The sequence below is a fragment of the Cynocephalus volans genome, chromosome 12 (genome assembly GCF_027409185.1).
Source record: "Cynocephalus volans isolate mCynVol1 chromosome 12, mCynVol1.pri, whole genome shotgun sequence".
Lineage (NCBI taxonomy): Eukaryota > Metazoa > Chordata > Mammalia > Dermoptera > Cynocephalidae > Cynocephalus > Cynocephalus volans.
In genome coordinates this window covers 65,656,905-65,728,993 of record NC_084471.1, presented here as the reverse complement: position 1 = coordinate 65,728,993, position 72,089 = coordinate 65,656,905, and positions in this window count along the sequence as shown.

Below are 72,089 nucleotides of genomic sequence, written 5' to 3'. Positions count from 1 at the left end.
GGGTCATCTGGCTACACTTCCTTATAGTTTCATCTCCTGGGCTCCCTGTCACTCCCCTGCCTTCAAGAAAGACTGACTCCTGGATGATGGTCTTCCTGTTTATTGTAAGATTGTGGACAACTTCAAGGATCATGACCATGAGTCACCCAGCAGTCTGAGTTCCCAGTTCCTTGACCTCATCATGATTTTCACCCCCGCTTCCATAGCCAATCTATGTACCCGGTCATTACTCAGAGCTACTTCACTTCTGAAACTACTTGTTCTCTCACCACAATCTCCTATCCTTCCAACTCTTTCATTTTGATACTTCCTTTGCATCTATTTTTCAAACTTCAGTTTATTATTTCTATTTTTAATAATAAAAATTATTTTTCAAACTTCAGTTCCTACTCCAGTCTTCACTTGCTTTCTTTCCAGGTTAAATTACATGGTCCACCACTTAGACAAGTCTTTTATCAATATATGCCACTCCCTGGCCTCATGTTTACAAACTCTGGTAAATTCCGACCCTTGATGAATCCAGTTATCTATCTTTCCTGGTCCTATTCCAGGGTTGGGTACTTTTAGAAAGAAAAAAAAAAAGATACAAAACAATAAAGATTATACATTCTAAGCTTCTGGCCTGTAACCTCAACCAGGCCTTCAACTCTATCCTAGCAAGTCTACAATGCTTTTCTAGTCAGTGTTGTTTCCCATTCTCCACAGAAGCTATTTCAGACCTTCTAGCTCCTTAAGCCACCCAGCCCACCACATCCTGCCTCACCCACAGCAGGTGACCTTATCAGCTTCACACAGAAAACAGAAGCTGTTATTTTTTTTGGTATAAATTCCCTTTATTTCCTGCCAAGAAATCTATAATCTTACATGTACTTTAGTCCACCTTCTCCTCCTTTTTTACATTCACTATGTGAGAATTTTTCCTTCTCTTGTCCTAGACTTCACCCTAACTTCATCCAAACTCTGAATCCCATCTCCTTCTGGCTTCTCAGAAATCTTGCTCTGTTGGTCATCTCTACTCTCTCCAGCACTTTAATTTATCCTGGAACTTTTAACAACCTCAATTAAACATAGCTTGCAAGGTCCTTCACGATCTGGCCTCTTATTGCGACCTCTTCTATGTCGCACCTTTCAGCCTACGTTCTAGCCATGTGTTTTTTTCTTTTGGTTCCTTGAGCATGCCTTGTTTACACTTACCTCTGGGATGTTGCTCATGCTGGTCCTTATTCTGGAATATTTCCCCTTCTCCAGTCCCTATATTTGAGTAATGCTTTTACATCTTTCATCTTATATCACTTTCTCTGGGGAATCTAACCTGAAAGCTTCGGTTAGGCATAGTTTTAGTGGACTCTACCTGCACCCTGTAATGGACTGTCAGAATTTATCAACCTGAAATATACTAAGAGATTTATTTTTCCAACCTTCCCCAACATTGTTTCCTCCAACAATACTAAGACTGTCTTGTTCAATGTTGAATTCCTGTCATCTAGCACACCTGGCATATAAAAAGCATTACATGTGTTTTTTTTTTGTTGGATTGGTTCACTTCTTTGACTGAATCTTTGGTCCCAAAACATAACACAGAACTTTAGGAAGCTTAACCGGACCATATGGGAAGTATACTTTGTGTGATATAGAGGCCTTAATGGTGCCATTTGTTAAGCTCAAATTTAAATCTTGGAACTTGCTGCTCAGGAGAGAGAAAATCCACAACCTCCACAGCCATCAGTGTTAAAGAAAAATGAGCTACAGAGTACCTGCGCTTATTTATCCTGCCCTGGTCCCCAACCCCCAACCTGAAAACATGGCCTAAATGAGGGTCTTGAATCTGACCAAACAACCAGGCATTTCTTCTCCTTGAAAAAGAGGGAAGTGGGAGCTTTTTCCCCTACAGACCAATATAATGATATACTTCATTGGAGAAGTTTAACTAATAAAACTGAGAGAATATTTGAGCTCTAGTAGTGCAATCTATTTAGGCATCTTACTTTGTGTATATTCTTAACAAAAACCCCTCGTTTTTATTTTAATTAAATTAATTTTTTTAATTGAAACAAAATTGATTGTACATATCCATGGGGTACAGTGTTGAATATCAATACCTGCGTGCAATATGTGATTCTTAAATCAGAGTAATTACTATATTTATCATTACACAATTTAATCATTTTTTTGGCCCTTTACTAATTTCTCAGTAACCCCTCCCCTCCCCCTTTCCCTCCTCTGGTGGCCTCAGTTCCATTCTCTCCTTTTGAAAGCTTAACAAATTGTTGGTTGTTGTTTCTTCGTTTGTTTCTCTCTCTCTCTCTCTCTTTTTCTTTCAATTTATTTGTTTATTTTTTAGCTCCCACTTATGAGTGAGGACATTCTCTTTCTGTGCCTGGCTTATTTCACTTAACATAATTTTCTCTATATTCATCATTTTGCTGTGAATGGCAGAATTTCATTCATGTTTACGGCAGAGTATTACTCAATTGTGTGTATATACCATGTTTTCCTTATCCAGTTGTCTGATGATGGCATTTATGTTGGTACCAACTCTTCACTATTGTAAATAGAGCTGTGATAAACATGGGAGTGCAGGTATTCCTTTGACGTGATAATTTCCATTCCTTAGACTATACACCCAGCAGTGGGATTGCTGTATTGTGTGGCAGTTTTATCTGTAGTTGTTTGAGGACCCTCCATACTGTTTTCCATAATGGCTGTACTAATCTACAGTTCCACCAATAGCATAGGAGGGTTCCAGCATTTGTGATTCTCTGTCTTTTTGATAATGGCCAGTCTAACTGGTGTGAGATGATATCGCGATGTGATTTTGATTTGCATTTCCCTGATGCTTAGTGATGTTGAGCATTTTTCCATGTGTCTGTTGGCCATTTGTTGATATTCCTTTGAGAAATGCCTATTTAGCTTCTTTGCCCATTTTTTCATCGGGTTCCTTTTTTCTTACTGTTAAGTTCTGTTTGAGTTCCTTGCAACAAGGATATTAACCCCTTGTTGGATGCATAGTTTGCAAATATTTTCTCCCATTCTATAGGTTATTCTGGAAATTAACGCCTTGTCAGATGCATAGTTTGCAAATATTTTCTCCCATTCTGTAGGTTGTCTTTTTGCTCTCCTGTTTCTTTTCCTGTGCAGAAGCTTTTCAGTTTGATATAATCCCATTTGTCTATATTTTCTTTTGTTGCCTATGCTTTTGGGGTCTTACTCATAAAGTCTTTGCCCAGTCCTATTTCCTGAAGTGTTTCCCCTATGTTTTCTTTTTGTAGTTTTACAGTTTCAGGTCTTGTATTTAAGTCTTTAATCCATTTCGAGTTGATTTTGGTATATGGCAAGAGGTACAGGCCCAGTTTCATTCTTCTACATATGAATGTCCAGTTTTCCCAGCACCATTTATTGAAGAAGCAGTCTTTCCCCCAGTGTATGTTGTTTTTGTTTGTTTGTTTGCATATTGTCTATTGCTATTTTAAAAGTTATTTTTATTTATACATATTTATGGGGTATAGAATTGGCTATCAGTATTTGTGTACACTATGTGATGATCAAATCAATATTGTTGTAGCATGTTCAACATTACAAATTGTAATCACTTTTTGTATCCCTTATCCAATTATTCCCTGTCTCCCCTCCCTCTCTTCTTTTCCCACCTCTAGTGACTATATGGCTGTTCTCTCCTTCTGAAAGTTCAACATTTTATTATGGTCTTTCTTTCTTTGTTTCTTAGCTCCCACTTAGTGTTTTCCCCAATGTATGTCCCTGGTGACTTTGTCAAAGTTCAGTTTGCTATAAATATGTGGATTGATTTCTCGGTTCTCTACTCTGTTCCATTGGTCTGAGTGTCTGTTTGTATGCCAGTACCATGCTGCTTTGATTACTACTGCTTTGTAGTATAATTTGAAGGCAGGTATAATTTATGCCTCCAGCTTTATTTTTTTGGTCAGGATTTCTTTGGCTATTCAGTGTCTTTAGTTGTTCTATATAAATGTTAGGATTGTTTTTTCCATTTCTGTGAGGAATGGCATTGGTAACAAATACCCCTTATTTGAATAGTTTTTTTAAATTTGGAGAATTTAATGATTACTGTGGGATTTTATACTTTCTGTGATGGAAGAACACAATATAAAACATGTAAAGTGGATATTGAGTGGGGTGACCAGATGTTCTGCTTTGCCCAGGCTGGTCTCAATTTAGGCCTGTTTTTTTTCCAGTGTCTGGTCTTGGTTAGCATGTAAGCTGCATTTTTCATATTTTAACATTTATTATTATTATTATTATTATTAATGGCTACATAAAAATAAACAGATCATTTGGTAGACCTTCACTTTGCATTTCTGCCATAGGCTTGTCTAGTAGAGATAACCACTTTAACATGTGGTTAAATCTGGAAGACAACTAGTGATCACCTTTCTTTCTACTTCTTGTCTTTTATAGGTGCAACTTCACTAACATCCCCTTTTTGAGCACAGCATGCAGGGCCCTCTGATAAAAAGTGTACATATTGGAACAGCTAGGGACAGTTATCACCTTCAGGTCTTGGATCATGATAGGAGAAAAGTATGTGACAATCTTCCCCCTGCCAGCCACTTGGTGTGCCATCCAGTTGTCCAATGGCCTGTGAACTGGCCTGTGAAATGCACTACAGATCAGAGCATAGGTTGATAAAGGCAGTGGGAAACTTGGGAAATTATGTGAAATATGTGTGGGAAACAGAGGCAAATCAATTCCACAATAGACATAGAGAAAATAGCCTGATGGCCTGTACTACAGTGGTTTTGTCATTTATTACACAGTACAAATCTCAATTATTTATATGTTTGATATTGCTTTTTAAATTGTGAACATTTTTGGCAGCAATGAGCTAAAACAGAAAACAAAAATTAAGTATTCAATATTCGTTTTTTTAGAGAAAGTTGTTGATGAATATGAAACTTGTACAAAAATGTTTGTTGATGTTTGCCATCCATGACGGGGAGCCTAGTGCTATCACTGAGCACATGAAACCAGAAAGCACAAGTTTGCTGAAGCACCATTAGCATCTACTTCAAGTTAGTAGTTATTTCAGAAGACTGTACTCAAGGACAATGGTTTAACACCTGAGTTGCACAAGGCACATTTGTATATTTCTCTGTGGAAGCATGACTTTTCATTTAGATCTGTTGGCTGTACTAATCTGTACAATTTTGAATTTCAAGTTTTCTTGAGCTTGTGTGAAAAGTGAACTTACAGCTGTTAGTTTATTGGCTCCATTAACAAAAGAATTTTGCAAACAAAAGTTGCTGATTTTATATCAGTGTCATCAGGTGTTCCAAGTAGAAAATCAGTTAATTCTAGTAATAGTTTCTTTTTTCCCCAGCCAATTCCTGTAATCAAAGCAAAGCTTTCGGAAGCTCATTTGATATTATTGTTAATGCTATTGTAAATTTAGTTAAAAGGTTTACTTGGAAGATAAGATTATTTGTTTTTCTGGTGATAATATCAATAAGATTTTTGGTGGTCCATAATGTTGTGGCAAACACTTTTTAAAATAAACGAAACCTATGGAGTAGAAAGTACCAGTGGTGTGTATATCTGTGGTGCAAAAATAATTTATAATTGGGGCCAAATAACTGACAATATTCTACCAATGCAGGTGGAGGTATAGTTATCAAAATTTACAAATATATAACATTTGTGCATATATTGTATAATATATTCATATATGTAATATGTATATATTATATATGTTTTGTATATGTGTGTATACACATTCAAATTGCATATATGTAATTTGTGTACATACAGGTAATTTGTGAGAAAGCTAATATCATTCAACCCAAGTGTTCTACAATGGTATTAAGTTTTAAAAACATAAGTAGAATAACTATTACTGGAATGTATTTATAAACATTAATATGTGAACTGTGAGTGCATTTTGTTTAAAATTCATTGGAAATCATTAACCAAAATATTCAAAAAACAAAGTGCTGAAAACCTCAGCACAGAAGCTTTTAGTAAATTGCAATGATTGAAAACAAAGCTTGCAAACAGGACATTGAAATTTATTTGCACAAAACAAGTAAAAAATTGAACAAATAAATTGATGAGATTTAAGACTGTCTCAACCTTGTGGGAAGAATCTTTTGATAGAGCTTCTATATTTAAATATATTAATTAATATTCTACTTTGGAATTGGATAAAATTGAAAAGGACTATCATTTTCCAGAACCTAAATCTGGTGAAACATTCAGAGAACAATACAAAAAGATATCAAATCATCTTGCCTTCTAAAAGTATTTGTTTAGTAATGCTACTTCAAACAGGATAGGAAGACAGTACCTGTGAAAATATCTGGGCTGAAATATTCACACATTTCTTTTCTTATTTTTATTTTTTTAAAATTTATTTTTTAATTAATATTATTTTTTTACACTCTAAGATGTGGAGCCATTGGCGGTGGGGGGAAAGGTGAAACGGAGGGAAATAAGTGGGTGGAGGAGGGAAAAGGGAGACGTGGTCAAGGCCTGTGGCACCCCTTCATTCCCCTGGGCGAGACCAGGGGGCTTCCAGTGGTGGCTCAGTCACTGCTGGGCTGGATGCAGATGTCAGGGGAGTGTTGCTGAAGACCTTGGCCCACCTCTCGGGATTGGGAGCCCAGGGTGTTTCTGGCCATCGCTCGGTGGTTATCACGGCTTGGTGTGGATGTTGGGGGGCGTGGCTGAGGCCCTCAGTTCCCTACCTCCCTGACCCAGGAGCCAGGGGCACTTCCTGTGGTGGTATGTACACATTTCAGTGAGAAAAATTACAATAGAATATTCTTTTTGGTAGATTTTCCTGAGTTTACCAGGTACTTCGGCAACTGTGTACAGTGTATTCTCTCACCTAAAATACTATGGTCTGCAAAAAATTAAAGCCATCAACAATTTAAAATGTATTAATCATAAAACACAGCTTTGGCAAAGGTTACTGGCAAGTTCAATACAAAAAATAATAAGATTATATTGAAAAAAATAGTCTTCGGAATAAAACCAGTGACATGGCATTAGAGAGAGATGTAGCTGAGAAATGGATTAAAGTCTGTGAGTATATTCCCAGAATAATTATTCTGCTGATGTAATTTTCTAGTGTATAGTTGCTCTAATGTAGAGTTCTAATGATATGTGCTCTGGTTTGAATGTCTCCCCAAGGTCATGGTGGAACTTAATTCCCAATATGGTATTTGAAAGGTGGGGCCTTTAAGAGGTGATAGGACCATGATTGCTATGCTGTCATGTATGGATTACTCCATTCATGGGTTAATGGGTTAATGTATTAATGGGTTACCATGGGAGTGGCACCAGGGGCTTATAAGGAGAGGAAGACGAACTTTAGGGCGCTCTTGTTCAGCCCTCGCCGTGTGATACCCTCCTGCGTTGCCACGGGACTCTGTAGAGAGTCCCACTAAGAAGAGGGCCCTCGCCAGATGTGCCCCCTTGACCTTATGTTTCTCAGTCTCCAGAACCATAAGAAATAAACCTCTTTTCTTTATACATTACCCAATTTCAGCAACTCTATTATAAACAACAGAAAACTGACTAATACAATGTGTCTATTACATTCTAGAAATTTCAACACTTGTACTTGAATTATAATTTACTAAAAATTATCAAGTGATTGCCATTCTTTAATCTTCTGTGTTATTTTCTCCAGAACTGTTGGGAATTAAGGTCTTCCAGAGATTGTACACTTTGAACTCTCTGGGTGAGAGATGTTTAATCACATTGCCTGTTAATTTCTGGGGGCTTTGAGGAAATTATAAAGTCATCAGAGTCAATACATCAGAATGTTTAATATCTTGAAATGATTTTTTTGTCAGAGACAGACCACCTAGGTCTCTAAAAATACAGCACTTGGAGTTGGCCCTCTTGACCCAGGCCTTCACTGACTGAATCTTACCATTTAGAAAAAGAGGAAAACATCAGTGAAATTTCCAGAGACAAAGGTGGCCCTTGGCTGTCAGATCTGACCCCTGTGGAGAGGGAAAAGTCAAGGCAGGATTTTGGGAACTTTCATTGGCAGAATCCATGCTTTTACTGAAGCTAAAAAAGGTGGAGAATTCAGGAACATTGCTCCATGGTTATACTTCATAAAATATCAAGCAATAATCTCAACCTTTCCTGAACTTCTGGATTTTGGATTATGACTTGTGTCACCTGTACAAGTGATTCTCTCCTACTATTCTCTGAGGGAATTCAAATGTTTAAAACATTTGACTTATTTTTTAAGAGTGATATGACTTTCATACAAACTGTTTAAGTGTCATGTGAAGACCCCCAGCCATGCAGAACCCCCCTAGATAATGGGTCAGCAATAATCTGGGAAGGATTCAGAAGGTTGTTTATGGACTCTCAGATTATGGGAGACTATCCAGTGCTGTTTATCCTGGACATTAAAAAATAATGCAGTTCGTGTAAAATTGGTCATATATTAGTTTAGATGAAAAGAAATCTGGCATAGAGTCCTTTAGTACCTATATAACAACTGTCTAAAAATCCCAACCTTGCCTAATTGGTCTCTGTACTTCTTCAACTGACCATTATTGGAGAAAATTATATGTTGGCTGGTCTTAGCTTAAATTGATTACTACAAAGCTATACTGGGCACTTATCATGACCTGTTGGTCCTATAACACTTCTCCAGTAAATGTGCTTCCCCACTCAGGGGAAGGAGAAACCTTAAAGACCCGATCACAAAACTGTTAGAACTGATAAATTCAGTAAAGTTGCAAGATACAAAATTAACATACAAAAATCCATTGCCTTTCTATATGCCAACAACGAACTATCCCAAAAGAAAATTAAGAAAACAATCACATTTATAATATTGTCTAGAGGAATAAAATACTATAAAGGATAGTGTCTTCAACAAATCATATTGGAAAAACTGGATAACCATATGCCAAAGAATAAAACTGGACCCTTATCTTACACCAGATAGAATCAACTAAAATGGATTAAAGATTTAAATATATGACCTGAAACTGTACAACTCCTAGAAGAAAACATAGAGAAAAAGCTTCTTGACATTGGTCTTGGCAATGATTTCTTGGATATGACACCAGAACCACAAGCAACCAAAGTGAAAAATAGAACAGTGGGACTATCTTAAACTAAATAGCTCTGCACAGCAAAGGAAACAATCAACAGAGTGAAAAAGCAACCTACAGTATGGAAGACAATATTTGCAAACCATGTATAAGGTTACTTCAAAAAGTTCATGGAAAGATTTATATGATCTTTTAATTTTATTTTTCCATGAACTTTTTGAGGTACCCTTGTATCTGATAAAAGGTTAATATCCAAAATATATAAGAAACTGTAGAACTCAATAGCAAAACAAAAACAAAACAAAACAAAAAACAACAAAAAACCAAATAACCCAATTAAAAAATGGGCAAAGGACTTGAATAGACATATCTCCAAGGAAGACATACAAATGGCCAAAGGTATAGGAAAAGGTGCTCACTTTCACTAATCATGAGGGAAATGCAAACCAACTGCACATTTGTTAGGATGTCTGCCAGAATGGTTTTTAAAATGCAAATATGATTCTGTCACTCCCTGCTTAAAATCTTCCAAAGCCTCCCAACTGCCCTTAGGGATAGAACTCTGATATTTAGCAGAGCAAACATGACCTTTCATTATCTGGCCCTGTCTACATTTTTAGTTTTTTCTCTCCCCAATCCCTCATTTGGACTTTATGCTTTTGATACAAGATTTTTTGAAAGTTTCTCAGCAGATCAAGTTTTTCATTAACTTATGGTTTTTCCCATGTTTTTTCCACAGCCTTTAGAGCCCTTGTCTTATTTTAATAGCTTGTCTAAATCTACTCATCTTTTAATGCTCAGATGAGCCTTCTACCTACAGCTTTTCCTGGAATTCTCTGAATCTTCCCCTGTTCTTTCAAGTCTGGGTCAGGGATTTTAGCTGTGGGCTTCCATGGCCCCATGGACTGTGGCCTGTGTGAGGTTTTCTAGGACAGGCCCTATGGGAAGTGTCAGGAGGGGGGTTAAGACACCTTGCCTGGCTTGGTGGAGAGCAGCCCTGCTCTGTCTGAAGGGATTCTCAGAATGGTGTGCAATATGAAACTTATAAATAGTTCTAGAATTTTCCATGTAATATTTTTGGACCATGATTCATCATGGGTAACTGAAACTGCAGAAGGTGAAATTGTGAATAGCAGGGTGTGTGTATGTCTGTGGGCAGGGGGAGCTAATGTATTTGTAAAATTGTGTATTCTCCATCCACCAGGCTTTCTGAACATCTTTTCCCATCTTCTGCTCACCCTGTGCAGACCTTGCCTAGGAGTGGGAGGGGTAATAAAGACTTCAAAGAGAGAAAATGATTCTGACTTGTTGGGGTCCAGATGTACGTGTAGGCTGTGTCTATGAGGTCCATCTTACCTTGACTGCTGTGATTGACGTGACTGGTCTCTGCCAAGTACCTGTGACGCTGTTTCACTCCTCTGATGCTCTTGACCCTTTGCCTTGGCCTTGTGGGGAATGTGACTGGAAAGCAGTAGAGCTGAATTTTTTGTTAGATGCCTCAGAAGACCACTGGTTCAGTCCTTGAGAATCAATATGGTCAAATCTTGGGCGTTTGCAGCTTGTTTTAATTTTTGAAAACAGTTGTAACCAGTTTATGGAGCAGTTTGAATCTAGTGGGGTAAAAGCATCAGTTCTATTTTCTTGCAGTTATTGCTTCCAGGAATGCTTTATTGAATCTTCCTTTCCTATTATTTAATGACACACTGGGCAGATTCCATGCCTTTCTGGTCATTTGGTTATTAAGGGTCCATCCCTGAAACCTTACTATCGCACTTATGATAAACCTCATCTTCTATATACAAATGGCCAACAGGCATATGTAAAAATGTTCCACATAACTAATCATCAGGGAAATGCAAAGTAAAACCACAATGAGATATCTCACTCCAGTTAGAATGGTTATTATAAAAAAGTCAGAAAATAACAAATGCTGGTGAGAATGTGGAGAAAACAGAATTCTCACATGCCACTGGTGGAACTGTAAATTAATAAAGCCATTATGAAAAACTGTATGGAAGTTCCTCAAAAAACTAAAAATGGAACTACCATATGATCCAGCAATCCCACTGCAGGGTATATATCCAAAGGAAATGAAAAGAATATATTGAACAGACACATGCATTCCCACGTTCATTACAGCACTATTCAATAATTATATAATTAACCTAAATGTCCATCAGTGGATGAATGGATAAAAAAAGTGGTAAATATACACAATGAAATACTACTCAGCAATAAAAAAGAATGAAATCCTGTTATTTGCAGCAACATGGATGGAGCCGGAGACCGTCATGGTAAGTGAAGTAAGCACAAAGAAATAAATACTGCATGATCTCACTCATATGTGGAATCTAAAAGAAAAAAGAAAAACGTGGTTCTCATAGAAGTAGGGAGTATTGATGTTGGTGGTGGGATCTGGGGTGGGGGTAGGGGTCCCAATAGTCGGCCTCAACCCACCCTGTCCTCTTACCAGGTTCTTGACTCCACCATAGGAAATAATTCGAGGGCCAAGTCACAGTAGAAAGTGAAGACAAGTTTAATTTAACAGATAAGAAATACACGTTCCACAGAGAGAGTGCGGCATAGCTCCAGACCCTGAGCAGGGCCCACACCAAGTTTAACACAAAAGCAAGAAATACGTACTTAAAGTTCAGTACAGAGTGCAGGCTGGCTCACGAGAGCGAGCAGCCACTTGCTGAAAGTAAGTTTGATAAAGGTAAAGTATATACAGCTCAGCCAATGAAGATTGGGTTGCCTCCGGGAAAGTGAGCAACAGCCCTGCCTTCTGCTTTTATAATTTCTCTGTCTAATGAATATTCAATTAAGGGGTTGGTTTTCAGTTATGTAACATTAGTCTTGCACATGCTCGGTTGGTCTCTTCCTAGAGGATGTTCATTGGTCAGACCCTATCACATGCACCAGGCATATTCAAGAATATTCTGTGCTCTCTACCATCTCTAGTGGAAGGTCATTCAACCACCAGGATTATATAACCCTTCTCTATTGAGCAGGTCCAGCCACTGTATTTGCATAAACCAGCCCCTTGTGGTCTCAGTATCCAGGTGTTGGTGCTGAAAATAGGTCTAACTGGCAACAGCAGCTTTCCTCTAGGGGAAGGCCAAAAGGATGGGCGGGAAACCTTGGGGAATGGCTTGTAACTCAGAGATGTGTCCTGTAACCTGAGCCCAGGGAAAGTGAACACCTCCACATCAGTAGGTAGTGGTTACCATGGTCTGGGAAGAGAAGTGGGGGAAGGGGAAGAGGTTGGTCAGCGAGTACAAAGTTACAGGTAGAAAGAATAAGCTCTGGTGTTCTAGGGTGACTATAGCTAATGATATTGTATTGTAAACTTCCAAATAGCTAGAAAACAGGATCTTGAATGTAATAATCACAAATAAATGATAAATGTTTAAGTGATATATATCCTATCTATTCTGAGTGGGTCATTGTACATGTATGCACGTTTTGAAACAACACACTATACGCTGTAAATATGTACAATTAAAAACAAACAAAAAACCCCTCAATGACCTCATCTTCTCTCCTCCCAACCAGGCTAGGCATGTGGCTTGAGGGAGCTATGAGGGGCAGCTGTGTGGTCTGGTTCTGGGATCCCTAGCATTTGCTAGACAAATGGGGTCCCAACCTACATTTTCTGTTCAACCTTACCTTACACTGTTTCCCCTGGGGTTAGCTGTTGGGCATTGGGGTCAGATAAATTAGTTTGACAAGATTCTTCCCTTCAAGAAGTTTATAGTCTAGGACTGGTATTGAACTTAATGTAAAAGGTTTTGAGATCATTCTAACCTGTAATAAGAAGCCGCTAGAAGAGAGTGACAGTAGTTCAGGGACAGTGGGGGTGGAGAAAAGGGGATGTGCTGGATAAACACAGCAGTGTCTCTAAGAACAGAACTTGGCAGCTGGCCAGGTATGGGGAGTGAGGGGGAGTGATTTGTCGCATGTCCAAGGTAGTCAGTGTGGCGCGGTCCACGCCATGGCAGGATCCTAAAGGAGTCAGCTTGGGCTGCCCTCTCCGAGTTGGCAAGGCCGCTGGAGGGAGAGCTGCTGGCAAGGCCGCAGCTACGAGCACTTGCTACAACCGTAAGGGTTCCTGCCTCGGCTTCGTGGCTTTTGCCTTTTTCGATATTTTGGTTAGCGTGGCAGTTCTCTGAATTCCCAAAAGATTATAAAAATAACACGAATAATTATGCGGTCATTGAACTAAACATTCCCACAGAGGATCCGAGTAAATTGGACAATTTAAAATTATCCCCTTATGATAAATTGACCACACCAACATATGTTCCAAAAGCACCGCTCATGACTAAATATGAGCTGCAGCCTAATGTAAGCTGGCAAACATCATTTACTGGAGGTTATATTAATGGCAAGAGAATGGTTGGTATTAATGAGAAATTATATAATTGGGATAAATTGAGTATATGGGAATGAAACTGTAGAATTCCCTTTTACTTGGTGGTGTCCAGTTTTAATAAATCATTAAAAATCAGGTATTGGGATAAAAATATATGCTGTAAAATTATTAAACCTGCAAAATTAGACCTAAGAGGTAAATGTAACTGGTTTTGTGAGGGATGGTGCTGTGCACAAGGACACTTTAACATTTAGATCAAGATCACAGGGCCACAGCAAATGCATAACTTCAAAATGTGCATGATAATGCTGCTCAAATATCCACTGTTCTTTTTCCATATAAACAGTAGGTTCATTCCATTAGAACATAAGATCATTATACCCCCATTAGAATTTAAATGTTAGCATTTTTCCTTTTAACAAATTTGTACTTACATTTAGCAATAGACATAGGTCATATGATAGCATGTACGTCTATCACTTTGCAACTGCAATAGTCCCACCCTGTTAATAGGGTAGATATTAACCACAGCTTGCCAACCGGAAAAGGTCACAGGTTAACTTCAAGACAATGAGAAGATGGTCCCAATCTGATAACCTGAAACCGAAAGGAAGAAGCACAAGCTAACCACCTGAGACGTGCTAACAAAGGAAAAAAAACTGGCTTCCCCTGTCCTTTCTAAATTATTAATTCAAGCTTAGTGATGTAATAAAAATAGTACCCAAAAACCCCCTACAGAGAAAAAACTAAATAAAAGGCATTGTCTCATGCTCTACTGTGCTCCAGCTGCAACACGCTGACAGCCCGCAGAGAGAGAACGTGCATACTGATGCACTGAGGTCTCTGTGTTTTTTATTTTTGCCGACCCTCCCTCTCCTTTTTTGGGTACCCACAACTCGACTGGAGCTGGTCTCTGGCATCAGTGTAAATCAGCAAGAGGGTAGCATGGCCTTGACAAGAATGGGGAAACCTGAGGTGGAGAGTAAGTCCAGGGGGTGTGTGCGCATGCACGTGTAAGCGTGCATGTGTATGTTGTGGGGGATGTGTAGGCAGAGGTGGGTCCTCCATTCTCAGTCTCCAAAGTCAGCCTTGATAGATCACTGAAAACACAAGGGGGCAGGTCCTGCTATTTGTACCAGTCTTTTCTCAGATGGAAAGTAGCCCTTGGTGAGGGTGGAGGTGGTTGTGTTCCTGACTCACAACTTGCAGCAAGAAATACCTCTCTAGCATCAGCCCTCCTTGCCTTTCCCCTGCCAAGGCCCAGGAATTAAAGAGGAATGCACTCACAGGAAGGGGAAGGGCAGGGATCTGTGTGGTAAAGACTTTTTCATTAATTGAAAAAAAATAACCCAAGTTTGATTGCTTTGACTTCACTGGTCTTTCTGTCAAGCATCTGTTAGCACTGCAGTGGTGGGTTGTTTCCTTGAGTGAATGCTAGCTGACCAGTCACCTTGGTCAAGTGCACCAGGAATGACCCGAAGGCAAAGAGGCTGAACTTTGTATGCACTTACCAGAAAAGCACCTTAGAATAAATGTCCCAGACTTTCTTTTATGGGAGGTTGTTATGAGGTGGAGTCCTAAACAGGAAAGAAGGGGCTACTTGCTTTGCTCCCTGCTTTATATATTCTTGGCAATTGGAGACAATTCCAAAGTGATGAAGGGGACCGAATTAAGTCTGGGTCCTCGCTAACATACCTCTAGTCCTGCTGACCCATACCTTTAATTCCTGGAGGCACCAGGGAGTCAAGCCCACTTGCATGAATTGCCAATTCCATCATGGAAGTGACTTGGACAAACAGAACTTTTATGTTCCTGTTAGTTTGTGTGTGAGCAGCAGTTAGGGAAAAGGATCTGCTCAGTGGGGTATGAAGGATACAAGGGTTCCTGTTCACTGCTGAGATTCCAGGAACCTCAGGAGGTCATTGTGTCCTGAAATGCTCCAAATGGCCACAGACCATGGAGACTGTCCTGCAGGGCAACAGCAATACCAAAGTAAATATGCTGTCACTAAACCCTGGGAAAACACTTGCCAAAAGTAAATACCCTCAGGCAGCAAATGGTAGATTGGCATATTTGGGGGCAGGTAAATGACAGAGGAAGAAGAAAGGAAACTGACGGAGATTTTTTTGACAAGGTGGTCTGAGCCCTGTGTGTGTTACTGAGGGTGGTCCCCCTGGCATTTAAGGACGAGGCCTAGGGGTAGAGCTGTCAGATTTCCAGCTGAAGATTTTGCAACTGACAGTATATGCTTATATTGAGGAATGTTTGAATGAGTCAGGAGAGAGGGATGAGCAGGGTTTTTCATGGGGGTGATGCATAGAAAGTGCAGATGGGCAGAGACACACAAAGAGACAGAGATACATGCAAAGAAAGATAGGAAGAAAGAGACCAATAGGAAGAGGGAAAGATTTGGGGGGAGACAGAAAGGTAAGAGGGATCTAGAGTGAGAGACTCAAAAAGGGAAACAAAGAGACATTAAAAAGAAGATTCTGAGAAACTCCCTCCTCTTCAAGTTTGGGATCATGGGGGGAACATTGTTTTTTACGCTGGTAGCTGCAGCTTGGAAAGGATTCTCAAGATCTCTGGGAATTAGGATAGAATTGGATATCTGCAGATGATCTATCAAAGGCAAGGGCATTACCTGGCTGGAGGAGAGAAGTTGGAGGAGAGAACTTCCCTGCTTAGATGACAGAGGAGCATGGAACCCATGAGCGAGAGAGGCCATCGAGTCATTCTCTCTGGCTGGGGTGGGGGTGGGGGGTTTGAAATGGAGTCCCAGGTGGTTTCCTCTTCTCTTAGGGTTCATAAGGAACAGCAAGCAGTGAACAATGAACACCTGTACAATGAGCAATGAACAACATGTCTCTGGGTCTGTGCCCACCTGCGCCTGTCTGTGTGACCTGGAACTGTAACTTTGAGTGTGGCGCATTCAGCAGGCCTCTTCCAGATTTGGGAGAGACAGATACTGTGGAAGACCCTGACAACCCTACTGACATTCCACTTGGAAACTGGAGGTGGTTAGCTCCTCCAGGGGCTTCTGTCTAGTTCTCCACTCCTTCCTCTCTCCCTGTGAGCCACAGTCATAGCCCAAGGCAAAGCTTGCTGGCACTCACCTGTCCTCTCTTTTATTCTCACCTTCTCCTTTCCCTTTTATTGTTCTGTGGGTGGTTTCTCAGTCTTGTTCTCACTTGTCTCAATAGTGTAACTATTGCCTGCTTCAAATTTCCTCTGTTTAAAATAATCAGATTTATTTCTGTTTTCCAGGTTGGGTCTTGCCTAGGATAGAGTAGTGATCAGAACAGACAAGTTCCCTATAATCATGGAGATGATAGCTGTATTAGTCCATTTCTTTTGCTTATAAGAGAATACCTGTATCTGGGTAATGTATAAAGAAATAAACTTTATTCTTACAGTTCTGGAGGCTGGGAAGTCCAAGATCCAGGAGGTGCATCTGGTGAGGGCCTTGTTCTGGGTGGGAACTCTCTACAGAGTCCCGTGGCAATGCAGGGCATCACGTGGTGAGAATGGCATGAACAAGAGAGCTAACTTTCTCATTTGCCCTCCTTATAAAGCAATCAGAACCATGACAATGACAAGCCATTAAACCATTGACCAATTACTCCACAAATGAATTAATCCATTCATGAGTGTGCAGTCCTCACAATTCAATTGCCTCTCAAAGGCCCCATCTTTCGAATACCAGAATTGGATTTCCCACCCTCTTAACACTGTTACAGTGGGCATCAAATTTCCAATACATGAACCTTTGGGGGACACATTTGACCCATAGCAATATCCTTGTTGAAGGGGACACAGAAAATAAAGTAAATATAATATGCCAGAAGGTGACAATTACTGTGATGGAAATAGGTAGTAGCGGACTCCATGCTGGGGGTGAGGGGGTAAGCGAAGACCTCTTTGATAAAGAGACTTTTGAGCTGCAGAGAGGGAGGGTGTGTGTGAGGCAGACATCTGAGAGAAGAGCATGCCAGGCAGAACATTGAGGCTGAGCATCCTGGCATATTGGGGAATAGGAAGAAAACCATGTGGCAGCAGTGGAATGTGCAAGAGGGGCAGTAGTGGGAAATGTGTTCAGAGAAGTAGTGGGGGCAGCCCATTAAGTGTCTGGTATACCATTGTGGGGACTTCAGCTTTTGCTCTGAGTGAGACAGAAAGCCACAGGAAGACTGTGAGTAGAGAGTGATATGGTCTGTCTTACATTTAAAAGGATCATTTTGGCTGCTGTGTGGAAAACAGATTGTAGAAGCAGACAGACCAGTTTATCAACTAAGTTTGCTACATGTAACAGAAAATCTAAGATCTGCTTTTTTTCCATATTAAAAACATTCAGAGGTACACAGCTTAAAGCTGGTAAGGTGGCTCCATGAAGTCCTCAACGACGCAGGCTTATCCTGTGTTTTTGTTTTACCATCCTGAGTTTCTGGCTTCCATCCTCATAGATACTCTATGTTCTATGATGAATGCTGAAGCTGCAGGCATTGGGCCCATTCTGAAGGCAGCAGGAGGAGCAAGGAAAAAGGGCTAGGCTGCTTCCTTTTAATAGTCTTCTACGTGGTCTCAGGCAGCATTTCTGATTCCGTCTCATCGACCACACCTGAGCCACATGGCCACACTAGCTGAAAGGGAGGCCAGGAAGTATAGCTTATCTGTTGCACATCTCATCCAGGTTTTATCACTGAGGAAAAAGGGGAGGATGGATATTGGGTAGCAGTTTGTATCCTCTACCACACAGTTGGGAGACTGCTGTAGTAATCCAGGGGAGAGATAACATTGGCTTGCAGCAGGCGGCAATTGAAGAAATGGTTGTAGGTGGTCAGATTCTATAATATCATGAAAATAAATCTGACAGGATTTGCTGTAAAATTGTGTGTGTGTGTGTGTGTGTGTGTGTGTGTGTGTGTGTGTATGAGAGAGAGAGACAGAGAGAGAGAGAGAGAGAGAGAGAGAGAGAGAGAGGAGTTGCTATGGACTGAATGTTTTTGTCTCCCCAAAATTCACATGTTGAGGTCCTAACCCTCAATGTGATAGTGTTTGGAGGTGAAGTCTTTGGGAGGTAATTAGGTCATGAGAGTGGAGCCCTCATGAATGGGATTAGTGTCCATTACAAGAAGAGGCCCCAAGAGATCACTCTTTCTCTGACATGTGAGAATACAGTAAGAAAGCAGCCGTCTTCAAACCAGGAAGCCAGTGCTCACCAGACATCGAATCTGCTGGCACTTTGACCTTGGACTTCCCAGGCTCCAGAACTGTGAGAAATAAACATTCGCTGTTTAAGCTGTCTATGGTAATTTATTATATCAGCTCCAGCTGATTAAGACAGGAGTCAAGGATGATGCCAGGTTTTTTGCCTGAGCAGCTGCAAGCATGGGGTTGCTAAGGAATGAATTGGGAAAGGCTTGTGAAGGAGCCCAGTTGGTCCCAGTTGGTGAGGGAGTGCTGCTGTGGCCATGTTAAATTTAGACTATTAAAACATCCTGGTGGAGCTTTCCAGCAAGCAGTTTGATATATACGGCTGGAGTTCATGGGATATTTCTGGGCTGGATGATATGTAAAGCCAATAGATTAGATGATTAGAGATTACACTGGGTGTAAGTGCAGATAGAGAAGAGGATGAGGTCAGGAAGGTGGGAGGAATCATCAAAGGAGACTGGGCTAAAATGTCCAATGAGAGAGCAAGAGGGTGGGTGTCCTGTAAACATCCAGGATACAGTGTTCCAACGACGCTGTGATTAACCATGTCACATGCTACTAATGGGTCAAGTAAGACACAGTGAGGATTAATCAGTCAAAAGGTGATTGATAATCTCAATGAGAGCTTTTTCAGGGTACTTGTGGGGGACTAAAATCTGACTGGAGTGAGTTCAAGAAAAAATGGGGGTGATGTAATGTGATGGACTAGATATTCTGAAATTTCCTTCACTACAAAATGAGTAGAACCTGCATAAATGACATTGTTATTGCATTATTGGGCTTGCAAGAAGTCAAGGAATTCTCCAGGGGGCAAAAATCGTCAAACAAACCATGAGCTAAGTCCGGAGTGATGAGCAAGCAGTAAGCTGCTCCTGCTGCAAGGAGATTCAGGGGCATCTGAAGGTTCAAGGTTCTCAGCCTCAGCCGTGCCTGCTCAAACATCCACCTTCTAAGGTTCCTCTCCTTCCACACCAGTGCCCTAACTTTAGCATAAGAGAACTGGAGGGGTTCAATCCTTTGATTGTGTGGCACCTCTGAAACCCTTCCCATCAGACCCTCACCATGGTCCTCAGCCGTATCTTCCCTGTGACTACAGAAAATGGGAGAATCCTTCAAAGCTGCCATGAAGGCCTTCAGTTCTCCACGTGTTCCTGATTGTATATTCATAGTTCCCCCCGCCTCCCTCCTAACTACACACTCTACCACTGTAAGAAGAAGCCAAGTGACCTTGATTTTTATAGAACACCACTGTTGTCATGGCAACTAAGTGCCAGAGGCCCTCATCTCCTGATGCCTTTCTTGCTCTTCACCTGCCGTTCTTCGTTCTTCGCATGTTACCACCAGTGATAATTTGAGTAATATGAAGCAGCAAGCTCAAAACACAAATTGCTGGTGTCACAGTTCCCCACAGCAAGGAAGGCTGTCCTGCCTTCTTTTGAGAAAACCACCAGCCCTCAGTGACTGTGCCAGGCTTGATGCACAGATCCTCAGGAGAGTAGTAACAGAATGTAGAACATGCATCTGGGACACCACAGAGTTTTCCTGATGTGGTGATAGGGTGGGTGCTGGAGTGTTGACAGGATAGTCAAGACCCTTTTCCGATGCCCTCCTTTGCCCATGAAGTCTGTAAAAGCGAAAGGTTGTGAGTAGCACAGGGCGCTGCTGCCCTGGTGCTGGTTTCTCTAGTAGCATATAAATTATCCAAATTGATGCAAAAGTATTTAGAGAAATGAAGTGATGAATCACAGTAGAAGAATTTAGAAAGATGACTAAAACCTATATTAAAAAAGCACTGGGATCAGTTGATTTTAGAACTGAATTATATCTAAGCTTTAAAGTAGTTGCTATGGTTTGAATGTGTCCCCCAAAGTTCATGTGTCGGAAAGTCAATCCCCAATATAAAAGTGTTGGGAGATGGGGCCTAATAGGAGACGTCAATAATGAATGGATTAATCTCATTATTGCGGGAGTGAGTTTTTTAAAAAAGCGACTTTGGCCTCCTCTTGTCCTCTTCTGCTCCCACTCTCTTGCCCTTCTGCCTTCTGCCATGGGATGACACAGCACAAAGGCCCTTACAGATGCGGGCCCCTCAGTCTTGAACGTTCCAGTCTCCAGAACTGTAAGGAATAAATTTCTGTTTCTATGATGAAGAATCAATTTTTGAAGTTTTCAGTATATTGTAGACCAATATTTGTATCAACATAATTTTGCTATAAAAATGAAACAAAAAAGGCATACCCCAATTTTCTACTATTAGATTCAGCAGACACATAGTTGTTGTGTCAAACCGTTATAAAAGTTTTTAAACACTAACTCTCAGTTCCTGCATGTGATAGGCAGAATAATGACCTCCCCAAATATATCCATATCCTAATATCTGGAACTTGTGAATATGTGACCTTACTTGGCAAAGAACTGTGCAGATGTGATTAAGTTAAGGATCTTGAGACAGAAAGATTATCCTGTATTATCTTGGTGGGCCCGATGTCATCAAATGGGTCCATATAAGTGAAGGAGACTTGAGGAAGGAAGCAGAGGTCCCAGTGAGGTGAGCCAAGCCATGCGGGCAGCCTCTGGAAACTGGAAAAGGTGGGGAACGGATTCTCCCCTAGAGCCTCCAGAAGGAACGCAGCCCTGCTGACACCTTGATTTTTAGCTCAGTGAGAAGTCTGACTTCCAAAATTGTATTATTTATGCCACTAAGTTTGTGGCAATTTGTTACAGCATCAATAGGAAACAAAAACACTGCACTTAGCTTGTTGTGGACCAGATACATGCATCTGGCAGACTGGTACTGGTCTGAGGAGTAGGGATGCTTTAAGAAGCATATAATTTGAATTATTCTAGACCATAGAAAACGATGACAAATTCCCCAGTTCTTTTTATGAGGCTTGGATAGGCCAATATCAAGATCTAATAAAAGGGAATATAAAAATAAAGCTATAAAGAATTTTACTTAATAACACATAGGCAAAATTTCTAAACCAAACATACTAGCAAATGAAATAGGCATTATATTAAAAGAATAGTGTACTATGAACAAGTTGGGTATATTAATAAATGTTAGGATGATTCTTTATAGAAGGTCTTATTAAGAAATATTTTAATATATTTTTATCACATCATCAAATGAAAGGAGAAAAATCATATTAGTAGATTATTTCAACTTAATAGATTCTCAAAAGGCCATTATACTCATCAACCATTCCTAATTAAGCTCTAAGTAAAATAAATAAGACAGGAAACCACAAAAATTATAGAGGCTAGCTATTTATTAAAAATCAGTAACAAACATTGTACAAATAACAAAATACTAGCAATTGCCATTAAAATCAGGAAAAGATAGGGTGCTCACTACCTCCACTATTATATTATTTTGAAGGTTTTATCTATTAAATCAAGAAAATAAATTAATCAGAATTAGTGCAGTAAAAAAGAGGAAATATATTTTCTTTTGTAGATAATAAGCTGATTAAATGATGCACTTCTAGAAAATCTCAGATAGTCTGCTAACAGAAACCTATAAAAGAACCATAAAAGAACATGGGAATATGTTTGGATATAAGACAAATACAAGAAAAGCTGATAGCTTTTCCCTAACCCAGAAACCACCCCCCAGTTAGAATTAGAAATGGAAAAACATATTCTTTCTCCAATATTAGCGAAATGTGTGAGAACTGCTAGTACATTTTGAAAAAAGAAGAAAAATGAGGGGAGGACACTGGTGTTCTAGGTAGTGAAATTCACTCTTTAATTCTTTATGCTTTTTGAGCACCTACGATGGTGAAGGCAGTTTTCTTTTTTTTTTTTTTTTATATCCATGATGACCTTTATTTTTTTATTTATTTTTTTTTTTAATTTTATTTTGTCGATATACATTGTAGCTGATTAATGCTCCCCATCACCAAAACCTCCCTCCCTTCTCCCTCCCCCCCTCCCCCCCAACCATGTCCTTTCTGTTTGTTTGTTGTATCAACTTCAAATAATTGTGGTTGTTATATCTTCTTCCCCCCCCCCCGGTTTGTGTGTGTATGTGTGTATGTGTGTGTGTGAATTTATATATTAATTTTTAGCTCCCACCGATAAGTGAGAACATGTGGTATTTCTCTTTCTGTGCCTGACTTGTTTCACTTAATATAATTCTCTCGAGGTCCATCCATGTTGTTGCAAATGGCAGTATTTCATTCGTTTTTATGGCTGAGTAGTATTCCATGGTGTAGATGTACCACATTTTCCGTATCCACTCATCTGATGATGGGCATTTGGGCTGGTTCCAACTCTTGGCTATTGTAAAGAGTGCTGCGATGAACATTGGGGAACAGGTATACCTTCGACTTGATGATTTCCATTCCTCTGGGTATATTCCCAACAGTGGGATGGCTGGGTCGTATGGTAGATCTATTTGCAATTGTTTAAGGAACCTCCATACCATTTTCCATAGAGGCTGCACCATTTTGCAGTCCCACCAACAATGTATGAGAGTTCCTTTTTCTCCGCAGCCTCGCCAGCATTTATCGTTCATAGTCTTTTGGATTTTAGCCATCCTAACTGGGGTTAGATGGTATCTCAATGTGGTTTTGATTTGCATTTCCCGGATGCTGAGTGATATTGAGCATTTTTTCATATGTCTGTTGGCCATTTGGATTTCTTCCTTAGAGAAATGCCTACTTAGCTCTTTTGCCCATTTTTTAATTGGGTTGCTTGTTTTCTTCTTGTAAAGTTGTTTGAGTTCCTTATATATTCTGGATATTAATCCTTTGTCAGATGTATATTTTGCAAATATTTTCTCCCACTCTGTTGGTTGTCTTTTAACTCTTTTAATTGTTTCTTTTGCTGTGCAGAAGCTTTTTAGTTTGATATAATCCCATTTGTTTATTTTTCCTTTGGTTGCCCGTGCTTTTGGTGTCGTATTCATGAAGTCTGTGCCCAGTCCTATTTCCTGAAGTGTTTCCCCTATGTTTTCTTTAAGAAGTTTTATTGTCTCAGGGTGTATATTTAAATCCTTAATCCATTTTGAGTTGATTTTAGTATATGGTGAGAGGTATGGATCTAGTTTCATTCTCCTGCATAACGATATCCAGTTATCCCAGCACCACTTGCTGAAGAGGCAGTCCCTTCCCCAGTGAATAGGCTTGGTGCCTTTGTCAAAGATCAGATGACAGTAAGTGTGAGGGTTGATTTCTGGATTCTCTATTCTATTCCATTGGTCAGTGTGTCTGTTTTTATGCCAGTACCATACTGTTTTGGTTATTATAGCTTTGTAGTATAGCTTAAAGTCAGGTAGTGTTATGCCTCCAGCTTTATTTTTTTTGCTCAGCATTGCTTTGGCTATTCGTGGTCTTTTATTGTTCCATATAAATGTCTGAATAGTTTTTTCCATTTCTGAGAAAAATGTCTTTGGAATTTTGATGGGGATTGCATTGAATTTGTATATGAAGGCAGTTTTCTAGGCATTGAGGCATCTTTTAGGCTTTGGGGATATGGCGAAGAGGACATGAACAGCAAAGTCCTTGTTCTACTGGAAGTTATAGTGTGCCTTTGACACAGAAATAGACAAATAGACATAGTCAGTGGGAGTGAACAGAGGGTCTACACTACATGATAAAACTAACTGAAATTCAGTGGATGAAATAATCACTCAATAAATGATACAAGTATAACTGCCTTTTCAACTAGAAGAAAATAGTCTTCTACGTCACCTTATGTATAAAGTATATTATAGGTGGTCTAGACATCTAAAAACAAGAACAGAACGTTAGATGAACATTTAGGAGAATATGAAAATAACTTGAGGGTGGAAAAGATCTTCTTAAGCAAGGGAGAAAAACAAGAGAATCTGAAAAACAAACATTCATGATTACATGCCAATTTAAAAACTGTTCATGCGAAAAGATACTATAAATGTTAGAAGACAGCTCAGGAATTTTTGTTGTTGTTGTACATCTAATATCAGAAGGCTACTATGTTTCTTATACAGAGAATTTCAGTAAAATGACAAGAAGGGAAAAATGATAACCATAAAATAGGCCAAGACTATGAAGAAGAAATCTATTGAAGGGAAGTACATATTGTCAATAAAAATATAGAAATCTTCTGCACCTTGTTAGAGAAATAAAAATTAAAGCATCAATTAAGGAACCATTTCTCATGCATCATACTGGCAAAAATTAGAAAACTGTTGACATTGAGCCCTGCCAAGTACATGGGGAAACAGGCACTCATGTCCTGTCAGTGGGAACATGGCCGGCCACAACATTTTTGGAAAATATTTGACAATATCTATTAAAATTAAAAATACAGAAACCATTGTCCTAGTATTCCAAATTATGGGAATCTATCCTACAGAAACAAAAGTATCCATTCCTAAGGATGTATGAACAAGGATGTTTATTACAGACTTGTAGTAGTAAAAACAAACAGATAAAATCATACATGAATTCAATTAAAACAAATGGAAAACAAAACTAAAACCACATCAACAAAATACCAGTGTGTCTATCAGTGGGAAGATACTAGTATGAGTTATGGTACAATCCCAACACTGAATATTATACAGCTATTAAAAGAATGAATTGGATTTCTATAGTGGATCTGGAAGGATGTTTACACCAAAGCATTAAGTGAAAAAAACAATTTGTAAGAGCATGCAGTAAGATTCCGTATGTGAAACAAAACAAAACAGCATAGACATATTTTTTATATGATCTTAGAGAAAGGTGTGGAAGAATATATGGTATACAAAATATTCACACGTGTTCTTTCAGGAACTAGGATTAGACAATGTGGGAGAATAAGGGATTATGAACCTTTTCTATCTCTGTGCTGTTGATTTAAGAGAAAGTGAGCTAGCTTCACAAGGACAGGAATTTTGTCTTGTCTGTTGCTGCCTCTTTAGTACCTAAAACATAATAGGCATATTATATCCATTCGATATTATTTGTTGAATAAACATTTCTTATTTACTTAATTAAAAAAGAGAAAGCGTATGGGATCAGATGACAAAGAAATTAGAGGAGAAATAAGAGCAATCTAAAAAAGATGTGGAGAGGGCGACGGCAGAGATGAAAGCTCTCTTCCCAGAGGAACCAGGAGAACTTTTAAGTCAGGAATCAAAAAGTATAGGGAGGAGGACATGGGTGATTATAAGGGTAATTAAACAAACAACTCTCTCTGGGACAGCAAGGCCAGTCTTCCTCCCTCCCCTCTACCGGTTTACAGAGTGGCCGGTTCAAGGGTCTGCTCCCAGGTCAATGTGAAGGGCTCAGCTGGTATGAGAGGTGAGAGACGCACAGCAGGATCTGATGAAATTCTGAGTCTCCAGAATGGTCACAGAAAAAGAGGACTGTGTTATAGAGGAATAAGATATACTAGATCCAGTCCCTTAGAGTAAAATCATCCCCAGTTTGCCTGTTAGTTCCCAACCGTGCACTCTAAGGGAATTCTGTAAACAGCATTCTCATCCCACGTCTGCTGAGCCTGTAGTTGGTTAGTTCTACGCAGAGACAGTCCTGTACAAATCCTGAATGATCCAGTGCCTGGCGTCTGTAGTATTTGACTTTGCACTTCATTTAAAGTAAAGTATTAGAAAGTATTTGAAGAAAATTAACATCATAAATAACAAGAACAAATGGGATGAGTGGCTAAGGATGACGCAGAGAAACATGAGAAAAGGAAACTTCAAAAATTACAACTAATATCTTTGGGAAATGTTGGGAGCATATTATGTTTACAAATCAAGTCAAGAGCCAATCATAGAAAAAAAGTTCTTAAAAATTAAGAAAAAAATTGCTTATCAAAAGAAAGTTCCAAATATTTGGAAGACATGGCTATAAAATGAACCACTGACTTGGAAACCAAGGTATGCTCCCATAATGTAGACCAAAAAGACAAGGAGATGGGAATTATGAGGATAGTATAACAGAAATGAAGGATAGGTCCAGGAGGAGGTTAAGAGGAGGTTAGAAGAACAAAACCGAATGTGAAGTAGGAGAAGAAAAGTCAGAAGTAAAGATATACTTGACGCTTCTGATCAAAACCGCTTACTGAAGGTAGGAAGGAATAATTAGGGGAAATTTTTAAATTCTGAATTTTAAAGCTAAAGATAATAATGTGTAAGTTTTCAGAAAAATATTAAGGCAAAGGAAAGCCAATTGGAATGGCATAAGATTTGTCTACAAGATTACATACCAGTGAACAAGGGAGCAGGGACTACTTGGTTTTGAGAAAAAAGAGTTAAGAAACTGAATTTCTTTAGTTAGAAAATATCATATAAACATTAGACAAAAATACAGAGCTCTGAAAATGTGTCACTCCCGCACTATTTCTGAAAAAATTGCTCTCAACAGATGAAAAAATCAAAAAAGAAAATAATGCTGATTACAATTATAGTTGGTAAGCAAAGAAATTATTATAACATAATTAAATTTAATAATACAAGTAAATATTGTATTTCATACAATTATTAAGAATTGATTTCTACAATAAAAGAGTATATTGTACAAAAATTGACCATAATTTGGAAGCAAAATTTCACTCATATTTGAGAGGCGTGATTGAGAAAGACAGAAAACTAAATATGATACATATCTTATTTTGAGGGAGATTGTAATGATTAATGTTTATATTTATAGAGAAATACCTCTTTAAATAGTGTTGTTAAAAAACTAAATGTAATAGCTGTTAGAATGGCAATGGTATGTAGCATTTGGCAGATTCTAGTTGCCTGTTTAATATTCTTTCTCCTTTGTTTTCTTAGAAAGAGAATTAGGAAGTGCTTTACCCAGCTGAAGGACTACATTTTCTAGCCACCCTTGCAGCTAGGTATATACTAAATATATATAGTCACATCTGTGTGACTATGCTCTAGCCAATTATATACAAGTGAAAGTGCTGTGTGAAATTTCAGGGAAGCCTCCTCCAGTGGAGCTGATTCAGCTGAGACAGGCTCTTTTTTTACCCTTCCCTCTTTCTTCTTCTTGCATATGCAATGTGGGCGTGAAGGTAGGAGGCCTAGCACCCACCTTATGACTCAGAGAAAAGAAATTACTCTCTAAGAATGGTGGGGCAGAAAGAGAGTGGGAGCCTGGGTTCTTGAGGACAGTGGCATATCCATCTCAGCTTTCCTCCAGACTTATTTTGCATGTAAGAATATATATTCTTAAGCTACTGTTATTTTAGGGTTTCTGCTTTACTCATGGAATCAAGTACTAGCTGATCTATCCTGGAAACCCCTAGGGGGGAAAAAAAAATAGAAACAGCAACTTAAAACTCAGTTGATCTTGGAAAGGTCAGTAAAGGGAAAAAGCAATGAGTATGAAAAAGAAGGGAAAAAAGCCACCCAAACCACAATATACGGCAAAGTCAAAAAGTAAAATACAGAAGTATGCTTTTGATAAGAGATGCACCAAAAGGAAATGGACACAGCAGGGGTGAAAAATAAATAAATGGACAAATACATTTGAGGTAAATGCTAACTGGAAGAAAACAAGGTTAGCTATGGAAGTATCAGACAAAGTAGAATCAAAGCCAAGATCTTTAAGTGGAACAAAGAATACTATTTTATATGGAAAAAAAAGGTTCAATTCACCAAGAAGCTAGAACAGTCACGAACTTTTATATATCAAAAATACTTTGCACTGAGACAAAACAAAATCTGTTAAAAATATAAGGAAAAAAACCTCATAGTAGGGACATTTAAAAATTACTTTCTTCCAAAATATGAAACAAAACAATAACAGAATATTTGAGTAGTATGATGAAGCTTTATTACAGCTTTATACAAAATGAATAAAGACTGAATATTATTTTCAGTTCCCATGGGACATTAAAAATGGGACATTGATCAATAATACTAGGCACTAAAGAAAAAATGAATCCCTTATGTTGAAAATGTACAGGTCACATTTTCCAGTAAATGCAATATAAATAAAATTAAAAACAAAACTGTAATTAAAATAATTTAAAAACATTTGCAAATATATAAAAAAACAGCAGTTTTCTAATTGTCTCTTGGTCAAAGGGAAAACTGGGCGATCAACTACTGGCTATTTGGGAATCGACAACACGAGCACTTCACATCTTAACATGCGTCTGCAGTCGATGTGGTTCTCAGGAAAGTCTTCATTTGCGTGATTTTTATTGCAAAATGAGATATATCGCAAGTAACTGAACGAAGCATTTAACTTTAGAAACTAGAATAGAAAACCACATAAACCAAAAGGAAGTAGGAAGGAATTAATAGATATAAAGGCAGAAATCATTGAAATAGAAAACTGCAAACACAATGAAACATGGTTCCCAGGGGCCTCCTCCTCCCTGGGAGGCTTTGAAGGGCAGCCTGGGGAGCTCCGCTGCGCACCCCGGGGGCTGGGGTGGAGTCTGCGTCCTGCCAAGGCGCCTGGGTCGCACTGCAGTTTCCAGACCAGATGGCCCACGGTCTCCCCTGGCTCCCGTCCTCTGGCTACCTCTTCGTACTGCTTCATCTCCTCACCTCCTGGTCACTCCCCTTCTTCGTCTGAGACTTTGACTCCTGGATCACCCATCCCTCGCCCTAATGACATCCTGGATAACTTTTGTTTTCTGGAACCTCCCAATTCTTTGACCTCCTCTTTTCCGGTAAGTTTCATCTCAACTGCTTTGGCAGCACATAGGCCTAATTTGTTTCCAAAGTTTGCTCGATTTATGAATTCTTCATTCAAATATCTCCACTCCCCTGACCACAACTTCCTATTCCTAACTCTCTGACACAGAATTTCCTTTCTAGCTCTTCTTCCACCTTCAGTGCCTTGGCCACTTTGGTTTCCCTGCACCAGTCCTTACCAGCCTCCCTTTCTGCGTTAGCTTTCCTGATCCAGTACACTCAACCCATGAAATGTACAAGTTCTTGTTTATTTGTGAAAAGTGACTGACCGGTTTTCACCACTCATCAGAATCATCAGGAGCCCTGAGGTGTCATCAGCCTTGGGGAGCGTGGGGGTGACCTGGGAGAGCTTCAGGCAGGAGGAGGCCTGGGGAAGGGTTAGTGTGGTGCTTGTCAGCGGGAAAGGAGGCAGCGAGTGCTGGGAATGCCTCGATGAAAGGGTGATGCAAACTCGTGAAGGGACCGTGTTACCATGGAGGTCCCAGCAGGATGGATGGAAGAGGTGGGCGCTGTGGGTAGAGGACGGATCGAGCAACCTCTCCTGATCCCTCTTATGATTCCGGGAACTCCATATGACAAACAAATCCAGAAATTCTCCAACCTTGCCACATACCCCGGACCATCGTGTTCTCTGACCTTCTCCAGGCAGCATTTCACCTACATCTAATTCTGAAAAATTAATTAATAGAGAACAGGACAAGCTCCATAACAGATATAGATATAATTAGAGGGGAAAGGGCTCAGAGAAGTTATCCCATCCATATCCTGTGCAAGCAGGAAGAGACCAGAGTTGTCACTCTTGTTCTTGGGGTCTCAGGGGACCCTGGGGCTGGGGCTGCCTACAAAAGACAGAGGAAGACACCCTTCCTGAAATTCCAGTCAGTCAACTGGTCAGTTGGTTTTCTCCCTGTCTTGAGAACTCCCTGTGCCAGGCTTCAGGGTGGGAGGGGGCAGTGAGGAAACAGGGAAACACTAAAGTGGGGACACCTGCTCAGATTGACGTCCAAGACCTTCCATAACTGGATTCAAACTGCTTTTCAGCCTCATTCCGCACCCTTTTGCCTTCCATCCACCACTTATTCAAGACACATCCAACTGTCCCTGAACATTCCAAGAATGTTCCCATCTCCTCGCCTTTCCTTATTCTACCCCCTCTGTCTGGAAAGCTCTTCCCTCCTTTCTTTCTTGTCAAAATACCACCCATTCTTAAGACCCTTCATAAAGACCATCTCCTCTGTGAAGTCTCCAAGTCTCCCTGGCTCAGAGTTAATTATTCCTGTTGGCACTTATATACCACTCCAGCGAACTGAGCTCTGAAATTAGACTTCACGTGTGTGTGCGTGGGTGTGTGGATGTGCGTGTGTACATGTGTGCATGTGTGTGCACATGCGTGTGTGTGTGCATTTGTGCGTGCGTGTGTGGGTGCATGGGTGCATGTGTGCGTGTGTGCGTGTGTGTGCGTGGGTGTGGATCTGTGTGGTAGGTACTGTGCTCTTTGAGGGCAGGAATTTTTGTGCACAATACTGGCATATAGTAGGTGCTCAATAAATATTTCTCAAAATGGAAACAATTCTTGCTCATCCATGTCCTTGAGGGGTTATAGAAATATGCGGGAAGCAGAATGAGCTGGGACTGTAGTAGAGGAATCTAGGGAGAGCTGGTGGAAAGAAGGGGAGCAGAAGAGACCTGCCTTGGGTAATGGGGAGAGAGATGGGGGGAATTCCCTACCTCTAGGCATCTTGTATATATGAAATTATTGAACAATGAATGATATGATTCTTGTTCTTTGAGTTATTTGTACACTTTTAGGCCATTAATTGGGATAAGGCCAGCGTGTGTGTGTGTGTGTGTGTGTGAGAGAGAGAGAGAGAGAGAGGATCAGGGAAGGATGAGGAGCAGACCGTGAATTGAAGTGTGCAGCCTTTCTTCAAGCCAGTACTGACTGTGACTGAGTGTGGTGGGGAGAAAATGCTGCCTCCACTCAAAAATGTCCACATCCTAATCCCTAGAACCTTTGAATATATGGCAAGAGGAATTAAGTTTGTAGATGGGTTAAGTTTGTTAATCAACTGATATTGAGATGGGGAGATTATCTAGGTAATCGCAAGAGTCCTTATAAGTAAAAGAGGGAGGCAGGCAGTCAGAATCAGAGGAGGAGATGTGAAGCAAAGGTTGGAGGATGTGATTGCCGACTTTGAAGATGCAAAAGGGCCATGAGCTAAGAAATGTGGGCAGAAAACACAAGGAAATGGATTCTTCCTTGAACCTCCAAAAGGAATACAGCCCTGCTGATGACTTGATTTTAGTCCTGAAGACCCATTTCAGACATTTTATCTCTATAACTATAAGATTTGTTTTGTTTATTAAGCCAATAAATTTGTAGTAATTTGTTACAGCAGCAATAGGAAATATACACTGAGGCAGATCTCTTTGACAGGCTATTTTGTCAAGCTGTTTCTTCCCCAGGGAGATACTCCTTTTAGTGCAAAACCCTAAGCAGTTCTGAGTTCTGAGCTATCATGGGAGGACAATTCTGTTCCACCCCCTCATGCCCATGGTGTGGGTGACAGTGAAGATGGCGGGGAAGGGGAGCATATTAACTGGACTTGAGCACAGCATCTATGTAAATAATTAGGGACTTGATTAGGACTCATGCATAAAGAGAGTAATACCAGGTGTCTAATTCCCTCTCCCTGGGTGCATTTCTTTGTGTAGCTTGGAGTCACTGGGTGACCTAGAAAGAGACTCTTAGTCTTTGAATCTCAAACTCCTCATTTGTAAATAAAGTGGTTGGATCGGATTTCTCTCAGGTCACTGGCAGCTCAGACCCTAGCTTTGCCCTTCACTCAGTGTCCCCTCTGCCCCACCCCCACCCCTTTATTCTGTTGCCTTTGACACACTGGCACCTACAGGGCCCAGACACAGGTTTCTTTCTGAGGTGTGTACCCTTCATGGACAACTTTCCTCAAATCCCCAGCTCCTCATTCTCCTGGTAGAAAACCTTTGTACAGAATAATTTCCACAAATTATATGTTTTTGCCATAGTCACCTGATGCCAAAACCTAATACTTCTCGTGCAGAGGCTGTTTTCTGCTGGAGTGGAAGGTAGGGAAGTGAGTAGGGAGAACTCTCTAGGTTCTTTGCTGATTTTTGCTGTAAATTGTTGGCCATAGCCTATTTGGAGCAGCAGAGGATGCCACTGGATAGCTAAATTTTCGTATGTTAAATGAATGTGCATATTTCATTTTTTATAATTCTGTGATAGGTATTTAAAACTAATTACAAATAATCTAGGTTGTGAGATAATTCAAATAAATAGAAGTAGAATAATATATTGAATGTCTACGTGATGTACTCACAGTCATCTAGATCAAATTTTGATAGTATGTGCATTTAGTTTTTTAGAAAACGAAACAATAAAGTATCAATTTAACCTTGAATTCTCTCCCTTTCCACCTAGAACTAGCCATTATCATTAATTTAGTGTTTATCCCTACCTTTCGTATTTTTAGTTTTTTTATTACATAATCAGGTATCCATTACTTTGCAGAGTATTACTTTGCAGATTTAAAATTTTATGTAAACGATCTTACACTTTTGTTTCCTTCTGAAACTTGCTTTTTTTCTTATTCCACATTACATTTTTGAGATTCTTCTTTGGTGATAAATGTATCCCTAGCTCATTTGTTTAAATTTTGTGCAGTATCCCATTGTAGGAACATACCATCTATTCTTTGGCTGATGCATGTTTGGTTTTCTATTTCTTTTTCTTATTAAAAATACTGCAAGAATATTTTTGTTCATATGTCCTTGTGTACATAGGTTAGAGTTGTTGGATTGTCTGATATGGGCATCTTCAACTTTAACACATATTGCCAAGTTCTCCAAAAAGGTTGAACCAAATGCTCAGCAATGGTGGTACCCACAATGTGTCTGATTTTTCCCATTGCTCCAACACTTGGTATAATCAGACTTTAAAAATTTTGCAGATATGGTGGATATGAAAACAGTTTCTCACTGATTTAATTTTCATTGCTCTAATTATCAGTGAGGTTGCACTTCTTTTCATGTATCTACTGGTTATTTGCATTTCTTCTATACATTTATGTTCCTATCTTTTGCTTATTTTTCTGTTGGGTAACTGAAAACTTGTCTTAAGTTATTAGTTTGTCAAAGTTCTCTATACTATTCTGGCTATTATTCCTTTGGGTATACGAGTTGCAAGTATCTTCCATGTTCATGGCTTGTCTTTTGTTTAAGGTGATGATTTTGGTTCACTTTAAAATTTAGATAGTCATATTAATCAGGATTTCTCTTTGTAATCTGGGCTTTTTGAGTCTTGTTTATGACTTCTCTATCCCTGTATCTCATAGAGATATTATTCCATATATTTCTAAAGTCTTTAAATTTTTATTTTTCACATTTAAGCCTTCTATCTGTCTGGATTAAGGTGGTATCTAATTCTATCTTATTTTCCCATGTAGATAATCAGTTGCTCTGGAACCACTTTTGAAATAGTACCTTCTTTCTTCAGTGATCTGCCATGCCATACCTGGCATATCTCAAGTTTCTTTATATGCAAAAATCTGTTTGTGGGATCCCTGAAGACATGGGCTAGCAGTTGGGTGTCAACCAAGAGTGTCCACCACATAAATCGGTAAGAAGAATTCAATTTTCTATTGAAGAATGTAACAGAAAATTGTGCTAAGACTATGGTAAAAAACATTCTCAAAAGCATTTTGAATAATTGAAAAATGTTCAGTTTTTCTAGTGAGTAGGGAAGAGCAGATTAAAACAATGAAATATTACCTTTTGCCTGACTGGTGAAGGTAAAAAAGAAAAATAAAATTAAATTTGGAGGGAGTTTGGAGAAATGGGAAACACTTGCACCATGTTGCATGATTGTAAATTTGCTGGTGTATCTTAAAATTTTTAAAAAGACATACATGTTGTTTAACTCAGCAATTCCACATTTGGGATTTTTGCCTGAGCAAATAGGCAAGATACACTTTTGTTGCTTCCATATGTTATGGAATATTCCACAATGGGCACTCCCCACAATTACTTACTCAATTCTTTAGTGGTAGACATCAAGTTTGTTGCCAGTTCTTTGCTACTGCGAACAATATTTCTGTGCGTATCCTCAGACCTGTCCTCCTACGAATGTATGCGGGATTGGGATTAATCAGTCACAGAATGTACACATAATATCACCTGAGACTGCCAGATTCCTCCTGGAGTGATAGAACCAGACTGTGACCCCCACCAACAGCTGATAAAAATTCTTCATGTGTCCTCACCATTACAGAATATACCAATATTTGGTTTTATCCACTTTTCTATGCTTTATTTTTTGTCAAATTAATGGTATTAAGGTGGTATCTAACTGTCTTAATTTACATATTCTGATTACTAAAAAGTTTGAAATATCTTTATATACTTATTAACCATTTGTATTTCCTTTTCTGTGAATTATATATCCTTTGTGCATTTTTTGGTTGTGTTTCTTTCTTGTTGATATAATAAAAATCAGCTAAGATTTATTGAGTGTTTTCTATGTGCCAGGAAGACACTCTTAAGTAATTTAATACAATAACTGTATGAGGTAGGTACTATTACTGTTATCTTCATATTATTGGTGAAGAAAATGAGACCAGAAAGGTTAGATAAGGTGTTCAAGATTATGTGGCCAGTGATCTGTGGAGCTTGGTTATACAAGGGCTCTTCTGAATATTACACATTGATTTTGTATATTGCAGATATGTTTTCCAGTCAGTCATCTGTGTGTCTCTCTCTCTGAACACAAATTCTTAATTTCTATGTAAGCAAACTTAATTTTTTTGCCTTAACATTTGTATTCATTGGGTCCTTTATAAGACAATCTTTCCAACTTCTAGTAAAAAAAGATATTCTCACCCACTTTTTTCCTATTAGCTTTATATTTTTGGCTTTCACATTTACAGCTTAATTTTTCTAAAGTCCATAGAGGTGATTCTGGGAAATCACCTGGTTTTATAGGAAATACACTTAATATTTCTCCATCATTATGATGATTTTGGATGATTTTTGTTATATAGACTTTTCATTCTCATTCCTAGTTTCTGAGATTTGATTTGTTTGCTTACTTTTTTAATTTGTGAAGTCAAACTTTATCAACCCAGGTTCAACTTCTTTTCTCACAACCTAAGGACACTGCCTCCTTATAATGTCACCTCTTCCTAAGTTTAAAGGTGAATCCCTAACCACAAGTGAAAGCATGAAAAAATGGGGTAATTGACAGTGGCTCTTTGGTATCTTTTATTCTCCATCCCTAGGATCATTTTTTTCACTCTCCATAAATGAACCTGGAAAGGCACAGACTTCCAAGGTTTTTGATCTAAGAAACTGAAAGGATGGATTTAAGCAACTGAGATAAGGAAAGCTATAGTTTTGCAGAAGACCAGAAGTTTAGTTTTAGATAATTGATTAGAAATGTCTATTAGAAGTTTAGTCTTAAATAGTTTGATTAAAGCTCTTTATTAGATGTCAAGTAGGCAGCTCCATATACATACTGGAACCTGGCTTTTTGCTTAATCTATGTCTGGTGTAAATAACTCTTTTTGTGAGTTTTTCTGTAAAGAGGAAGAAAGAAATGGGGTGGATATATTTTTCCCTCCTTTGGTCCTGGCTTACTATTATGATTTTTTTGCCCCAAACGAACTTTAACAATGTATTTGATCTTTTAAAATTCCGATATCTCGCCTCATGAATTTGTTTCTTTTCCTATTTGAATATTCCCTCATAGAATACTTTTCTTTATGAATCTTGTGTAGCAAGATTCTGATGCCATATTGCCTGAAGATATTTTAATATATTTTTATTAAGCCTCATGTGACCATTTGCTAGATATAACATTGACAGTTCAAACTTCTTTTCCTTCAGTACTGGGCTGTGAATCCCTCGACTCCCCAGCTGTGGCAACCAAACCTATCCTGCTCACAAGCAGCTCTGCCTGGGGAGATCATCACTCCTCTCCTGCTCTCCCACGTCACAAGTTGTGCAGGGCTGGGCTGGCCTGGGTGTGATGGGTGAGTAATCTGCCTAAGTCTGGGGTTTATCTTTATTTCCTGCTTTAAGATATGAGCCACATTCTCCAATGTATCACTGATGGAATTGAAATTTTGGTTTTCTTGTGCCTTACTTTCTTGTCTTGTTTCTCATTTAGTTCAGAAATTAAGGATGATAAAGATATATTCTATTTTGGGGGCTCCTTCGAATTCCTCTGAACTTGTTTCTGTGCAATAATCTAAGTATGGAAAAATATATGAAAAGATTGACCCAGATGGCCTTAACATTCCCCTCCACTTGACTAAACTTTAGGCAGGTTTCCTCTTCACTCCAGGCCCCGAGCTCCCTTTTTTTTAAAGATTATTATTTATAGATAACTTGTAATTGTAAATTCTCTCTGCCCCTTTAGGATGAAAATATTCTTAAAAGCTTCTTGCCAGTTCTACCATCCAGGACTATCTTTCTCAAGGACCTGGGAACCATCCCTTTGAAATGTCATCAAGGAAGGTAGTGGCCCAATCTCCCATTCTTTAGCAAGGTAGGAGTCTAATTTAGGAGGAGCCTTGTCCCAAGTTGCAAAACTATCTCCCACCATGAAGATATGAAAAAGATTACTTTCCTTGGGTAGGGTCAATTAGCAAACACAGGTAGCCTATAATCTCCCTCACCCCAGCTCCTAAAAACTCTCTAGTCCTTTGCTTCAGCAGAGTTGAGCTCAGACTGAGTTTGGGCTTCTCTCCCCTATTGCAAAAACCTTAAATAAAGTCTTCCTTGCCTGCTCAACTTTGTCTAGTGTGATTTTGCTGTGACAGGTTATACAACTGAGTTTTAAATTTGTTATTTTTATTGGTAAAGGGACACGAAAATCGACTACATTGCATATTGATAAATTAAGCGGGGATGGCTGAGTGGCCTAAGGCGCCAGACTCAAGCGTCAGCTTCCCGTCCCGGGGGTTTCTGTATATTGATAAATTAAAAAATAAAATAGAATAAAAACCACTATAATAAAAAAATAAACTTGTTATTTTTTAAAAGAAAAATAACCAAATAAAAAGTGTATGAGACCCTATTTTTGTGAAATTATATGTACATGTATGTGTACATGTGTATAATGACATGTATAATATCCGGTTATAAAAACGAAAATATTGGCAATCCTAAAATGGAGGAATTGGGATTTCTGGTGATCTTTAATTTCTTCCTTGCTCCTGCTTATATTGATTAACATTTTTACAATGGGAGTCCATTATTTATGTTGCTTTGTAAGTGGGTCAAATAAATGGGTCCAATACATAACAGTGCTATTTTACAGACCCGGGTTCTGAACCAACTGAGAGGTAGACAGGACAGGGTAAGGCATATGGAGATAAATTTACCAGCTTTATTTTATTGGTAAAGTTGATATTGGGATATGTGACTTATGTATGTATAGGCAAATGGGCTTCCTAATTATGATCTCCATGATTAGACATATTTGCACCCAGTCACAGCAGCACTGAACCCTCCTGGACTCCCCATGTTGGGGATGCCCCCACAAAATTTGGAACATGAAGGAGCAGACTTTACTATGTTCTTGCTGCAAGCAATTTACTTTCCAAGAGAGAGATGACAGAGGAAGGAGTTAGGTTAATTATGTCAAGTTACACTTCTCAAAGTCACAGATCAGATTAAATCACTCTTCCTGCCTGTTAGGAGAGCAAGTGAGAGTGTTGCGAGAGGCCAGAAGTGTGAAGCAAGTGGAACCCTGTGTACACAGAGGAAACAGCAAAAGCAGGAGAGAAGCGTTCCTCCCTGTGCTAGCTCTTCCCAGTACTTATTCTCCTGTTCTTTATAAGTATTAGGACTCTAAATGTAGCTGAGCCTGTGGCCATCCAGAAGAAGAATTACATGCCCCAACCTCCCTTACAGACAGGTGTGGCCATGCGGCTAAACATGGTCAGTGTGAGATAAGTGGAAGTGGTGTCACACGGCTTCTAAAGTTTCCTAACAGGAGGCACCCTGCTCCTTTCCTTTTGTTCCTTCCTGCTGCTTGTAATGTGGGTGTATTAACTGAGGCTAGAACAGTCATCTTGGACCACGAGATGAAAAACGCATGGTGAGGGTGGTAGAGTCACAGGACTGAAGAACCCTGGGTCCCTTAGGATGGAGGATTGGCCAGGCAAACTCTAGACTTCCTATGATATCTGTCTATCTATCTATCTGTCTATCTATCTATCTGTCTGTCTGTCTATCATCTATCTATCTATCTATCTATCTATCTATCTATCTATCTATCTATCTATCTATCTATCTATCTATCATCTATCTGTCTGTCTGTCTATCTATTATCTATCTATCTATCTGTCTGTCTCTGTCTATTATCTATCTATCTATCTATCTATCTATCTATCTATCTATCTATCTATCTATCTATCTATCTATCTATCTATCTATCTATCTATCGAGTGAACATGTCTAGCATGTTTGTTTTCTGCTGAACCCAATCTTAAATAATTTCTATTTGGTACTTGGAAATGGGAAGATGCATCTGACAGAAACTGAAATGTGACATTGGCTTGGTGCTGACTAGTAGGCAGCAAGGACGCAGATTTTGCTGGCTGAAAGTCTGTTGACTGTTGCTGTGAGTGGCAACACATTTGAGAAAAAGAAGCTGCCACAGTTGGAAAGCTAACTGCCTGCCAACTGAGGATGTGGTATTAGTAAAAGTGATGGGAAAAATGCAGAATATTGTTGTGTGTTAGCTGCTTCTTGCCACTATCATCCATGTTTTGGAAGAGAGATGGATTCAGGCTGGAGCTCACCAGTCTGCGAGGAGAGACAGGAGGAGGAACTGCTGCTGCGTGGTGCTCTCTGCCTTATGTCTCTAATTTAAATTGACTGAAAGTCTGGAATTTGAAGTTTGGAAAAAATAATCACTGTAATATCCAGAAAAAACCAAAACAAAACAACTCAGTGCAGCATTTCTTTTTTTGTGATCAAACAAACAAAAATGAAACACAAGGAACAAACTTGAAGAGGAGGCAATATGAAGAGGTAAAAGTAAGGATTTGGAAAGTGTTTTGTATCAATTTGACTATCACGAGACATAAATGGCCTCTTTTCTCTCAGAGGCCATTTTATTGAGTACAAGCACCTGCTGTACTGCTTGGAATTTGGGGGTGGGGCTGCATTGCAATTTGAATGACAGGTATGCAGCAGGCTCGGTCCCTGATAGTGGCTTGACCCTTCCCAATGATGTACACACTTGAGCACTTTCTCCAGTGCATGATATTTTTTAAGGAAGTTTTTCATTTCTTCAACATCAGGCATAAATTGCATTTCTAGGCAGGCAAAATAGGTTGATTTAGTATTAGAGGGCTACACATAAGTAATTCAAATGCTACATAAAGGTAAAGTATGTTAAACAAGTTGCTGTTGTCAGCACAGTTATGATACCATAAAACAATAGAGTATGTGACACTGGCTACTTTAAGGATAGATGTGTCTATACTCTATATTTGACACATTATTCAAATGGAATTATTATACCACATTGAAATGTCAATGCTAAAAGTAATATTTGAAGTATTTAAGTGTCATAAACACTTGAAATATATATGGAAATAAACCATAATATCCTTTATTTCAAATGACATCTTACTCTGAAGGGTGGTATTTAAAGAAGTTGAAAGTTGAGTTCTTCTGATATGAGCCCTGATGGGTGAATGACCTAGAGCCCTTTTCATGTAGCCGTCACCCCTGTCCCACCTGGGCTATTCAGAGGCCTCAGAAAATGCCCAGGGTCTGTGGGGTGCAGTTAGGCCAAAACCTCTCTAGTTCTATTCTCTCATTTAACATAGGAGTGACTACAACCAAGAGGGGAAATTCTGCTTTTTGGATTATGCCATGTGCAGTAAATATCCTTACTGTGATTGGTATATCTTAGGAGCTCTGTAATGTTATTACAGTCCCAAGGTAGGACTTCAGTCAGAAAGTGCCTTTTGTATTACTCTTCAATTTGTTTGCTGAGTTTACTAGAGAGAACCTGTAGCTGAGGGAGGGATGGAGCAGGGAGAGAAATGGTGAAGGGGAGGGGAAGTGCCAGGGTTACTCTTTATTGAGAATAATCTGATAGAGAATTTCCTTTCTTCTTTCTTTCCTTCCTTCCATCAAAGTATACTTTTAAAAAAATTAAAAAAAACCCAACTCATGCAATATAGTATGAGACTGTGTAAAAGACTTACTTAACTCAAAAATGAGGGAATCAGCAAGATAGGGGAGACTGGTATATTTGTTAAATTTAAAAAAATACTGAAATACAATTGCAAAACTGGTTAGTGTCCAACAGGAGTCAGTCTTTGGGGTAGTCTTTTCTGTTGAATAGAAAATCATTTGCAACTTATGACTTCTCCAAATTAACATCTAACTTTACAAAATATGGTCCATACTCAGTAGTAAATAGTAAGTCAAACAATACTGTATTCCCTAGAAGACTAGAGGACCCTCAGGTGAGCTTGTTAATGTGCTAGCATGACTTTGAAAGGGTATACAGTAATCTTTTGTCTTATTTTCAAGGTTTAGGTAACTATTCTTAATACTTTCTTTCTTCCTAATTTCCAAACATTTTAAATTTCTTCCTTTTTTATTTTTTTTAATTTTTTTTTTAAATCTGTAGTTCTTTGTAAAACTGTTATGAGCTTTGTCCTGTGTTCTGGGGATATAATGGTGAGAAAGACATCTACAGAGCTCCAGCATCTCTTGCTCCATCCAGCTTTCTTCATCGGTGTGGCAGTTTTACCTCCCAACCCCATCTGGCAGGAGATGTGAGGACAGTCTACCTTCTGCCTGATTCTTGAGTGATACCTCCTCAGGACTTAGTCTAGTCCATTCATCTCATGGGGATGCCTTGACAGCTCTTGGTAAAGCTAGTGCCTGCTGTTACTTGACACACTACCCTATGGAAGAGGGAGCAGGCATGTTATTTTTTGCTCATGAGACAGAGCCACAACCACTATGTGGTGTTCTTGAGGTTCACATAAATATACTTAGGGATTTACATTTATAAGGCATTTCAAAATACACGTATCCATCACTATTGTGTTCATCATTCACTCTTCCTCTGCCTTTTGCCATTCCCTTCTCAGAGTTAGTCCTTGTCCTCTTAAAAAACAAGTAATAGCTATTATTCCATTTTGTTTGAACATAATTACATGACAAAGAACTTCCAGAGTAGCTCCTGTGACAGACAGAAAAATGGTGACAGTGTCTCATTATTTTCCTGTTTCCAGCCAGTCATTTTGTTAATTATACTGTGCTTTATGATTTTCTCAACAAACAACGGAAGGGCATAAACCACACATGATGGTTACAATCGCATCAGTTTCCTTATTGCTTTTACAGTTTATAAATATTTCTGCAGCCAACTTCACTAAACTCTGTCTCAGAAATCTCTCTGAAAGCAAGTGAAGAAGAGCAAGATGAATTTATCACAAATCCGCCTTGCTGTAGAGGTGTCTGATGTATAAGATCAAAACATTTAGTAGTGCCAGTAAAATATAATTCAGTGGCGTATTTTCTGAAAAGAACTTTGTACCTAGGTTAATTAAATTTGGGAAAATCTTAGAAATCTTTCTTTAATGTCTGAAAATGTTTTCATTCATAGTCATAATTTAAGAAGGTTTTTTGTTTCAAAGTTTCTGACGGACTCAAAACTAAGGCAGCATCTTAAATTATTTTGTAAAATCTGTTGGCTTGAAGTTTGATCAACAAAATCACAATGTGCTTTTCCAATACGTCATATATTGTTCCTCTGTCACTTTGCTGTTTTATTCATACTCTTTGTATTCTTTGTTGTTGCTGTATAGGTGTGAGAAAAAGCAAACAAACCTGACTTGTGTATGAGTGTACAAGTCTGACAGGTACTTGAAACATGACTTACGTGATTTCGGTGTTCTTATTTTTCATGATATTTTGAGGTGGAAAGGTTGACATTCTGCCTTTAATTCATCGTTATATGATGTGAAGAATTCCCAAATAGGACTGTTTTCATGTAAGACTCATGGGCTAGATGTAATTAACATAATAAAATAATAAGAATTAAGTGTGATTCTAATGGCCAACAGATACATGAAAAAATGCTCAACATCACTAATCATCAGGGAAATGCAAATCAAAACCACATTAAGATATTGTCTCACCCTAGCTAGACTGGCTATTATCCAAAAGACAGAGAATAACAAATGCTGATGAGGATGTGGAGAAAGGGGAATCTTTCTACACTGTTGGTGGGAATGTAAATTAGCACAACCATTATGGAAAACAGTATGGAGGTTTCTCAAACAACTACAGATAGAACTACCATATGATCGATCAATCCCACTACTGGATATATACCCAAAGGAATAGAAATCATCATGTCGAAGGGACACCTGCACTCCCATGTTCATCACAGCTCTGTTTACAATAGCCAAGATATGGAACCAACCTAAGTGACCATCGATGGAATACTGGATAAGGAAAATGTGGTATATTACACAATACTACTACTCTGCCATGAAAAAGAATGAAATACTGCCCTTTGCAGCAACATGGATGAACTTGAAGAAAATTATGTTAAGTGAAATAAGCAAAGCACAGAAAGATAAATAACATATGTCCTCACTCATAAGTGGAAGGAGAGAAAGAAAGAAAGAATGAACAATCACAATAAAAGGAGAGCCCAGAACTGTGATTATTAGGTGGAAAAGGGGATGGGAAGGGGGGTTTAGTGAGAAATTGGTTAAGGGTCACAAAGAATGATTATGTTTTGTAAATATGAGTATACTAATTTTCCTGCTTTGATCATCATGTATTGTACACACGTATTGATGTTCAACTCTGTACCCCACAAATATGTATAATCAATTATGTTTCAATTAAAAAAAAGCGTGATTCTTAAAGACTGTTTTGTTTAATGTCAAGCATACTGGTACACCACACAATTCTATAAATATTAACCTTGATTAGTCTTTCTTTTAATATTATTATTTAAAAAATATTTTGTAAATACTTATTGTCTCAAAAGGGTATAATATTCTTTCTAAATTCATCAAACAAATGCACTCTCCCCATATTTGTATTAACTGACAATTTATTGAACTATTAAAAAGTTCTTAAGAATTATTTTTTATACATAAATAAATGGATTTTATAATCATCATTAACCCTTGCTCTGTCAGGGGTCCCCAAGACCATCCTCAGATTCAGTGATTCTCTAGAAGGACTCACAGAACTAAGAAAGTTGTTATATTCACTGTTACAGTTTATTACAGTGGGAGGATACAGATTAAAATCAGCAAAGAAAATGATGCATAGGGCAGAATTTAGGGAAAACCAGGCATGAGTTTCCAGTTTTCCTTTCTCAGTGGAGCTGACTAAACTGTGCTTAATTCTCCCAACAATGATGGGTGACAACATCTATAAAGTATTGCTAACCAGGGTGGATCACCAGAGCCTCGGTGTCCAGAGTTTTCATTGCATGTCAGTCACAGAGGCAAGGAGCAACCATGTGACTAGCCTAGCTACTCAGTTGCCAGCTCCCCCATAAGTCAATCTGAAGCAGTTTGGCTTAGACACAGGTGACCAGAAACATTCACCATAAGTCAATATCGTTAGCATCAACTGTCTGGTGTGGCCCAGTGTTTTGGGTATATGAAGACATTCCCAGTAGGAAGGATATTCCAAAGGCTCAGAAGTTATCTTCCAGGAGTTGGTCAAAGGCCAGTACTTTCTTTGGAATGTGCAGAAGTTGAACTTGCCAAGCCTGCTGAATTAAGCCCGTACTTCAACAGAATGCTTATGAGAGGGTGAGCAATGCATCTGAATAACATGGCTTCTTTGTAACCTTGATGCTGGATTATTAGCTATAAAGGTATCTATGAGATAATATGGTCATTGGTCATGGAGAGGTTCAGTAGAGCCATAAATGGATGTTGAAGTAGGTATTTAGATAAAAGTAGAGGCTGAAGTCAAAGTTGAAGAGCAGATTCAAAGACAGGAGAGTTCTTAGTTTTTGTAGACCCCACAGTCAACTTCTTCCTGCTCCTCATTCCCAGTACCAAGTCCTCAGGATTGTTTAAGTCCTGCAAACCTGTTTCAAGTATTCATATATATACATATATTCAAATACTTATACCCTTACCCATGAACTACGCATTTCTCTTATGAGTACCTCTCATGTACATTATGTGCACACCTCTTCTGGAATATTTAAAATTCATTTCTCCGTTTCTTAGGTGTTTTGACCTTCTGGACCAGAGAAATAATGAGGCATTATTAAGATACTGTTTTGCTAGGAGGACCAGAAAAACCAGATCCTATGTCAGCCTGTCACTTCTTCAGTCCTTTGAGATCCCAAGGGGGCTATTTGTACATAAGAGAAGAAAATCAAAAGCAAAAGCAATTCTTTGTCATCGACCAGGCTTCAGTGGCAAACTCCAGTAAGCTGTGCAGGAGAACTCTTTCTCCATAGTTTATTCAGCAAACTTTTATGGAGTGCTGACCATATGTCAAGCATTGTTTTATATGATGGGAGTTGTCATAAACAACAGTCAAATAAGTAAGGAGATTGACTCTGTTCAGGTGATGGCCAGAGAGCACCCCAGATCTGAAGGTCAGAGTGTCTCAGCAGAGTGGTTTTCCCTCAGATGGGAGGGGGAGCAAGTTGCAGACGGGGTGATTTACAATTGAAATAGTTTTGAAAGCAGGGGAAGTCCATTCAGTTACCTGAGTAGGAAGTGTTTTCCTCTGTGGATAGATAGTATTAGGCTATAAACAGTTCTAATCTTAGCTAATCAATGAGGAGGCAAGAATGGGAAGGTGGAGGTTCTGAGTCTGACCTTGTCCTGGAAAAAAAAGGGAAAGGTCTGTGTTTTGCCTTGTTAAAGTAAATAAAACAAGCCTCCTCCCCTCATAGAGATTACATTCTAGTGGAGGAACATTGAAAAAAAAAATCCAAATAAATAAATATATACATGAATAACATGTCAGATGGTTAGGTGCTTTGAAGAAAAGCAGAATCAGAATGTGACATTTTTCTTTATAATGGTGTGATTAGGAATGAAGGAGATGACATTTAAGGACTAAAGGAAGTGAGTGAGCTTCGTGCTTATCTGGGGAGGAGTGATCCAGGCAGAAGGAACAGTGAGTAGAACACTCTGGGGCGGAGCATGCCGCTCTTCAGTGAGGAACAGCAAGGAGAGCTGGTGGCTGGAAAAAGGTGAGAAAAGGACAAAGTGAGGATGCATAAGGCCTGAGAGGTGGCTGGAGGCCAGGTCATGTGTGGCCTTGTGAGAAGTGGGAAGCCATTGGAGGGTTTTTTTCTTTCTCTGAATAAAACGATTATTTACTTGCTATATCAGTTCTCAAGGTACATATTATTTTATATTATGTAGTAATTTTAAACTAGAAGTTTACTAATGCATTCTTTTTATACTAATGCATATTCAAACATGCATTTATCAGAAGGATGGTTTTTTTTTGCTTCATATATATATATGTTTATTTTTATTTTACTTCTCAAAATATATTGTACTTGATTATCATGCCCCTTTACCCGCTCCTGCCATTGGAGGTTTTTAAAGCCCGTTCTCTATAAGCCGAAGTCAGACATTAAGGACTCTGATGGAACAGAACTGTGGTTACCAGAGGTGGGAAAGGGGGAGGGGAAGGGCGGGTTAGCGAGAAATTGGTTAATGGACGCAAAGAATGATTATGTTTGTTTGTAATGATGAATATGCTAATTATCCTGATTTGATCATCACATATTGTACACAAGTATTGATAGTCAACTCTGTACCTCACAAATATGTATAATCAATTACGTTTCAATAAAAAAAAATCAACTTTATTCTAAAAAAAAAAAAGACTCATGGTGCAATTGAATGTGTTGCTTACCAGTAGAGGCTTGTTTATATCCCACTTTTCTGTATAGTAAGTACTAGATCCAATTGGTATCCTGGAATCTGACCAATCATAACCTCCTAGCATATTCCTCTTTTCTGGGCCAGAGTGCGGGGGTGGGGTTCGGGTGGGGGATGGGAACAGCTCATCTTTATTTTTTCTCTTGCTATCCTATTCAGTTTAACAAACGTATGATCATTACTCCCTGGAAGAGTAATAGTTAACATTTATTGATCACCCACAATGTACCAGGCACTGTTCTGAACAATTTACATGTACGAATTAGCTTGATTCTCAAACTTACCCTTTAAACTAGAAGCTATTATTAATTTTATTTTTTAGATGAGAAAACTGGGATCAAGACAAGTCCAAGATATTCCAGTAGCCAAGCTGGGATTCAAACTTAGGAAGTCTGGCTTAGAGCCTGCACTTTTTACAATGATTCTGATAAAGAAAGCAGCTGATGCTGTGAAAAATATATCATACTTATCCACTTGAGACCAAACAATTGACCATGCATATTCTTTGATGTTGCCAGAGAAGCTTACTAAATGTGTCAAAGTGGAACTTAATTCAGTTAATTCCATCACAATGCAATAAGAATTCACCTCTGATGCTTGTTCCTTCTGATTTTTGCAGTCTGTAATTTTGGTGACGGCAGTGTTTTATTATGACCACCAGATGGCAGTATAACCCAAATTAACACAATGCCAGAAATACAAAATGCCCTGTGTTGAACAATTCTGTTTTCTTCCCATTTTCATGTCTTCACACAAAAGTAATATCTCTAAATTGAATATTCTGTCCCTTGGTCCCACAGAGAAATTAACTATTAAGAACTGTTTCCTTTCTATCAGTTCCAGCCACATGAATCTTTTCTGGGGCATGGGTGCAACCTGGGTGACTTCCTGCCTGAGCTTCTACTGGTTACCTTTTCACTTTCAGCACCATCAAAAGCTTATTTAGGTGAGGTGATGGATATGTTAATTAGCCTGATTTAATATTTCTATATTTAGACATATACGAAAACATCACATTGTACCCCGTAAATGTTTACAATTCTTTATTTGCCAACTAAAAAAAACATCGGTGAAACACATCCAACTATTGGGGGAATAAAATGATTCATTTTTCAAAGAATTGCTTCTAAAGCACGAATATTGTTATCTGGATCCCAGGGATTTTCTGAGGTCTCCTTCTTATTAGTGTCCATAGATGAAGTTTAAAATTCTGGCTTTTCTCCTTTCCCCTAGTTCCAGGAATACTGGCATCTGGATTCTGAAATTAGCATCTGTGCTATCTGTGAACACCACCATGGTCTCACATTACCTACAGCCTGCATTGCCTGTTCTGCTCATTCTGTTTCTCCATTTCTTGAGGGAACTTGAGGATATTTCAGCTCATCCTGTCATTTATGACTGCTGCAATAGCCTCCAAAAAGAAGGGTTTTTTTTTTGTTGTTGTTTTTAATGCCAGAAAAACCTAAGAGTATTCTGCCTTGGCCAAGTCACCTCTCTTCTAAGCAAGGTTCCTCAGGACATAAACCTACAATGGAGTCAAGAAAAGCAAAGCAAAAAGGTGTTTGGTACGTGGTTAACAATCTCTTTCACATTTAACACCTATTTCCCCCCCACTTTCTTGCCATAACTGAGGTCTGACTTTTTCTTGTCGATGCTTATATTTTTGTGTCCTCTCAAGGGGACACTGTTCTTGATCTCATACTCCACGTTCAAAGAAAGGATCTTTATTTATCTACAAATAAGGGTAAAGCTTTCACACTCCTTACTCTCAGACCTCCCTGCCACACACCGCAGACTCCAGTACTTGCTCACAGTCATCCTCTCTCTGTTAAGCCCTCACAGCGTCACCCACTGTCCCTTCTATTTGCCCTTTCAGAGCTTGTTAACTCTCTCACTCAGGGAGGGCCCAAATCATGTCCTTCTTTTTTTTTTTTTTTTTTTAAGTTTTATTTTGTCGATATACATTGTAGCTGATTAATGCTCCCCATCACCAAAACCTCCCTCCCTTCTCCCTCCCCCCCTCCCCCCCAACAATGTCCTTTCTGTTTGCTTGTTGTATCAACTTCAAATAATTGTGGTTGTTATATCTTCTTCCCCCCCCCCGTTTGTGTGTGTATGTGTGTATGTGTGTGTGTGAATTTATATATTAATTTTTAGCTCCCACCAATAAGTGAGAACATGTGGTATTTCTCTTTCTGTGCCTGACTTGTTTCACTTAATATAATTCTCTCAAGGTCCATCCATGTTGTTGCAAATGGCAGTATTTCATTCGTTTTTATAGCTGAGTAGTATTCCATTGTGTAGATGTACCACATTTTCCGTATCCACTCATCTGATGATGGGCATTTGGGCTGGTTCCAACTCTTGGCTATTGTAAAGAGTGCTGCGATGAACATTGGGGAACAGGTATACCTTCGACTTGATGATTTCCATTCCTCTGGGTATATTCCCAACAGTGGGATGGCTGGGTCGTATGGTAGATCTATTTGCAATTGTTTAAGGAACCTCCATACCATTTTCCATAGAGGCTGCACCATTTTGCAGTCCCACCAACAATGTATGAGAGTTCCTTTTTCTCCGCAGCCTCGCCAGCATTTATCGTTCATAGTCTTTTGGATTTTAGCCATCCTAACTGGGGTTAGATGGTATCTCAATGTGGTTTTGATTTGCATTTCCCGGATGCTGAGTGATGTTGAGCATTTTTTCATATGTCTGTTGGCCATTTGGATATCTTCCTTAGAGAAATGCCTACTTAGCTCTTTTGCCCATTTTTTAATTGGGTTGCTTGTTTTCTTCTTGTACAGTTGTTTGAGTTCCTTATATATTCTGGATATTAATCCTTTGTCAGATATATATTTTGCAAATATTTTCTCCCACTCTGTTGGTTGTCTTTTAACTCTTTTAATTGTTTCTTTTGCTGTGCAGAAGCTTTTTAGTTTGATATAATCCCATTTGTTTATTTTTCCTTTGGTTGCCCGTGCTTTTGGGGTCGTATTCATGAAGTCTGTGCCCAGTCCTATTTCCTGAAGTGTTTCCCCTATGTTTTCTTTAAGAAGTTTTATTGTCTCAGGGTGTATATTTAAATCCTTAATCCATTTTGAGTTGATTTTAGTATACGGTGAGAGGTATGGATCTAGTTTCATTCTCCTGCATATCGATATCCAGTTATCCCAGCACCACTTGCTGAAGAGGCAGTCCCTTCCCCAGTGAATAGGCTTGGTGCCTTTGTCAAAGATCAGATGGCAGTAAGTGTGAGGGTTGATTTCTGGATTCTCTATTCTATTCCATTGGTCAGTGTGTCTGTTTTTATGCCAGTACCATACTGTTTTGGTTATTATAGCTTTGTAGTATAGCTTAAAGTCAGGTAGTGTTATGCCTCCAGCTTTATTTTTTTTGCTGAGCATTGCTTTGGCTATTCGTGGTCTTTTATTGTTCCATATAAATGTCTGAATAGTTTTTTCCATTTCTGAGAAAAATGTCTTTGGAATTTTGATGGGGATTGCATTGAATTTGTATATCACTTTGGGTAGTATGGACATTTTCACTATGTTGATTCTTCCAATCCAAGAGCATGGAATATCTTTCCATCTTCTTGTATCCTCTCTAATTTCTCTCAGCAGTGGTTTGTAGTTCTCATTATAGAGATTTTTCACCTCCTTGGTTAACTCAATTCCTAAGTATTTTATTTTTTTGGTGGCTATTGTAAATGGGCAGGCTTTCTTGATTTCTCCTTCTGCATGTTCACTATTGGAGAAAAGAAATGCTACTGATTTTTGTGTGTTGATTTTGTATCCTGCTACTGTGCTGAAATCATTTATCAATTCCAACAGTTTTTTTGTAGAGGTTTTAGGCTGTTCGATATATAGGATCATGTCATCTGCAAACAGGGACAGTTTGACTTCATCTTTTCCAATCTGGATGCCCTTTATTTCCTTCTCTTCTCTGATTGCTCTGGCTAGTACTTCCAACACTATGTTGAATAGGAGTGGTGAGAGTGGGCATCCTTGTCTAGTGCCTGTTCTTAAAGGAAAAGCTTTCAGCTTTTCTCCATTCAGGATGATATTGGCAGTGGGTTTGGCATATATGGCTTTAATTATGTTGAGATACTTTCCCTCTATACCTAACTTATAGAGGGTCTTTGTCATGAATGAGTGCTGAACTTTATCAAATGCTTTTTCAGCATCTATAGAGATGATCATATGGTCCTTGTGTTTGAGTTTATTAATATGGTGTATCACATTTATTGATTTGCGTATGTTGAACCAACCTTGCATCCCTGGGATGAATCCCACTTGATCGTGATGAATAATTTTTCGTATGTGTTGCTGTATTCTGTTTGCTAGTATTTTAGTGAGGATTTTTGCATCTATATTCATCAAGGATATCGGCCTGTAGTTTTCTTTTTTGGTTATATCTTTACCTGGTTTTGGTATCAGGATGATGTTTGCTTCATAGAATGAGTTTGGGAGATTTGCGTCCGTTTCAATCTTTTGGAATAGTTTGTAAAGAATTGGTGTCAATTCCTCTTTGAATGTTTGGTAAAATTCTGCTGTGAATCCATCTGGTCCTGGGCTTTTCTTTGTTGGGAGCCTTCTGATAACAGCTTCAATCTCCTTTATTGTTATTGGTCTGTTCAAATTTTCTACGTCTTCACGGTTCAGTTTTGGGAGCTTGTGTGTGTCCAGAAATTTATCCATTTCCTCCAGATTTTCAAATTTGTTGGCGTATAGTTGTTTATAGTAGTCGCGAATGATTCCTTGTATTTCAGATGAATCAGTTGTAATATCGCCTTTTTCATTTCTAATTTTTGTTATTTGAGTCTTCTCTCTTCTTTTTTTTGTTAGCCATGCTAATGGTTTGTCAATTTTATTTATCTTTTCAAAAAACCAACTTTTTGATTCGTTGATCTTTTGAATTGTTTTTTGGTTTTCAATTTCATTCAGTTCTGCTCTGATCTTAATGATTTCTTTCCGTCTGCTAACTTTAGGATTGGATTGTTCTTGTTTTTCTAGTTCTTTAAGGTGAAGTGTTAGGTTGTTCACTTGCCATCTTTCCATTCTTCTGAAGTGAGCATTTTTTTTAAAAATTTTATTTTGTCGATATACATTGTAGCTGATTAATGCTCCCCATCACCAAAACCTCCCTCCCTTCTCCCTCCCCCCATCCCCCCCAACCATGTCCTTTCTGTTTGTTTGTTGTATCAACTTCAAATAATTGTGGTTGTTATATCTTCTTCCCCCCCCCCCGGTTTGAGTGTGTATGTGTGTATGTGTGTGTGTGAATTTATATATTAATTTTTAGCTCCCACCAATAAGTGAGAACATGTGGTATTTCTCTTTCTGTGCCTGACTTGTTTCACTTAATATAATTCTCTCAAGGTCCATCCATGTTGTTGCAAATGGCAGTATTTCATTCGTTTTTATAGCTGAGTAGTATTCCATTGTGTAGATGTACCACATTTTCCGTATCCACTCATCTGATGATGGGCATTTGGGCTGGTTCCAACTCTTGGCTATTGTAAAGAGTGCTGCGATGAACATTGGGGAACAGGTATACCTTCGACTTGATGATTTCCATTCCTCTGGGTATATTCCCAACAGTGGGATGGCTGGGTCGTATGGTAGATCTATTTGCAATTGTTTAAGGAACCTCCATACCATTTTCCATAGAGGCTGCACCATTTTGCAGTCCCACCAACAATGTATGAGAGTTCCTTTTTCTCCGCAGCCTCGCCAGCATTTATCGTTCATAGTCTTTTGGATTTTAGCCATCCTAACTGGGGTTAGATGGTATCTCAATGTGGTTTTGATTTGCATTTCCCGGATGCTGAGTGATGTTGAGCATTTTTTCATATGTCTGTTGGCCATTTGGATATCTTCCTTAGAGAAATGCCTACTTAGCTCTTTTGCCCATTTTTTAATTGGGTTGCTTGTTTTCTTCTTGTACAGTTGTTTGAGTTCCTTATATATTCTGGATATTAATCCTTTGTCAGATGTATATTTTGCAAATATTTTCTCCCACTCTGTTGGTTGTCTTTTAACTCTTTTAATTGTTTCTTTTGCTGTGCAGAAGCTTTTTAGTTTGATATAATCCCATTTGTTTATTTTTCCTTTGGTTGCCCGTGCTTTTGGGGTCGTATTCATGAAGTCTGTGCCCAGTCCTATTTCCTGAAGTGTTTCCCCTATGTTTTCTTTAAGAAGTTTTATTGTCTCAGGGTGTATATTTAAATCCTTAATCCATTTTGAGTTGATTTTAGTATACGGTGAGAGGTATGGATCTAGTTTCATTCTCCTGCATATCGATATCCAGTTATCCCAGCACCACTTGCTGAAGAGGCAGTCCCTTCCCCAGTGAATAGGCTTGGTGCCTTTGTCAAAGATCAGATGGCAGTAAGTGTGAGGGTTGATTTCTGGATTCTCTATTCTATTCCATTGGTCAGTGTGTCTGTTTTTATGCCAGTACCATACTGTTTTGGTTATTATAGCTTTGTAGTATAGCTTAAAGTCAGGTAGTGTTATGCCTCCAGCTTTATTTTTTTTGCTGAGCATTGCTTTGGCTATTCGTGGTCTTTTATTGTTCCATATAAATGTCTGAATAGTTTTTTCCATTTCTGAGAAAAATGTCTTTGGAATTTTGATGGGGATTGCATTGAATTTGTATATCACTTTGGGTAGTATGGACATTTTCACTATGTTGATTCTTCCAATCCAAGAGCATGGAATATCTTTCCATCTTCTTGTATCCTCTCTAATTTCTCTCAGCAGTGGTTTGTAGTTCTCATTATAGAGATTTTTCACCTCCTTGGTTAACTCAATTCCTAAGTATTTTATTTTTTTGGTGGCTATTGTAAATGGGCAGGCTTTCTTGATTTCTCCTTCTGCATGTTCACTATTGGAGAAAAGAAATGCTACTGATTTTTGTGTGTTGATTTTGTATCCTGCTACTGTGCTGAAATCATTTATCAATTCCAACAGTTTTTTTTGTAGAGGTTTTAGGCTGTTCGATATATAGGATCATGTCATCTGCAAACAGGGACAGTTTGACTTCATCTTTTCCAATCTGGATGCCCTTTATTTCCTTCTCTTCTCTGATTGCTCTGGCTAGTACTTCCAACACTATGTTGAATAGGAGTGGTGAGAGTGGGCATCCTTGTCTAGTGCCTGTTCTTAAAGGAAAAGCTTTCAGCTTTTCTCCATTCAGGATGATATTGGCAGTGGGTTTGGCATATATGGCTTTAATTATGTTGAGATACTTTCCCTCTATACCTAACTTATAGAGGGTCTTTGTCATGAATGAGTGCTGAACTTTATCAAATGCTTTTTCAGCATCTATAGAGATGATCATATGGTCCTTGTGTTTGAGTTTATTAATATGGTGTATCACATTTATTGATTTGCGTATGTTGAACCAACCTTGCATCCCTGGGATGAATCCCACTTGATCGTGATGAATAATTTTTCGTATGTGTTGCTGTATTCTGTTTGCTAGTATTTTAGTGAGGATTTTTGCATCTATATTCATCAAGGATATCGGCCTGTAGTTTTCTTTTTTGGTTATATCTTTACCTGGTTTTGGTATCAGGATGATGTTTGCTTCATAGAATGAGTTTGGGAGATTTGCGTCCGTTTCAATCTTTTGGAATAGTTTGTAAAGAATTGGTGTCAATTCCTCTTTGAATGTTTGGTAAAATTCTGCTGTGAATCCATCTGGTCCTGGGCTTTTCTTTGTTGGGAGCCTTCTGATAACAGCTTCAATCTCCTTTATTGTTATTGGTCTGTTCAAATTTTCTACGTCTTCACGGTTCAGTTTTGGGAGCTTGTGTGTGTCCAGAAATTTATCCATTTCCTCCAGATTTTCAAATTTGTTGGCGTATAGTTGTTTATAGTAGTCTCGAATGATTCCTTGTATTTCAGATGAATCAGTTGTAATATCGCCTTTTTCATTTCTAATTTTTGTTATTTGAGTCTTCTCTCTTCTTTTTTTGTTAGCCATGCTAATGGTTTGTCAATTTTATTTATCTTTTCAAAAAACCAACTTTTTGATTCGTTGATCTTTTGAATTGTTTTTTGGTTTTCAATTTCATTCAGTTCTGCTCTGATCTTAATGATTTCTTTCCGTCTGCTAACTTTAGGATTGGATTGTTCTTGTTTTTCTAGTTCTTTAAGGTGAAGTGTTAGGTTGTTCACTTGCCATCTTTCCATTCTTCTGAAGTGAGCATTTTTTTTAAAAATTTTATTTTGTCGATATACATTGTAGCTGATTAATGCTCCCCATCACCAAAACCTCCCTCCCTTCTCCCTCCCCCCATCCCCCCCAACCATGTCCTTTCTGTTTGTTTGTTGTATCAACTTCAAATAATTGTGGTTGTTATATCTTCTTCCCCCCCCCCCCGGTTTGAGTGTGTATGTGTGTATGTGTGTGTGTGAATTTATATATTAATTTTTAGCTCCCACCAATAAGTGAGAACATGTGGTATTTCTCTTTCTGTGCCTGACTTGTTTCACTTAATATAATTCTCTCAAGGTCCATCCATGTTGTTGCAAATGGCAGTATTTCATTCGTTTTTATAGCTGAGTAGTATTCCATTGTGTAGATGTACCACATTTTCCGTATCCACTCATCTGATGATGGGCATTTGGGCTGGTTCCAACTCTTGGCTATTGTAAAGAGTGCTGCGATGAACATTGGGGAACAGGTATACCTTCGACTTGATGATTTCCATTCCTCTGGGTATATTCCCAACAGTGGGATGGCTGGGTCGTATGGTAGATCTATTTGCAATTGTTTAAGGAACCTCCATACCATTTTCCATAGAGGCTGCACCATTTTGCAGTCCCACCAACAATGTATGAGAGTTCCTTTTTCTCCGCAGCCTCGCCAGCATTTATCGTTCATAGTCTTTTGGATTTTAGCCATCCTAACTGGGGTTAGATGGTATCTCAATGTGGTTTTGATTTGCATTTCCCGGATGCTGAGTGATGTTGAGCATTTTTTCATATGTCTGTTGGCCATTTGGATATCTTCCTTAGAGAAATGCCTACTTAGCTCTTTTGCCCATTTTTTAATTGGGTTGCTTGTTTTCTTCTTGTACAGTTGTTTGAGTTCCTTATATATTCTGGATATTAATCCTTTGTCAGATGTATATTTTGCAAATATTTTCTCCCACTCTGTTGGTTGTCTTTTAACTCTTTTAATTGTTTCTTTTGCTGTGCAGAAGCTTTTTAGTTTGATATAATCCCATTTGTTTATTTTTCCTTTGGTTGCCCGTGCTTTTGGGGTCGTATTCATGAAGTCTGTGCCCAGTCCTATTTCCTGAAGTGTTTCCCCTATGTTTTCTTTAAGAAGTTTTATTGTCTCAGGGTGTATATTTAAATCCTTAATCCATTTTGAGTTGATTTTAGTATACGGTGAGAGGTATGGATCTAGTTTCATTCTCCTGCATATCGATATCCAGTTATCCCAGCACCACTTGCTGAAGAGGCAGTCCCTTCCCCAGTGAATAGGCTTGGTGCCTTTGTCAAAGATCAGATGGCAGTAAGTGTGAGGGTTGATTTCTGGATTCTCTATTCTATTCCATTGGTCAGTGTGTCTGTTTTTATGCCAGTACCATACTGTTTTGGTTATTATAGCTTTGTAGTATAGCTTAAAGTCAGGTAGTGTTATGCCTCCAGCTTTATTTTTTTTGCTGAGCATTGCTTTGGCTATTCGTGGTCTTTTATTGTTCCATATAAATGTCTGAATAGTTTTTTCCATTTCTGAGAAAAATGTCTTTGGAATTTTGATGGGGATTGCATTGAATTTGTATATCACTTTGGGTAGTATGGACATTTTCACTATGTTGATTCTTCCAATCCAAGAGCATGGAATATCTTTCCATCTTCTTGTATCCTCTCTAATTTCTCTCAGCAGTGGTTTGTAGTTCTCATTATAGAGATTTTTCACCTCCTTGGTTAACTCAATTCCTAAGTATTTTATTTTTTTGGTGGCTATTGTAAATGGGCAGGCTTTCTTGATTTCTCCTTCTGCATGTTCACTATTGGAGAAAAGAAATGCTACTGATTTTTGTGTGTTGATTTTGTATCCTGCTACTGTGCTGAAATCATTTATCAATTCCAACAGTTTTTTTTGTAGAGGTTTTAGGCTGTTCGATATATAGGATCATGTCATCTGCAAACAGGGACAGTTTGACTTCATCTTTTCCAATCTGGATGCCCTTTATTTCCTTCTCTTCTCTGATTGCTCTGGCTAGTACTTCCAACACTATGTTGAATAGGAGTGGTGAGAGTGGGCATCCTTGTCTAGTGCCTGTTCTTAAAGGAAAAGCTTTCAGCTTTTCTCCATTCAGGATGATATTGGCAGTGGGTTTGGCATATATGGCTTTAATTATGTTGAGATACTTTCCCTCTATACCTAACTTATAGAGGGTCTTTGTCATGAATGAGTGCTGAACTTTATCAAATGCTTTTTCAGCATCTATAGAGATGATCATATGGTCCTTGTGTTTGAGTTTATTAATATGGTGTATCACATTTATTGATTTGCGTATGTTGAACCAACCTTGCATCCCTGGGATGAATCCCACTTGATCGTGATGAATAATTTTTCGTATGTGTTGCTGTATTCTGTTTGCTAGTATTTTAGTGAGGATTTTTGCATCTATATTCATCAAGGATATCGGCCTGTAGTTTTCTTTTTTGGTTATATCTTTACCTGGTTTTGGTATCAGGATGATGTTTGCTTCATAGAATGAGTTTGGGAGATTTGCGTCCGTTTCAATCTTTTGGAATAGTTTGTAAAGAATTGGTGTCAATTCCTCTTTGAATGTTTGGTAAAATTCTGCTGTGAATCCATCTGGTCCTGGGCTTTTCTTTGTTGGGAGCCTTCTGATAACAGCTTCAATCTCCTTTATTGTTATTGGTCTGTTCAAATTTTCTACGTCTTCACGGTTCAGTTTTGGGAGCTTGTGTGTGTCCAGAAATTTATCCATTTCCTCCAGATTTTCAAATTTGTTGGCGTATAGTTGTTTATAGTAGTCTCGAATGATTCCTTGTATTTCAGATGAATCAGTTGTAATATCGCCTTTTTCATTTCTAATTTTTGTTATTTGAGTCTTCTCTCTTCTTTTTTTGTTAGCCATGCTAATGGTTTGTCAATTTTATTTATCTTTTCAAAAAACCAACTTTTTGATTCGTTGATCTTTTGAATTGTTTTTTGGTTTTCAATTTCATTCAGTTCTGCTCTGATCTTAATGATTTCTTTCCGTCTGCTAACTTTAGGATTGGATTGTTCTTGTTTTTCTAGTTCTTTAAGGTGAAGTGTTAGGTTGTTCACTTGCCATCTTTCCATTCTTCTGAAGTGAGCATTTTTTTTTTTTTTTTTTTAAATTTTATTTTGTCGATATACATTGTAGCTGATTAATGCTCCCCATCACCAAAACCTCCCTCCCTTCTCCCTCCCCACATCCCCCCCAACCATGTCCTTTCTGTTTGTTTGTTGTATCAACTTCAAATAATTGTGGTTGTTATATCTTCTTCCCCCCCCCCCCCCCGGTTTGAGTGTGTATGTGTGTATGTGTGTGTGTGAATTTATATATTAATTTTTAGCTCCCACCAATAAGTGAGAACATGTGGTATTTCTCTTTCTGTGCCTGACTTGTTTCACTTAATATAATTCTCTCAAGGTCCATCCATGTTGTTGCAAATGGCAGTATTTCATTCGTTTTTATAGCTGAGTAGTATTCCATTGTGTAGATGTACCACATTTTCCGTATCCACTCATCTGATGATGGGCATTTGGGCTGGTTCCAACTCTTGGCTATTGTAAAGAGTGCTGCGATGAACATTGGGGAACAGGTATACCTTCGACTTGATGATTTCCATTCCTCTGGGTATATTCCCAACAGTGGGATGGCTGGGTCGTATGGTAGATCTATTTGCAATTGTTTAAGGAACCTCCATACCATTTTCCATAGAGGCTGCACCATTTTGCAGTCCCACCAACAATGTATGAGAGTTCCTTTTTCTCCGCAGCCTCGCCAGCATTTATCGTTCATAGTCTTTTGGATTTTAGCCATCCTAACTGGGGTTAGATGGTATCTCAATGTGGTTTTGATTTGCATTTCCCGGATGCTGAGTGATGTTGAGCATTTTTTCATATGTCTGTTGGCCATTTGGATATCTTCCTTAGAGAAATGCCTACTTAGCTCTTTTGCCCATTTTTTAATTGGGTTGCTTGTTTTCTTCTTGTACAGTTGTTTGAGTTCCTTATATATTCTGGATATTAATCCTTTGTCAGATATATATTTTGCAAATATTTTCTCCCACTCTGTTGGTTGTCTTTTAACTCTTTTAATTGTTTCTTTTGCTGTGCAGAAGCTTTTTAGTTTGATATAATCCCATTTGTTTATTTTTCCTTTGGTTGCCCGTGCTTTTGGGGTCGTATTCATGAAGTCTGTGCCCAGTCCTATTTCCTGAAGTGTTTCCCCTATGTTTTCTTTAAGAAGTTTTATTGTCTCAGGGTGTATATTTAAATCCTTAATCCATTTTGAGTTGATTTTAGTATACGGTGAGAGGTATGGATCTAGTTTCATTCTCCTGCATATCGATATCCAGTTATCCCAGCACCACTTGCTGAAGAGGCAGTCCCTTCCCCAGTGAATAGGCTTGGTGCCTTTGTCAAAGATCAGATGGCAGTAAGTGTGAGGGTTGATTTCTGGATTCTCTATTCTATTCCATTGGTCAGTGTGTCTGTTTTTATGCCAGTACCATACTGTTTTGGTTATTATAGCTTTGTAGTATAGCTTAAAGTCAGGTAGTGTTATGCCTCCAGCTTTATTTTTTTTGCTGAGCATTGCTTTGGCTATTCGTGGTCTTTTATTGTTCCATATAAATGTCTGAATAGTTTTTTCCATTTCTGAGAAAAATGTCTTTGGAATTTTGATGGGGATTGCATTGAATTTGTATATCACTTTGGGTAGTATGGACATTTTCACTATGTTGATTCTTCCAATCCAAGAGCATGGAATATCTTTCCATCTTCTTGTATCCTCTCTAATTTCTCTCAGCAGTGGTTTGTAGTTCTCATTATAGAGATTTTTCACCTCCTTGGTTAACTCAATTCCTAAGTATTTTATTTTTTTGGTGGCTATTGTAAATGGGCAGGCTTTCTTGATTTCTCCTTCTGCATGTTCACTATTGGAGAAAAGAAATGCTACTGATTTTTGTGTGTTGATTTTGTATCCTGCTACTGTGCTGAAATCATTTATCAATTCCAACAGTTTTTTTGTAGAGGTTTTAGGCTGTTCGATATATAGGATCATGTCATCTGCAAACAGGGACAGTTTGACTTCATCTTTTCCAATCTGGATGCCCTTTATTTCCTTCTCTTCTCTGATTGCTCTGGCTAGTACTTCCAACACTATGTTGAATAGGAGTGGTGAGAGTGGGCATCCTTGTCTAGTGCCTGTTCTTAAAGGAAAAGCTTTCAGCTTTTCCCCATTCAGGATGATATTGGCAGTGGGTTTGGCATATATGGCTTTAATTATGTTGAGATACTTTCCCTCTATACCTAACTTATAGAGGGTCTTTGTCATGAATGAGTGCTGAACTTTATCAAATGCTTTTTCAGCATCTATAGAGATGATCATATGGTCCTTGTGTTTGAGTTTATTAATATGGTGTATCACATTTATTGATTTGCGTATGTTGAACCAACCTTGCATCCCTGGGATGAATCCCACTTGATCGTGATGAATAATTTTTCGTATGTGTTGCTGTATTCTGTTTGCTAGTATTTTAGTGAGGATTTTTGCATCTATATTCATCAAGGATATCGGCCTGTAGTTTTCTTTTTTGGTTATATCTTTACCTGGTTTTGGTATCAGGATGATGTTTGCTTCATAGAATGAGTTTGGGAGATTTGCGTCCGTTTCAATCTTTTGGAATAGTTTGTAAAGAATCGGTGTCAATTCCTCTTTGAATGTTTGGTAAAATTCTGCTGTGAATCCATCTGGTCCTGGGCTTTTCTTTGTTGGGAGCCTTCTGATAACAGCTTCAATCTCCTTTATTGTTATTGGTCTGTTCAAATTTTCTACGTCTTCACGGTTCAGTTTTGGGAGCTTGTGTGTGTCCAGAAATTTATCCATTTCCTCCAGATTTTCAAATTTGTTGGCGTATAGTTGTTTATAGTAGTCTCGAATGATTCCTTGTATTTCAGATGAATCAGTTGTAATATCGCCTTTTTCATTTCTAATTTTTGTTATTTGAGTCTTCTCTCTTCTTTTTTTTGTTAGCCATGCTAATGGTTTGTCAATTTTATTTATCTTTTCAAAAAACCAACTTTTTGATTCGTTGATCTTTTGAATTGTTTTTTGGTTTTCAATTTCATTCAGTTCTGCTCTGATCTTAATGATTTCTTTCCGTCTGCTAACTTTAGGATTGGATTGTTCTTGTTTTTCTAGTTCTTTAAGGTGAAGTGTTAGGTTGTTCACTTGCCATCTTTCCATTCTTCTGAAGTGAGCATTTAATGCAATAAATTTTCCCCTCAATACTGCTTTTGCAGTATCCCACAGGTTTTGGTATGATGTATCATTGTTTTCATTAGTTTCAATAAACTTATTGATTTCCTGCTTGATTTCTTCTTGGACCCATATGTCATTAAGTAGAATGCTGTTTAATTTCCATGTGTTTGTATAGTTTCCAGAGTTTTGTTTGTTATTAATTTCTAGTTTTAATCCATTGTGGTCTGAGAAGATACATGGGATAATTCCAATTTTTTTGAATTTATTGAGACTTGATTTGTGACCTAATATGTGATCTATCTTGGAGAATGATCCATGTGCTGATGAGAAGAATGAATATTCTGAGGTTGTTGGGTGGAATGTTCTGTAGATATCTGCCAATTCCAATTGGTCTAGAGTCTTGTTTAGATCTTGTGTTTCTCTACTGATTCTTTGCCTAGATGATCTGTCTAATATTGACAGTGGAGTGTTCAGGTCCCCTGCTATTATGGTATTAGTGTCTATTACCTTCTTTAGGTCTAATAGAGTTTGTTTTATAAATCTGGCTGCTCCAACATTGGGTGCGTACATATTTATGATTGTTATGTCTTCTTGATGGATCAGTCCTTTTATCATTAAGTAGTGTCCCTCATTGTCTCTTTTTATGGTTTTTAGTTTAAAGTCTATTTTGTCAGATATAAGAATAGCCACTCCAGCTCGTTTTTCTTTTCTGTTTGCATGGTAAATCTTTTTCCATCCTTTCACTCTTAGTCTGTGTGAATCTTTATGGGTGAGGTGGGTCTCTTGTAGGCAGCATATAGTTGGGTCCTGCTTTTTGATCCAGTCAGCCAGTCTGTGTCTTTTAATTGGGGAATTTAAGCCTTTAACATTAAGAGTTGTTATTGAAAGGTGTTGATTTATTCTTAGCATTTTATTGGTTGTTTGGTTGTCTTAGGTGTCTTTTGTTCCTTGCTTTCTGATTTACTGTTTGGTTTCTTTGTTTGTTGGTTCCTTAGGTTGTAGATAGTGTTTTTGTTAGCTTGTTTTCTCTTCATGAATGCCATTTTTATTGTACTAGCGGGTTTAGATTTTTCTTAGGTTTTTATGGCAGTGGTAGTTATTTTTCAGGAACCAAACCCAGTACTCCCTTGAGGATTTCTTGTAAGGGTGGTCTTGTGGTAGTGAACTCCCGCAGTTTTTGTTTGTCTGAGAAATATACTATTTGCCCCTCATTTCGGAAGGATAGCCTTGCAGGGTAGAGTATTCTTGGCTGGCAATCTTTGTCTTTTAGTATTTTGAAAATATCATCCCATTCCTTTCTAGCTTTTAGGGTTTGTGATGAAAAGTCTGATGTTAACCTGATTGGGGCTCCCTTATAGGTGATTTGACGCTTCTCTCTTGCAGCTTTTAAGATTCTCTCTTTGTCTCTGAGTTTTGCCAATTTGACTATGACATGTCTTGGAGAAGGCCTTTTTGGGTTGAATACGTTTGGAGATCGTTGAGCTTCCTGGATCTGAAGATCTGTGATTTTTCCTATACCTGGGAAGTTTTCTGCCACTATTTTGTTGAATATGTTTTCAATGGAATCTCCATTTTCCTCCCCTTCTGGAATACCCATGACTCGGATATTTGAGCGCTTGAGGTTGTCTGATATCTCTCTCAGATTTTCTTCCATGTCCTTGATTCTTTTTTCTTTCTTTTTGTCTGCTTGTGTTATTTCAAACAGCCCATCTTCAAGTTCAGAGGTTCTCTCTTCAACTTCGACAAGCCTGCTGGTTAAACTCTCCGTTGTGTTTTTTATTTCGCTGAATAACTTCTTCAGTTCAGCAAGTTCTGCTACATTTTTTTTCAGGACATTGATTTCCTTGTATATTTCCTCTTTCAGATCCTGTATACTTTTCCTCATTTCATCATGATGTCTAGCTGAGTTTTCTTGTATCTCATTCAGTTTCCTTAGAATTATCACTCGAAATTCCTTGTCAGTTATTTCAAGGGCTTCTTGTTCTATAGGATCTAGAGTATGAGATTTATTAACTTTTGGTGGTGTACTTTCTTGATTTTTTGTATTTCTGGTGTCTTTTTTTTGGTGTTTATTCATTGTGGCAGGGGGTTTCACAGTCCACCGGTTTAAGACTAATGACTAACTAGGATGTTGCTGTGGTTGCCAATTTGGTATGGCTCCCGCCGTGACTGCTCAGTTGGCCTCTAGTGTCTTGTGTGTGTGGTTGCCTCGGGTCTTGGGCTTCTCCGGGGATCCACCTTTCTGGTCAGCTTGTACTCTGCTGGGCTGGTGGATCACGTACCACAGGGTGTGTGATCTCTGTTGAGCTTTCACTTTCTGTACAGGACTTCTCCCCGTTCCGTGTGCTCTGGCCCAGGCTGTTAGATCGTGCAGTGGCGACCCCACCGGGTGTATGGTTTCTGTCGAGTCTCCGCCTCCCTGGCCGCACGTCTCCCCCCTCTGTGCACACTGTGCTGGGTTGGGGCGTGTCTTCTGCACCCCTCGTCTATCAGCTGGGCCTTCAAGACCCTGCTCAGCACCGCCTCGCCCAGGAAGTCTACCAGGTTTCTGCTAGGCACAGACGACCGGTCTCTCTGGGTGCCTTTGTAGCACTGTGTAGATCTTTCTCGGGTCTTGTTCACCTTTGTATCCCCCCGGTATAAACCGAGTCTAGTGCCCGCCTGCAGCCTGCTCTCCGGCAGGTTCAAGCGGACCTGGGAACTCTCCTACCACACTATTCCCAACCAGAAATTCGTTAGGCTTTTTTCCAACCTGGTGGTCGCAGAGATGGTATCTGCCTCCCAGTAACAGGAAGTTTACCGGGGCCGGAGTCCAGGGTGTGGTGGAGTGACAGTCGGCCCGCCCGTACTTCCTAGCCCTCCCAACACTGGTCGGGACGCCCCACACCCCCAGCCCTGCCAGAGAACCGTGGAGGGAGTGGGAGAGGAGGTCGGCCCGCAGGGTCCGGAAAGCCCCGCGCCAGGCCAAGCAAATGGGCTCAGTGATGGCCGAGCAGGGCGGAGCTGCCCGCACCTGGGAAAATGGAGGCAGCACCGGGGCAATGAGTGGCCTGGTGGTGCAGGCGGGGAGCCGCGTGGGCATCCACCCCCCGAACAGAGCTGTGCCAGGGATCACTCACAGTGCTGTGCCAGGTCGGGCGCTCGCTCTGTCTCTGGTTTGTTGCCTTCCGTGTTCTCGGCGCTGCCGCCTCGGGCTGTTCAGTCGCGGCGCCGCTCGGGCGCTCCCAGGAGTCTTCTTTAATGCCGGCCTGAAACCTCGAATCCTGGATAGGGCAACTGGCCGCCTTCAGTGCGGCCCCAGCCTCCGGGATCCTGGCTGCATCCACAGCAGCCCTGGCGCCGTGTTCCCTGTTTCAAGACTTGCTTTTGCAGCTAAGAATCAGTTCTTTTCCTGCTCCACACTTCAAAGCTGTTGCCTGTAAATGAGGCAGCCTCTCCTGCCGGGGGCAAAGTGGCGTTGAGCCCCCACGACCGGCCAGCAGCAGCAATCCTCCCTTAAGAGATGGCCAGAGGAAGGTCCACAAGTTTCCCAGCTGCCTGAGGCCCAGTGGCCACCTTTTCCACCTCAGCTACTCCGCGCCAGCCGCCGCAGCTGCCGCCATCTTGAAAAAAAAAAAAAAAAAAAAAAAAAAAAAAACCAAATCATGTCCTTCTTATGCTTTGTTGTACATTTTTACCAACTGCCACTTAGTGGCCAATTGTTAAACAGTTATTGGATTAGATTGAAGTGATTATTACCTTGTATGGAGGTCCTGAATTAGTGATATCTAGTAAACTGGGTTAGACCAGTAATCTTAAAACTGGAGTACCATAACTTGGGGGTACACAGTTACAGATAGCTTAAAGGGAATAAGTTTCCAGATGGTCAATTTCCACATATTTTTTCCTAAAATTTGTCTGAGATGCAGCCTATGATAGAGGAATCATGCCGGTGTGCCTTTCCGATCTCCCTTTCCCAATTATTCTTCTCCTACTTAAAAAAAAGCATGTTTCTCATCCATACAAAATAGATGCATTAATCTGATGCGTAAAAATCTCCAGGACATCAAACAGAGGGATATTTAAAATATGGTGCCGCTGTTAAGAAAGTGAATGACTCTAATGACTGAATAGCCAATCATTTTGCAAATCAGTGGCTTCTAAATCTTTGTCAGCTGACAGATTTTTATTTTTTTGATGAAAGATTACCATGTGACATTTTCAAACATGTAACTTAAAAGGAGTTCAAAAAATTGAGTGACATGGTTAAAACAAAAGTTTAACCATTTCTACCAACTAATTTATTTGAAACTATTTTGTCAGTGCTCACAAATAAAAATAGAATATAGAAATAGTGTTAATGCTGAACCCTTTCTAATTAAGTAACAGTCATTCCTTGATTCAAGTGCTCATTGGAAAAAAGTCCTATCAATGAGATGCATTCCCTTGTAGGGCTGGTTGTGTGATGAATTCCTGCAGCTTTTGTTGGTCTGGAAAATACACTATTTTCCCTCATTTCTGAAAAATAGCGTTGCTGGGTCCAGTATTCTTGGCTGACAGTTTTTTCTGTTTTAGTGTTTTGGGTAAATCATCCCGTTTTCTTCTGGCTTGTGAGAGTATCTGTTGAGAAGCCGGCTGTTAGTCTGATAGGGGCTCCCTTTTAGGTAACTGGATGTTTGTCTCTTGCTTCTTTTCAGATTCTCTCTGTCTTTGAGCTTTATCAGTTTGACTATAATGTGTCCTGGAGAGGATCTTTTTGGAACGAATCTGGGGATCTTTGAGCCTCCTGGATCTGAAGCTCTGTGTCTCTCCCTATACCTGGGAAGTTTTCCATTATTATTTTTTTGAATAGATTTTCCAAATCTTTTCCTTTCTCCTCCCCTTCCAGAACACCCATGATTTGAATGTTTGTGTGCTTAAGGTTGTCTGCTTATTCTCTTAGATTTTCTTCATTTTTTAAAATTCTCTTTTCTTTTTGACTTCCTGGGTTATTTCAAAAAGACTAGCTTCAAGATCAGAAATTCTTTCTTCCGCTCATTCTAGCTTGCTGCTTAAGCTCTTGGCTGTGTTTTTTATTTCGTTGAGTGAATATTTCAGCTCCATGAGTTCTGCTACATTCTTTTTTAAGGTATTAATATCATCATACATTTCCTCCTTCATATCCTGGATTTTTTTTTCTCTCATTTTGTTATGTGTTTAACCGAATCTTCTTGTATCTCAGTGAGTTTCCTTAAGATTGTTGTTTGGAATTCCTTTTCAGTCATTTCAAGGATTTCTTGCTCTATAGAGTCTGGTATTTGAAAGTTCCTGTATTCTTTTTGGTGGTGTCATATTTTCTTGGGTTTCTGTATTTCTAGTATCTCTACGTTGATTTCTGGTCATCTGGTAGAGTAGTTGCTTCTTCTACCACTCTGGAGAGGGGATTGAGGAGAGAGATGTCTTCTTCTTTTACCAGTCTCTACTGGTGACTCTCCTTGTGTCAAAGCAGTTGACTGTCTGGGGGGTCACCTGCATGGTGGCTGTGGTTGCTGCTGTGGTGTTGAGCCACTTTTGCAGCAGCCATGGTTGTGATGGTGGCTCTGGTGGGCCACCCATGTGAAAGTGGTATTTTTGTCTTGCTCTTCTGCCTGCTTCCAGGTGGAGGGGGCTGCCCTTGGCTCCTGCACAGGTCCCCAGCATGCTCTCTTGACTGCTTTGAGATGCATTTCCAATGACATGTCTAATATTTGTCAAGATTTATAAGTTACATGCACTATTTTGGTTAATAGTGAATACATAAAAATTGTAATAATCAAATTCAGAAGTAAATTTTTATCACTTGGAACTTTATGATTACAGAAAAAATTTAAATAATATACATATTGTGAAATGTTTTTGTTGCAGAAGAATATGATGATAAAACACTTTCAAGCACAAAAACATTTTAAGATAAAGCTCTCTGGGAGAGTAGAATATAAAATACAAGCTCAAAGAGATAAAGGAATTTTGTGAAATTTTTAACTTTAAAAATACCTTGTCTTTTAAAAATGTTTGATGGTGGGTGTCAAATTGTTATGGCATTTAGATTCCATTGGATACACTTAAAAAAGTGAAGTAGCAGTTTTATTTAAAATGTCAGTATTATAATGTGCTGGGAGTTATATCACTTGCAACTTTTAAAACAAATAATTTCTTTAAAAATCTTAAATGAGAACTAAAAAATGTGTGAGAGGACATATAGTTTTTCTAAATTATTTGAGGATGCTTGTGAGTTAGATGTTTAGGGCTGGATTGGACTACATGGGTATCACCTGTGACTCCAGGTCTAAATGGCCCCCTCCTTCCCTTGCCCAAGACTGATTCTTGGAAGGAAGAGTTTATATCTACAAATATGAGGGTACTTCAGAAAGTTCATTAAAAAACGAAGTTCCAAGGTAATATGAATATTTCATAAAACTTTTGAACTATCCTTGTATTAGAGGAGAAAGAGCCAAAGTGAAAATTTTGCCATTGCCTCTACCCACTGAAAACACATTTTCATACTTGTTCTGAGATCTGACCACTAAGAGTGGCATTCCTTCTCCCAGAGAAAAAGTGAGGTAGCAGTTGTTGGTAGAAACAGAGAGGGACTTTGTACATCTATTGGAGACCAGCAAGTGATACTGCGAAACTAAGGAGTAGAATTAATGAACTTGGGAAGAACATACTGGGACATGCTTAGATAATCATAGTTGAATACATTCCTTCGTAGGTTATGTCTTATGAAAATACCTCTAATTTGAGAGATATGTTTAGTGATGCAATTGATTATCTTATTACGGTGGGTTATATAAGCTTTATAAAGTATGTACATTATACTGTATTAAGTATTGAATCATGGCTTAAACCACGTTCACATTTGCCACCAAACTATGGTATAATTATATTCAACAACTGCTATATGTTAATTTTTTATGTTTTCTTTTTTTGTGTCCTCCTGCCAAAAAATGTGGGAGATTTTCCAAAATTTGTCCCGTTTATTCTTAGATTGGGTGCATTTACCTTGATGATATTTGGTATTCTAATTTGTTGAACTTTCTTATATTTTGGACTGAATGTGTTAAAATTGCATGATTGCTCTAGGGATTCATAGGTACTATAGTTTGGCTGATAAGCAATAAATGAATATTTAAGGCTGCTTGAGTATCTATAAAGTCAAAAATTATAGTTTCTCCCATGGCTTTCAGCTCTCTCTGCTGGACCATGGATTTAGGAGAACTAGAAGGAATCAGCAGTAAAATTCCTTCTGACTAAGGACATTGCTTATGTACAGATGAGCCATTTTACTACTGAAAAAAGGGGGTGTAACTATAGATGCTGCAGAGACTAAAAATGTAACGAGATGTCACAAATAACTTCATGATAATGAATTGAAAACAGATGAGACATGCAAACTTTTAGAAAATATTGATTAATAAGATCAACTCAAGAGAAGAAACCCTCAGTGCTGGTATGAGAAGTAAATGGAATCAGTAACTAAACATCTTTTTATTAAAAAAACAAGCAAGCAAACAAGCAAACAGATCATAGCAGGATGTTTTACACTTAAGTCATACCAATAATTTCAAGAATAATTCCAAGCTTAAACAACTCCGTCTGAAGATATAAAAGAGTGAACACTATTCCATTCATTTTTTGAAAATAGCATAACTTTCATACTAAAATATTTTAAGGAAGATCACAGCTAGATAGGACAAATAAGTTTTAGTGGTTTTCAGTAGTGCTAGAAATGTGTAATTAACAATAATTTATTGTATGTTTTGAATTGGCTGGAAGAGAGGAGCTCAGATGTTCTCATCACAAAAAAGTGATAGATTTTTGTGATGATGAATATGTTAATCACCCTGATCTGATCCTCACACATTGTATACATGTATTGAAATATAAATCTGTACACATAAATATGCAATCTGTACCTGTCAATTAAAAATAAATTAATTAAAAAGAATAAGGTATTACAGGCTGATCTTGTTTATGAAAAGATAGAAAAATCATAATCAAATTAGCAGTGAACCAAATTCAACTTCTTTAAAGACAAGACATTACATCAGGAAAACTGGATTTCTTCATGGAATGAAAAAAATTATTTTAAGAAGTCTGTCATATTAAGAGGTTGAAAGAGAAAATACATTCAGTTATCTAATTAAATGCAGAAATAGCATTCATAGCATTCAGCATTCATTCATTATTAAAAATCTTAGGAAACAAGGAATAAAAGTGAACTTTCTTAACCTGAAAAGTTAAGATCAAACATCATATTAAAAAACAAACAAACCAAACCAAACCAAAAAACACCTATCATATTCAATTGGTAATTACTGAATGTGTTTATCTTAAAACTAGGAATAATGCATAGACTGCTGCTGTCACTACTTTTATTCAACATTGTACTAGAGTTCCTAGCCTGAGCATTAAAATAAGAAAAGAAAATAAGGGTTAAATAGTTGAAAAGAAAAGAAAAAAAAGTCATTATTTGTGGATGTCCTGATTAACTATATTGAAAACCCCAAATAATCTATAATTTATTAAAACTTTTATCTCTCTATATCCCTATTTGTAAAATATAGATAATAGTGTTAACTCTTTTCATGAGAATTAAATAGAATGCTGTGTATAGTCGTCCTGCATTGAAATTGTACTGCAGTTTGTCAGCTTCCGCTGCAACCAGATGCTTGTGAACTAGCTCTGTTAATCTCGGAAAGTTTCACAAGACATTAACCTGGAGATGAACAGTCTGTGAAAGCGGCCTTCACTTTGCTGGCATATATCACTTGCAGAAGCATACAAGTTAAAAGGAGAGCAATGACTGCAGGATTGAATTCTGATACAGAGGTACGTTTTACTGTTGCTGTTAATCAGATTTTTAGCATTAGTGCTTGGCAGCACCTGTGGCTGTGGTGGTGGTTTTCTCATCAGACCAGGCCTGTGGCAGAGTTGTTGGCATCGTTGTTGGAAGCTTAGACATCTGTTTCTCCAGCCTTTCTAACGATTTTAGGAACTAACTGATAGTTTTTAAGTTACTTTTCTGTTCAAATTACCGTTAGATTAGGCTCCTTTGCAGAAATACCTTTGCTGATACACAATTATTTTCACTTTTTTCCTATCTTTATCATGCATGCTTATTTTATGTGGTTGTGTTTCTATGTAGACAATATTGAATTTATATTTCTTGCCAATTAATTTTACTATAAATATTCTTTCCACATTATTTGCTTTTCACTGTTATTTAAAATTTTATTTTTATTTTTTACCTTAAAACAACATAGTTTATTCTTAAGTATTTTATTCTTTTTGGTGCTATTGTAAATGAGATTGTTTTCCTAATTTTCTTTTCAGATAGTTAACTGTTAGTCTATAGAAATGCAAGTGATTTTTTAATGTTGATTCTGTATCTTGAAACTTTACTGAAATTGTTTATTAGTTATAACATTTTAAAAATGAAGTCTTTAGGGTATTCAATATGTAAGATCATGTCATCTGAAAACAGGAACAATTTTATTTCTTTCTTTCTGGTTTGGATGCTTTTTATTTCTTTTTCTTGTCTAATTTCTATGGATATGATTTCCAGTATTATGTTGAATAGAAGTGGGAAAGTGAGCATTTTTGCCTCGTTCCTGATCTTAGAGAAAAAGCTTTCAGTTTTTCACTGTTGAGTGTAATGTTAGTTGTGACCTTTTCGTATATGGCCTCTAATATTATTGAGGTAATTTCCTTCTTAGTTTGTTTAGAGCTTTTCTTTTCTTTTCTTTTTTTTTTATCATTAAAGAGTCTTAAATTTTGTCAAATTCTTTTCTGCATGTATTGAGATGATTATGTAAGTGCATCCTTTATTCAAGTAATGTGGTGTATCACATTAATTGGTTTTGAACCATCCTTGCATCCAAGGTATAAATCCTGTTTAGTCATGGTGTATAATCCTTTTAATGTGCTGGATTCCATTTGCTAGTTCAGGGTTTTGCATCTGTATTTATCAGGGATTTGGGCCCATAGTTTTCTTTTCTTGTGGTGTCTTTGTCTAGCTTTGATATCAGGGTAATGCTTGCCTCATAAAATTAGTTTGGAAATGTTTCCACCTTTTAAATTTTTTGGAAGAGTTTGAGAAGGATTGTTTAAATGTCTGGTAGAATTCACCATTACAACCAGCTAGTCCTGGGCTTTTCTTTGTTGGGAGGTTTTTCTTTTCTTTTCTTTTTTTTTTTTTTTTGTCGTTTTTTTTAGTGACGGGCACTCAGCCAGTGAGTGCACCGGCCATTCCTATATAGGATCCGAACCCGCGGCGGGAGCGTCGCCGCGCTCCCAGCGCCGCACTCTACCGAGTGCGCCACGGGCTCGGCCCTTGTTGGGAGGTTTTTGATTGTTGATTCAATCTCCATACCTGTTATAGTTCTGTTCAGACTATTTCTTTATTACTTAGTCTCGGTAAGTTGTATATTTCTTGGAATTTATCTATTTCTTATAGATTGTTCAGTTTTTTGGCATACAATTGTTCATAATAGTTTCATAATCCTTTTTATTTCTGTGGCATTAGCTATATTGTCTCTTTCATTTCTTATTTTATTTATTTGAATCTTCTATCTTTTTTCTTTTCAAAATTACTTTTGGTTTATTGATTTTTAAGTTTATTTTTAATTGGAACAATCGATTATACATATTTATAGGCTATAGAGTTGACTGTTGGTATTTGTGTACAATATATGATGATCAAATCAGTATTATTAGCATGTTCATCCTTATAAATCATAATTATCATTTGTGTCCATTACCCAATTTCTCTCTAACCCCCCTCCCCCTTTTCTACCTCTAGTAACCATAGATCTGTTCTTTCCTTCTGTAAGTTCAATGTATTATTGTGGTTTCTTTCTCTCTCTCTCTCTCTCTCCCCGTCCTCCCTCCCTCCCTCCCTCTCTCTCACTCTCTCTCTCTCTCTTTCCTCCAACTTACAAGTGAGGACATATGATATTTCTCTTTCTGTGTCTGGCTTATTTCACTTAACTTAATTTTCTCCAAGCTCATCCTTGTTGCTGCAAATTGCAGAATTTCACTTTTTTTTTTATGGCTGAATAGTTTTCTGTTACTTATATATCTACCACATTTTCCATATCCAGTTATCCATCAGTGGATATTTAGGTTGGTTCCATATCTTGGCTATTGTAAATACAGCTGTGATGAACATGAGAGTGCAGGTATCCCTTTGACATGATGATTTCCATTCCTTTAGGTATATACCCAGAAGTGAGATTTCATATTTTTTTGTTAGTTATTTTACACACAGGTTTGCCAATTTTGTTTATCACATCAAAAA